General features: G+C 40.2%; 2 protein-coding genes across 6 annotated transcripts in view; one reads left to right on the top strand and one right to left on the bottom strand.

Annotated features, from left to right (window-relative positions):
* The first annotated feature begins 4,392 nt into the window (after positions 1-4,392).
* On the top strand, positions 4,393-57,251 carry LOC101945737 (multidrug resistance-associated protein 1-like). 5 transcript variants are annotated; one of them, XM_065575765.1, is made up of 28 exons: positions 4,393-4,660; positions 8,830-8,891; positions 13,816-13,957; positions 15,712-15,869; positions 20,291-20,468; positions 21,473-21,727; positions 24,124-24,189; positions 25,516-25,653; positions 28,947-29,093; positions 30,527-30,611; positions 30,736-30,802; positions 31,940-32,066; positions 33,980-34,156; positions 36,101-36,268; positions 37,889-38,075; positions 40,164-40,236; positions 40,806-40,866; positions 42,055-42,274; positions 43,032-43,186; positions 44,411-44,566; positions 45,734-45,933; positions 47,035-47,161; positions 49,479-49,580; positions 52,360-52,503; positions 53,518-53,676; positions 54,521-54,687; positions 55,799-55,993; positions 56,508-57,251. In XM_065575765.1, exons 1-28 carry the CDS (start codon positions 4,595-4,597, stop codon positions 56,632-56,634), a joined length of 3,909 nt encoding a protein of 1,302 aa, XP_065431837.1. In that variant the 5' UTR covers positions 4,393-4,594; the 3' UTR covers positions 56,635-57,251. The 5 variants fall into 5 exon arrangements, with proteins under 5 accessions (XP_065431837.1, XP_065431849.1, XP_065431843.1 ...); XM_065575771.1 differs by having other exon boundaries at positions 4,439-4,660; positions 36,101-36,133; XM_065575777.1 differs by lacking the exon at positions 8,830-8,891 and having other exon boundaries at positions 4,414-4,660.
* A 3,194-nt stretch (positions 57,252-60,445) lies between these two features.
* The window catches only part of HSPA13 (heat shock protein family A (Hsp70) member 13), a 15,274-nt gene continuing 3,630 nt past the window's right edge, over positions 60,446-72,089 (bottom strand). The window contains exons 2-5 of the mRNA XM_005294633.4: positions 70,750-71,090; positions 68,331-68,544; positions 66,611-66,778; positions 60,446-64,925 (exon numbers count right to left, since the gene is read on the bottom strand). Of these exons, the coding sequence (XP_005294690.2) occupies positions 64,246-64,925; positions 66,611-66,778; positions 68,331-68,544; positions 70,750-71,090 (1,403 nt within the window). The 3' untranslated portion in view covers positions 60,446-64,245. The remainder of the gene's footprint in view (positions 64,926-66,610; positions 66,779-68,330; positions 68,545-70,749; positions 71,091-72,089) is intronic.

Raw genomic sequence — 72,089 nt, forward strand, 5'->3', positions numbered from 1 at the left:
GGAGCTGGAGTAGAGAAAGACATGGAGCAGGGCTGGTAAGTTTGCCAGCCAGAGAAAGCATCTCTTTAGCATAACTACACATTTTGCTTTCTAGGAAATTCCATGGTATAAGTCTTCCTCTCTATCCTGACCCTGTCTACTATTGAGGACATGGAAGTGGACAGAGAGAGCGGCCGACTTTCACCATAACTTTCCTAGGAAGCAGAAACTGTAGTTCTAGTAGACTGCCACTTCCTCTGGATGGTGTACCTGCTATGGTCTGCTAGAGAGCATCCCCACTCTGACCAACCTTATGTCTCCTGGTGAACCTTAAAAGATTAGTAGGGCCTAGGAAAGCATTCTTGGCAACTGAAGCCAACATAGGCAGTGAAGTACTCATGCTTCAGCACTTCATTATCTGTCCTCGAAGCAGGCTGTTTTTACAAAAAAAGCTCGCTCTCTCTTAGGTTCCCTTGGTATAAATAAAAACAGTTATGAATAATGCTAATACTTATTTTTGTGGAATTTATATATACTGTATATATAATTTAGTCTAGATTGAACATATGCCTAGATTTATATGTTACAACACAGCCACATGAGCTAGCAGTGTATGAATAAAAGTTTTGACTGCAAATCTAATTTCAAAAAGTCTTTTTAGCTCTTTAATTGTTAAACAGACTTTTTTCAGGCTTTCTGGAAAATGCAATCTTTACCCTACAATTAGATAGTAATAAATTTGGTGCTGATACACATTTTTCTCCCATATATAACAAAGGGATTAGTTATAAATATCAGTGCAACCTTCACTATGGCATTTCTACTGTCTCAATTGAGGTGAAAGAACATAGTGTGCATATGTAAGGCAAAATAAATTAATGGATTGAAACCTAAACCACTAAACTAGATCACCACAAAACCGTGTAAAACGAAGAAACAAATGGGAAGAAACCAATGGAAATGTTCTTTCTCAGCTTGCAACTTTGTGACAAAACAATATAGAAATTAAGACATAAAAGAGATTTATTCAAGCGGCTTGGACTTAAAGAGAGGCATTAGTCATTATTAAAACTCTTCTGTATGTTTTAGCCCAATGAAGACCTCATTAATAACTAGTGGGGAAAAAAGTGGGTTCTAAAAGACTGTCTTGATGAACAAATATTTGTTCATTTACCTGAAGCTATACTGGTCAGTTTTCATTCTCTGAAAATTAAACATTAGGGCCTCCTGTATTGTTTTTACCACTACGTTATTATTTTGCTCTAGTCTTCTTTTCTCTCCATGCTATTTCCTGGCCAGGCTATCTCAAGCACAAGCCACATCTGCTCTCTCAGAAGTCTTGCAATAAACAATTCAGATATGGTAGTTCTGAAGACAAGTTGTCGGCCATTAGACTTATTTTCCTTAATTAGGCTGCATTGGGTCCTACACCTTACACATTTGACTTCTATCATTAGCTATCAGGCCTTGAGCAAAAATGTATCCCTGCAGTTCAAATTCTAACATGAGGGGACATGGGGCCTCAAAAGAAGTAGTGAATGAAACAGGAGATGGGAAAATACAATATTGATACTCCACAGAGTAATGCTAAGATATGATGCTTCATGAACGTATGCAAAAATTCCATTACTGTACAGGAAAAGTTACGATCATGGGAACTATAACAGTAAGTGAAATCCTGGTTTTGTTACTACATCTAACTTCCTTTGCATTCAAATGATAACAAACGAATGATAACGAATACAGGTACACACATCCAAAACAAGTCACATCCCTCCCTGACTGCCAGCATGAAAGATGATAGGTAGGGGGGGATAGGCCATGAAGGCCTTGAAAGTGAAGACAAGCAGCTTATGTTTGATGTGATAAAAAAGAGGGAGCCAGTGGTAGGGTGACCAGATAGCAAGTGTGAAAAATCGGGACAGGGGGTGGGGGGTAATAGGAGCCTATATAGGAAAAAACCCCAAATATCGGGACTGTCTCTATAAAAGCGGGACGTCTGGACACCCTAGCCAGTGGAGAGATTCAAAGAGAGGGGTGACATGATCAAAGTGACAGGCTAGGAAAATGATCTTTGTGTAAGCGGGGGAATGGCCCCACTATTGTGGGGAACTTTCCTGGCTTCTGCACTACCCCGGTGAAATGGGCTAGTGGAAGGATCTGAGTCCCTGTTCCCACTTCCTTTACTCAGAGGCCTCCCTGCCTTGAGGCCTCTGTGATGCCACGAATAGCAACCCTCCCGTTTTGCAACTGGGTGCAGTTTCTGCCACGCAACTTGACATCTGGGTTACTTGCTACCACCTGGTCCATGGGGTTGCAAATCAGGAGGGATGGGGTATGTGGTCAAAAACACTCCCGATCTGCTTCCTGACCAGAGTGGCCCCTTTTATTGAATATGTGAAAAGGGAGGTAAGGTTTGGGGGTACAGAGCATGCCCCTAAGCCCAATGTGGGGTTGCGGATCAGGAGGGATGGGGTACGTGGTCGAAAACACTCCCGATCTGCTTCCTGACCAGAGTGGCCCCTTTCATTGAATGTGTGAAAAGGGAGGTAAGGTTTGGGGGTACGGAGCATGCCCCCAAGCCCAAGGTGATAGCAGAGTGGCCCCTTTCATCGATCTGCTTCCTCCTGGCTAGCATGCCCCTGAGCCCAAGGTGAGACCAGAGTGGCCCCTTTCATTTTTTCCATTGGCTTCTTCCTTGCTTATTTCCAATGACTTGGCTGCTCATACACCTGTCACTGGTCCAGGTAGGGTTGCAAAACGGGAGGGATGGGGTTTGTGGTCGAAAACACTCACGATCTGCTTCCTTCTGGCTAATGTGCCAAATTGATCTATTGGACAATTGAGGCACGCTGTTTCATTTTTTGTGTGTGTGAATCCGTGAAAAGGGAGGTAAGGTTTGAGGGTATGGAGCATGCCCCTGAGCCCAAGGTGAGACCAGAGTGGCCCCTTTCATTGAATTCGTGAAAAGGGAGGTAAGGTTTGGGGGTACGGAGCATGCCCCTAAGCCCAAGGTGATACCAGAGTGGCCCCTTTCATTGAATTCGTGAAAAGGGAGGTAAGGTTTGGGGGTACGGAGCATGTCCCTGAGCCCAAGGTGAGACCCGAGTGGCCCTTTTAATCGATCTGCTTCCTCCTGGCTAGCATGCCTTTAATTGTTTTAAATCCCTCCAAAGAGGAGGCAGCAAATCTTAAGCAGAAGTAAGGGCAGAGAGAGGGCAGTGGCTACAGCGAAGGTTACTGGGCATGCTCAGTTCGGGTGAGCATGCTCAGTACACCCAAAGTAGGGAAACGGGAGCAGGGTTTGTTTGCGACGCTGTCTGGCAGAGTCCTTGTAACCCCAACAAGGCTGGGTCCAGGATTCCTGGAGGGCTCGACCCCCAACCTTGCTGTGGTCACCTAGCTCAGGTGCTAGGGTGTCCCCACTGCGGGGTACTCTCTCTGCGCTGGATGCTTTCCAGACCCACTGATCATTACACACGATTTAAAGCAATACAGTTTATTTAATTAACAATTAGTTTAAAAAGGAATAAGGAAAAATGGGAAAGGTTAAAGGAAACACATCATCCCGCTCTGTGCCAGGGAACATAACAAACAGTGTCTCTGGAATGTCAGGCCAGTTCACAGTCTGTTTCTTGTAGGTCCCAGGCCTCCTTCTCAGGCTCTGGCTGTGCTACAGAGATGCTGCGGGTTGGACACTTGCTCTGCCGGTGGCCACATGCTCTCAGGCTCTAGGTGGCAGGACTCTTCTTCCCAGCGTCGCCCCCGCCCTGTCAGGGTTACAATCCCCCTCCAAGTCTGGCCTGCAGAGCCTCTTGGCTGAGGCGTCTCCCTGTGCTGGGCCCACTGTCCAGGGTCCCCCTCACTCTCCCCAGCTGCTCACCGCACCCAGCTCCGGACTGCTCCAGCCCCGGCTCCAGCTCCACTCTGCCTCCACTCTGCTGCTGCTCTGCCTCCAGTTCCCTGGGCTGCTTCTCTAGCCCCTCTGGCTCTGGTTGCTATAGCTCTGCTCCCAGCAGTTTAGCTCGGGCCCCTGTTCTCTCCTTTGCTTGGCCCTACTCTGTCTGATCCAGGCAATTCCAGCTCACCAGGAGGACGGGACCCCCGGCCTCCTGACTCCATGATTAACCTGCCCGCCCTGTCAATCAGGCTGACCTGGAGCATTGGCCTCTCTGCATTGTTCCTGGGGACTGTCAGTCTCAGGGTCCTGATTTCCCATGGACCTTTCCCCTGTGCTCTCCTCCCTGCAGTCAGCCAGCACGCGGCTCTAGGCAGGGGCACCCGCTGCTAATGCCCAGCGCTCCCATTCCCTCCAAGGGGCTCTGGGCTCGGGCTCTAAGCTCCGGGGACACAGGATCAGGCGGGAGTTGCTTTCCGCCCCCGTGACCCGACCTTTCCGTCGCTTGCGGGCAGATTGCGGCGACAGCTTTGCGCCTGGGCTGGGGCCAAGGCACGGAGGTGGGTGGTGCCTGCGAGCCAGCTCCTCCCAGGCTCCCCGAGCTACACCGGCACCGGGCGCCCCTTGGCTGTGACTCAGCCACGCCCTGGTGGCTGCTGCTGCCGCGCTGCCCGGCATCCAGGGACACCCCGAGCGGCTGCGGGTCGCGCTGGGATCATGCTGGCCGCTCTGCGCGGGGGAGGGGGCGGCTCCTACGAGCTCCTCCCTCCGCTCGGCCAGAAGGTAACCCGGCCCCGCTGGGCTAGGGAGGGGTCCCGGGCGGACCCGGGGCGGGGGCGCTACTGGGTGGGAGGTTTCATGGAGAGCCCGGCTGGAGACTGAGCCCCGCTCTCCCCGTGCAGCCCGGCAGGGCAGGGATGGGGGCTGGCGGCAGGCAGCGGACAGGGAGGGGAGCTTGTGCTAGGGCCGCCTGGCCTGTGCTGTCCCCTGTCCCCCCCCGTTCGCTCACCAGGCAGCTGTACAGTGCACAGACCCGCCCCTCCCACTACCTGCATCAGGCTAAAATCACCTAATGGCTGGCTTGGTGGGGCTTGTTCGAGCGGTTTCCTCGGAGCAGTTACATGCAATCACTGCTGGAGGCAGGATCTCGGGCTTCATGGTCCCATTTTGCAAATGGAAACCTGGTCGTTATAGGAGACAAAACTGGGGAGGGGGAGTGCGCGGGAAAAAAAAGGTCCTAATCAAGAGTTAAAAGGATGGGGGAGGAGGAAGGTGATTGCGGTATTGAGGGCTCTTTAAAATGTGGCATTAGGTAAGTATACCGGCTTGGAAATAGGAGTTAGGACTGTGTCAGGTCCAAGTGAGTCAATCTCACATCCCCTTTCTTCTGGCAGTTGTTTATCCGAGGTACCTTGCACTTCTTGCTCCCTTCACTCTGATAACTCCAAGCGACTCTCACATCACCTTTCTTTGGGAAGCCTTGTAACATTCCTCCCCAGTGTACACCTCTGCCCCCTAAAAAAAAAAACATGCTAGGAACCTTGCTCTTCTTGCTTCCTCCACTTTGGCAAATCTTTCCTTCTATCACTCTTTTTATATTTTTAGGATTCTCTCTGTCCTGTGCATTTTCTTTCCTCCCCTTTACAGTCTCTTTTGTGTCTCCCTCAGGCTAGTATTAGAATAAGTAAAATTCCATGAACAGAATGTAAACTGATTTCCGAGTGAGAGAAATCAACAAGAGGATGCGTCATTTCTGTGCTTATCTTTCCCTTCTCATCCCTTTTCTGTGTTGTCTGTATAATTGTAAGCCTTTTGGGGCAGAGATGGTCTCTCACTACATGTTCGAACAGTGCTTAACCCAATGGGACTTGAGGTGATACTTTAATATGAAAAAAAAAACAGTTTACACTCTTAAATTAGAATTACAGTATCAGGGCCTGAGTGGTACATATGTAAAAGGATTTGCAGGCTGTAGTTTGGATCAAAGTGAGAGACTGGTGTGAAATTAATACATATGTTATGTCCTAAAACATATTATAATATATCAAAATAATTTAAATTAAATAATAAAAAAAGCAGTACCAGTGGGCTGCCAAATTGTAAAGAAAATCAAACCACTGGCATGGTGTAAGTCACTGGAGAAACACCTGCAACCAGAGTTTGTAAAGCTAACCAGCTTTTGACAGCAGTAGCTTTTTTCAGGGGCAAAGTATATTTTCCTTATTTCACTTTATTCAACCTGTTAAGTTCAATGACTAGTTCATTTAAAAAGTTAAGAAACCAGCTGGGAGTTGAAAATGCAAGGCTTGTTTTCCTCTTCCAGTCTTTGAATAAAAACTAGGTGCATGAGGATGAGATCTACTGGTTCTAAAATCCTGACTACAGATACTACTATATTTGATTGTTTAAGAAATCATTTAGTTTTAAATGACAAGCATGTTTTGATAAACTTAGATAAACTTTTTTCTTATTTATCCAGCCCATTTAAGGTACCGGTAATTTTATTTAACAATTCAAACATATCAAATGGTGGGTTTTTTTGCATTTATGATTAAATTGTAATTTCCAGCTTGACACAAATCACATATGAAAAAAAATTAAACATCATCTAGTTAAAAAAAAAAAAAAAAAGCATCACTCACCAGTTTATCAAATAATACATGTAATATTTAAGAATCTAAATAAAAATAAATTAAATTATATAATTGCTCAAATAAATGTGTATAGATATAATGTGTCCTGGTTAACAAAAAGAAGCTCCAAATTTAGTGTGAAGGCTATATTTAGTTGCAAATCAACATGTTTTAATGGTTACCAATCAGTGAGACTCAACTTTCTTTAGGAAAATAACTAAAAAATACAAATGCAAAACAAGATTAAAATCAGTTATTTAAATGAAGATTTTCTTGATGATTTAAATTATGATTAAAATCTGTGATTTAAATCAATCTACCTTGATGATAACACTGAATCATTAGGGTTATGGTAATATCTGCACTCAAAATATGTCCTCTATCCTTAGTAAAAAGTGCTGTTGCCTCTGGATAAAATATTTTTAGAAAATTTTAATTGAGCAATGATTTTCTTGATTGGACTGCAACTTTGGAGACTCAGTCAACCCCATTAAGGGTCTCTGTGTACTACAAATTAAAAAAAAGTTAGCAAAGAAACATTTCCTTAATCATCAACATCATCATCAGAAAGTGCCTTCACTTCAGATAATTCTCTCCATTTCCCCTTCCTCACTCCCCAAATTAGAAAAATTCCCTAATTTGAAAAATTAAAAACAACTCATAGGGCTTAAAGGGTATCTTGTTGCTCAGTCACCATCTCACTTGGCTCATTGAAGAGCACCTCCATGAGCTAGGAACGGGAAACCAGTCTATGTAACAAGATGGTAATGCTGTATAATAAAACTGAACAACAAAAATCAGATACTTTTACTACTAGTTAATAAAAACAACACCTAATATTATTATAACTGAAAAAAATAGTGATTCCCATTGTTTTGAGGCTTTAATACAGTGAAGGGTGAAAAATACAAAAATAGGAAAATGTGTTTATAAAAGCACAAAGATTGGCAGGGGAACTCTGGAACAGGTGTAATATCTAAAAGTACTTTTAACTCGATTAGATTTCAGGTTAATGCTTTTAAATAGGATCAGTGTCAGAAAGTGAAAATGTTAGTGACTGGTGTGAGACAGTGCTGCAAACTTGTCCTGACATACATCCTTTGAATTAATGGGAAGGCAAGGGATGAATATGAGTTCAGAGTTTGGCTCGGTGGGTCTTCCTTTGAAGTGTTTTCTTGTGGAGTTCTATGCATCTCCTGTTAGGGTCCATTACAATTTTGCTACATATAGAAATGGGAGCATGACTGGACCAATAGTAAAAGAGAGGCTGATTACTTCAGATTTGTATCATGCATTTGAATGATAAATGTACAATATGTATAATCCAGCAATACTAATTAACCTTTACAGGTATTAACAATTTATGGAGGGTGAGTTTCTTTATTTGAGAATTACATTTGGGAAGATATTTTTTAAAATGGAGATCTTTAATTAGTCTGTTTCTTGGATTATCATTGGTTATTTGGTGTTGCTTGAAAGAACAACAGAAATTTTTGTGAATACATAGTGGGTTCTTCAGAGTACTGGTCATGTGGTGTCCTTGCAAAATGGGTTTTTAAAAGCCACCTCAGAGATCTGGAAGTGCAATTCCAATTAGAAATTAATGAACAAGGCATCCATTTTTTTTGGCAGATTTGAAAATCTGAGCAATAGAATGCATTGTATTGTATTCCTCATGACTAAAGGCAGGCCTGTGTTAAGACCCATCTTTAAGTGTGAACAATTTATTTTCCCCTGATAGTTCAGTTGGCCAAATAGTAATTTTTAGTTTGACAATTTTTAAGGTAGCTTTGCTTATGTTAGGCCTGATTCACTGTTGCTGTAGTTGTTTACATCAGTGCAAAGTGGGTAAAAAACCATTACCAGATCAATGTAAAATTGTGGTGGAATTTTACATCCACTTTCCACTGGAGATGAGTTGTGCCCATTGAATCAAGTAGCCTTAAACCTCTCTCTCATTCCATGTGTCTTCTGTGTTAAAGAGAGAAGGAGAAATAGGTGTGGCACTTGATCATGATGAACAGATAATCATAGCAATAAATTCTAGTATTCAGGACTAGTTTTTTTGTTTTACATAGAAAATATAGGTTATGTCACTGGAATATTAAATATGAAGCAAATTTATTTTTAGTTACAGCTTTGTGTACTGAACTTGGAGTTTATTATCTGAGATCTATAAATTTAACGCACATTAACACTGATCCAGGGGAGAATGGATCTCTTAATGCCTAAGTTTCTAAGAAAAAATGTTAAGTACAGATTCATTTCCCTTTGCCCTTCAAATAACATGAATTGTGTTTGGTTTATTTTTATTAATAGAAATGCAGTCCTGAAGCAAATGCTTCCTTCTTCAGTAAGATAACATATTCCTGGTACAGCAGGTGAGAATTTAAGTTATTTATTAGTGCTTATGCTCAGTTGGTTTAGGCACAAGTCATACATGCATTCCATCCATTTATGCACCTGGCATTTTAATCCAGAATGAGAGTGCTATTAAAACAGTGTTCTAAAGCCAGAGTTTACAATTACTATAAGTCACTTCTTAACAATTACTTTCTAATGTACTAGTCCTGTAGTTCTTTTTAGGTTGCCTGATTCTTACTAGTAACAAACAGATAATGTTTAGCACTTTAATTAACAATTATGAAGTGCTCTAAGTCAGTGGGAGCTATTCACAAGATCCCCTTCATTAGAAAATAGACATGTATGTTTCCCAGTGTTGTGTGTGGCAATACAATTACAAGAGTAAATATTTTAGTGTGACCTACAGAAAATTAGCCAAGTAACCCTGTTAATCAGTTATATGACTAATTTCCTGTGTATTCTTCTTTAATGTTTGTTCTCTTCTTCTCTCCAATTATGTGTCATTCTAAACAAGTAATTAAAAGAACCATCTCCTTGTGAGGAAGGTATGCTATACTTAGGTATAGCATACCTTCATATGAACTGAAAGCTCAGCTACTTCAGGTTGGGCTGACTACTGTCATTTAACATTCAGTAGGATATTTCAAGCAACTTCACATGTTTTGTCTCCTGACTATTACTCATTATTAGCACTTCTTCTACATCATGTGCTTCATTTGGAAATACTGTCAGTCAAAATAAACAGTAAGGCATGTAAGTGTATAGTGTAAGCCTATAGTCATGAGAGAGAGGAATATTAATAATATGATTAAAGTCAGTTTACAAGTAACAGCTGCTTTTTGCCATGTTCTACATTACTATTGTAATATTCTTAAACTTTAGTATCTGATTCTTTTTGCTTAGCCTAATTTCAAGCTTTCACATTATATGGTGAAAACCTAACTCCATTAAAGTTAATGGGAGTTTTGTCATTGATTTCAGTGGACCCAGGATTTAATCCATGGTCTTGAATACAGTAATGTTGCAAGTTAAAGTTTTTAGTTCTCGCACAATTTGCATAAAATTTATAACTCCTCACTTTCATCACAGACATAGACTTATGAATATTACAACTTTCTTCAAAAATAGAAAGATCCAAATTTTGCTTAAGGTTTTGATTTTCTTGTCTGTCTCTGCAAAACTTGGTGATGGAAAAGCTTACCCGTGTGCTCTATGTACACGCATATATGCTCTAATCTCCTTGAGGGCGCTCCTTAGGATTTCTGTAAAATAATTCCTCACAACTTGTTGCAATTTAAACTCTAAGTGTCCTTATTGGAGAGCCCTAAAAGATTTATTTAAAATGTTGTTTTATTAGATTATGTTTTAAAGAAGTCTTGTATTACTCTCCAGTAAAGTGTAGTTGCAGCCTTCTCAGTCCCAGGATATTAGAGAGACAAGGTGGGCATAGATGACTCATGCCTCCCCATACTGGTAGAGCACAATCTAAAGAGGAGGACACGTGACCGCCCCACGTGTCTCCTCTCTTCAGTGACACCCCCCCCCGCCCTGCGCCCAGTCCGGGGCTGCCATGGTCCCGCTCCCCCCATGTTACCTGTGCGGGGAGGCTCTGTCCTTCTCTCCTCACACATCTCCCCCAGCACGTTTGTCTGCTCTCCCTGGCAGCCAGGTGAGGAGTGGGACGGAGCCACTTCTGTTTGAGAGAGCCTGGCTGGAAGGCAGTGGCAGCCTGCACCCTGCCCTGGCTCAGCTGCCAGGGACAGGGGCCGAACATGCTGGGAGGTACAGGGGGGCTCTGGCTCACTCGGCCCCTGTCCCTGGCAGCAGGGCCTGGGTGGGGGGCAGCCCACTGCCACCCCGGCTGCCAGGGACAGGCTGGGCAAGCTGGAGCCCCCTCTCCACCCCTGCTCCTGCTGAAGCCCCGAGCCCCGGCAGGTGTGCCCTGTGAGGCTGAAGCCCCAAGTCCCCTCTCCTCACTGGGCAAAAGCCCCTACCCCACCACTCCGCTGCAAGGCAGAGGTCCAGAGCTTCCTCCACCCTCCTTTCCCGGGCCTGATAGGTGGAAAATGGGATGGGGGCGTGGAGGGCTCTGCAAGCCACACTTTAACTGTAAAAGAGCCGCATGCAGCTCGTGAGCCACAGTTTGGCCATCCCGTAATAAGCCATAAATCCAGCGTTTCTGATCAGTCCATGATTTTTCGTCTCTAGCAGAGTAATGAATTTAAGCTCCCAGGCTTGTCTTTTGAAAATGTAGTGGAGCTTTCCTTTATGGATGAGAACTGAGAGGTCAGATAACGCTTTGTGAAAAGTGTTCACCCAGAGGTGATGGGATGTTTTTGTCTTTTATCATTTTCCTCTGTGAGTTCATTTGAGGGCATAGTGATTGTCTGGTTTCACCCACATAGTTTTTCTTGGGGGATTTAGTGCACTGGATGAGGTATGCTACATGTTGTGATAGGCATGAATAGGATCCCTGGATCTTGAAAGGTGTGTTGTTGGGGATGTTGATCACTGTCGCAGTGGAGATATGTCTGCAGGTTTTGCATCTGCTGTTCAGGCAAGGTCTGGTGCTGCTTTGAGTTGGTGTGTCCTGGTCTGTAGGGAGCTTGCTTTTGATGATGAGCTTGGAGAGGTTGGGGGGTTATCTGAAATCCAGAAGCAGGGGCGTTCAGGAAAGATTTCTTTCAGGATGGGATCCCCATCGAGTATGGGTTGTAGTTGTTTGATGATACACCATCTGGGTTCCAATGTGGGGTGGTATGTAATGACTAGGGGTGTGTAATCAGAGGGAGTTTTATTTCTGTATTGAAGCAGGTTCTCTCAGGGTATTTGGGATGCCTGTTTCATGATGTGATCTACTTCTCTGATGGCATGTCCTTGTTTTGGCAGAGGTGGTTTTAAGTGTGTTAAGGTCTATAGACTGTGACTTTCTCCTCTGAGCATATTCTGTGGTATCTGAGTGCCTGGCTGTAGATAACAGATTTATTGGTATGTTTGGGGTGGCTACTGGATCTATGAAGGTAGGTGTGGAGGGTCCGTTGGTTTCTTTTATATGGTTATCTGAATGGTTCCATTGTTTAAGATGATGATGGTGGCCAGGAAGTTGATTCTAGTGTGTGTGTGTTCCAGAGAGAGTTTAATGGATGGGTGGTGGTTGTTGAAATTGTGGTGGAAATCTATGAGGAGTTTAAGCTGTTTGTATCTGTTCCACCTTGCATTTTTGCTGTGATGCCAGGAGTTCCTTTCCCAGACCTGAAGAAGAGCTCTGTGTGGCTCGAAAGCTTGTCTCTGACTAACAGAAGTTGGTCCAATAAAAGATCTTGCCTCACCCACCTGGTCTCTCCAGTAAAGGACACTTAGGGTTTAAATAATATTAGGCTTCTGCAGTCTGACCTGGGAAATCTCAAACTGATTATTATATAACTAACTCATAACATTGCATCATGCTTCCATGGGACCCAGAATGAGATTAAGGCAATCTGGGGCTTTAGGCACAACCCAAATTGGGCCCTTCAATGGACTCATCTGTCTTTTGGGGAAGCACCAGGATTCAGAATTGAGACCAATGGGGCAGTTCACTGCTCGTAGAGGTATTGTTTCAGGTTCTCTCCTGACTCAGACAGGTACCGTTATACTCAGGTAACATTTTCAAAATTTTCTTTGAATACCTGACATCTAGAAACGTTTTTTTTTTAATGAATGCTGAAATTCTGATCTCACCATTTGACTCCAGGAGTTGGGACTCTAAGCAATGACTTAGAGTATGTATGCTTTAATCTTGCCATGTTGGGACCACGGTAGACCTATGCAGTGACATTTGGTTGATTCATATCTGTTGCTTTCCAAGCTTTTGGAACTTTCTTAAAAAATTAATTGACTTTGACATCAGCATTCATTTTTGTAGATTTTCCCATTTGGTTGCTCTGCCCCATGTCCAGCCAGTCATGCTTCCAAAACCTACAGGTTCCTTTCATTGTTCTTGTGGGGGGATTCCTGTGGGTTCAGGGTGATTACGACCATTATTTACACCCATTTCAGCTCTTCTGTTTCTAACAGCAAAGGGGATAATATGGCCCAAAATTTAAACAAATCAAGATCTATTGTAAGCTTATTGTAGACTTATACTAAAACCCAATTTCTGTTTGTCCCTGAGTAAAAATAAATTAAAAAAAAATTATAAAAAAAAGTAACCTGGTTAAGGATGAGTCACAGCAGAGTGGAATCCTATTATAAAGAAAAACATTTTCTCTGTAGATCAGGGATAGGAAACCTTTCAGAAGTGGTGTGCTGAGTCTTTATTTATTCACTTTAATTTAAGGTTTCGCGTGCCAGTAATACATTTTAACATTTTTAGAAGGTCCCTTTCTATAAGTCTATAATATATAACTAAACTATTGTTGTATGTAAAGTAAATAAGGTTTTTAAAATGTTTAAGAAGCTTCATTTAAAATTAAATTAAAATGCAGAGCCCCCCCAGACTGGTGGCCAGGATCCAGGCAGTGTGAGTGCCGCCGAAAATCAGCTCAAGTGCCGCCTTTGGTGCGCGTGCCATAGGTTGCCTACCCCTGCTGTAGATCATCATAAGTGGATGGTCACTAATCAGATTTGCTATTGAAATAACTAGAAATTTTTATTCTCCTTAACTTCATAACTACAGATGGATGCTGAAATGCAGGTTTTCCTCATTTGAGGGTGTTCAGGTCTGGGGATTTTTGATTTGGGCCCTTGTCTACTATAACTATAGTTTCAGTATAGTCAAATTGACTTTAGGTGGGTTCCACAATTTTGCCTTTTATATTATACATACTGTATTTTTTATTGTGAATGTAGAGTTTATTTGTATTATGTGTATAAAGTTTCTCAGTTAGGATTCCTGTTTGATTTGACTGCTTTGTGTGTCTTGTAATAGTTCACTTGTTAAAGTGTTTATTTTCCTTTCAGAATAATAACTTTAGGCTACAAGAAACCATTGGAAAGAGAGGACCTGTTTGAATTGAATGAAAGTGACTCTCCGTATACTGTATGTCCTAACTTTGAAAAGCATTGGAGGAAGGAACTCTTAAAGGCAACAAAAGGATTAAAGGTAGTGATGATAGCAATAAGTAACATCATTAACCATTATCCTTTTCTAAATTTATATTAGGCATCTCCAAAAATCCTTGTCAAAACTTGATTAAATTCTTGTAATGATTTAAATCAAATATCTTAAGAGCACCATATAGATTTCCATACATTCTGCCCTCCCTTGATGGGTGTACTAGTTCAGAATACCAGACAAAAGTGCTTCAGTGTATATGTTTAGCTCCCATTAGCAATGGTAATGAGTCTTGCTCTAAGGCAGTGGTTTTCAACCTTTGTCTGCAGGTCCCTGGGGGACCGCAGACTATGTCAAAGGGTTCCGTGAAAGATGACTATGAAAATACAATATTTCAGCTCCCAAAAAAGGGAATTGGTGTCATTACTATATATGCCCACAGTTTAGCACCCTTTCTCACGCTGCATCAAATGCCGTGCTGAGCACATGCAACATTTATCGTTGAATTCTGTTCAGTCAATTTTCAGTCTAAGACTTCTATGGTAGTGGTCCGCGGACTACAGGTTCAATTTCCAAAGGAGTCCACACCTCCATTTGAAATTTAGGGGCCCACAAATGAAATAAGGTTGAAAATCACTGCTCTAAGCAAAAACCAATTGTATAAGGTTCTGGCAACACTTGTGCACCATTGCAAGGAGTGGTGTGTGTAGCTGCAAGGTGTATTAAAACCATTAGTAAGATTTTTGTAGTGTAGAGCAGGCTTCAATGTAATGTTTAAAAGAAATTTCCTGGGTTGTTGCTTTGTAGTAGGTGTTTGTGGGTTTTTTGTTTATTTTTGAAGTTTCAAATTATGGATTTCTTTTTTTTACATGTTTGGCTAGATACTGCAGGAATGCCATAACCTTAGGAAGTCTATATGAAGAGCCTCTGTCCTGAGAGTCTTAGGAGCATACAATGCTCACCATTCCCAATAAGGCAGACAAACCTTTCTTGATGTCCAGTCATGATCAGATCATAGGGCACTTTGGCTTCTGCATGATATGGTCGGCAGGGTGTTGAGCTCTGGCAGCTCTGATCTTGGGGCTGTGCCCCAGAGTTAGGTTCCAAAAGGCTTCAGACCTTACATGGCCATTTCTTTTCTGGATGCCACCTTTCTAACCCCATCTGATTTGTGGAAAGTATCTCTCCCCCCCGCCTCCCCTCGCTCTTGTAATACCCAAGAAGGGCAGATTTGTTTTTGCTCAGACTTTATCAGAATATTCATTTTTTATTAGAACCTTAACTTGGAAAATTTCAGTGTGCCAGGTTAAGATTTAGAAAGCTATTTAGCAACTGACATCACACCATTAGAATAGAAATTCTTAGGCAACCTTAAATAAAGCAGTTGCTGCAACTCCCACTGTAAAGCAAAAAGATACTTATTAGTGTTTTTTCAGTGTAACTTCTTACTTATCTGGATCTACATACAGTACAAAAGGCTTCCTCCAACACATCTAACAGATTTTTGGACATTCCAACTCTCATTTTTTGAGGAAGACCTTTTCTGTTGAAGGCCTACCCATGGTAATAAATTGCCTTTTTGTGATACTCAAAGATGATTGCAGAATCCTTATTCCTCCTTTCATAAAGGATTACTAGATAGTCTAAATTATTTTTACACAGAAATATTTCTACCTCTCACTGAGTTGGAAGAAGTATATTCCACAGCACCATAGGTGTGCCCATTGCTCTAGGTTGACACTCTGCATTTTTGTGTTAAAATCTTTGTCTTAATTTTGTGTGTCTCTTTTGTAAATTGGCAGGCTCCTTATGACAAAGAGGTGATATCAGAGAAAGCAAGTTTCCAGAAACCATCTCTGCTTTACCCTCTATGGCAAACATTTAGATTTTTATTGATTAAAGTTGCCATTCTGAAAGTTGCAGCTGATATTCTGGCCTTCATGAGTCCACAGATAATGAAGTAAGTTTTTTTTTAATGTGCTCCATTTTGTGTTCAGGACAGCAATAATAATAAAGCTAAAGGATTCCCAATATCAAGAAATTTAGTTCTGCTAACACAACTTTTTAGTGGCAAGGTTTATTAGAGCAAATGTTTCGGTAATTTAAAATTATTTGCGTTAAATATTTTTATAAGATTTTTTGAGGGATTAACAAACTTCCTCTAAGAATGTTTTAATGCCAGTTTGTGACCAACAAACAAAAGATACTTCTGATATTTATAGGCTGAGATGTTAGGTCATTAAGAAAAGGTCATTAAGAAATGAGTCCCTGACTGAATTCCACCCAGCCCATGCCTAGCAGATTACATGCAGCCGTTTCCATGAAGTTACTGAAATGCAAATATTGATAGTCACCGTTTGACAGTTCTAGCTTGAATTTGTAATTTCCTTCATGCATATTTTCTTAAATATATGGCTGATTGCTTATTACATCTATAGAACTAAATAGCATTCTTTCAATAAATACCAATTAGGGAGCTCCTTCCTGCCTTGCATTGATATAATACCATAGTACAGGAGCTAATAAGGTGAAAAAAATGTGGATTAGTTATGAATTATGAACGCTATTGACAGCAGAGATGCATTTCTCTCTTTGCGGTGTTATATGGCTGAATATGATGACACTCAAATCCATGTTGCTATTGATATTGAAATATCAGATGTTATTACTATATTAAAGAAAACAATGAAATATTTAAAAGTGTGTGTGTGTTTGGGGGAAGCTTGAGTTACAGAAGCTAAAAAAAAAAAAAAAAAAAAAACACGGTGCAAATTATCCTTTTCCATACAACGGGACAAGGAAGAAAGTAAGGAAATACAGATACACTCGAAGTGGCTCATCTCCTGAGAGGTGGGGCGAAGGTTTCTTTTCCAAGGAACACAAGGTAGAAACCACCAGAAAAGAGAGTGGCTCATGGAGTTAGCCAAATTTCCCCCCTGAACTCAAGGCTGTCAACCTGTATCTCTGAAGGATTTTTGTATTATAGAAAACGAGTACACGTCTTATTAAAAATAAAAAAAATGCAGAGGATTGTGGGGAGGAAGAGGAAATGAAGGAGACATTTTAGTCACCAAAGTATGTTTTAAAAATGTACATACTGTACGTAGAAGCTTAGTGTGTCATGTGTCGAAAGGAGGCTGATGAGCCTTTCCTCAAACAAGGATGTCTCATAAGATCTTGTCTCTGAGGTAGATTTCAGGTAAATAGCCCCTATACGACTTAATCAGAGCAGATACACTATATAGCAATTACTCCATGAACAATACTTTACTCCAGGGGTTGGCAACGTTCGGCACGCGGCTCGCCAGGGTAAGCACCCTGGCGGGCCAGGCCAGTTTATTTACCTGCTGACGCGGCAGGTTCGGCCGATCGTGGCCCCAACTCGCCGCGGTTCGCCGTCCCGGGCCAATGGGGGTGGCGGGAAGCGGCGTGGGCGAGCGATGTGCTGGCCGCGGCTTCTCGCCGCCCCCATTGGCCCGGGACGGCGAACCGCGGCCAGTGGGGGCCGCGATTGGCCGAACCTGCCGCGTCAGCAGGTAAATAAACTGGCCCGGCCCGCCAGGGTGCTTACCCTGGCAAGCCGCGTGCCGAACGTTGCCGACCCCTGCTTTACTCCTTAGCATGATTTACTGTAAGTGCTCCCTAATAATGTATTCAAACTAATAAATTATATTTTTAAAATTTCATAATTCAGGTAATATACCCAGTTGTGTTATGAAGTCATTGGTAACTTTTAAAAAAAAATGCTTGAAGTGAAAATGCTATGACAGTCATGGAACTGCTATGTAATGATCTAAGAATACTGAGATGTAGCAATTATATGAATGCTGTATGTGACCTGGGCAGTGAAGTAAAGTTACTGTGTAACTAGCATGGATTTATTAGAATTTCCTGAATGTCAGAATTGATTTAACTTACATTGGAGGTAGTGGAATGTTTATTGTATGCCTAAAATGTTAAAATTCAACGGGGTCTATGCATGAAGGCAACACAATGGCTGTCCAGACAAGAACATCCAGACACTTGAAAGACAATGGGGAAAAGTGTTACCCTCAAAGATCCTGTGCCCTATTTCCAACAAACTGCAAACCGGTTACAAAGTCCTTCTCTGGAGAGGAAGTGAGGGGTTAATTGTCAGGCGCTGCCCAAGGGGAGACAGGCTGACAGTGAGAGAGGCTTTGAGGAGAAATCTGAAAGAGTTTGATCTTTCCCCATAGCCATGGAATGCTAAGCCTTAGGAACAGACAGGCAAGAGTGTAGACTTTTTTTTTTTTTTTGACAATTACGTTTCAGAGAAAAATCTATTGTTCTAATAATTAATATTCTGCTTTAAAAAAACTGTCTGGTCACAACTGTCATTATTCTTGGAAAGAACAGAATTGTAGGGTCTAGACGTACATCAGACCTGCTGAGGCAATCTAGGGTGGCCATGTGTCCGGCTTTCAACTGGAAAGTCTGGTGTGTTACTGACCGGACACCCAAAGTCCAGTTATTGCAGGTGCGGGAGGTGGGGTTGCACTGGGTCATCTCCCACGCCAGCCCCTACTCTGCTGGGGCCACCCCCTACCTGCATCAGGCGGCTGCAGCTCCCAGCCCTGGCTTCACAGGCGAGTCCCTCCTGACCCGGGTGGCAGGGGGTAGGAGGGGAAAAGCAGCGAGTGACTGGGGGGGGGGGAAGAGGAGTGGACAGGGGTGGGGCATCAGGGGAAGAGGTGGGGCAGGATCTTAGGGGAGTAGGTGGGGCAGGGGCGAGGCTTTGGGGAAGAGGCAGGGCAGGGGTGGGGTCTCGGGGAAGAGGCGGAGCTGGGGAGGTTCTGACACTCCTGCTGGAGTGTTCAGTTTTTAAATATTACCAAGGTGGCAACCCTAAGGTAATCATGGTTGATACACAGGGAACTGCAGTGCAATGCCTGGTCTGAGAGTGGGAGAACGGTGTGATTCATCCTAAGAGGCAGGCAACTGCTAGGGGCTTGAGAACTGAGAGGGAATGTACTTAGAGGGGGATCAGAAGGGCGGTTAGCCCAGGAACTGTGACAAATGCAAAGGGAAGCCTAACTGTGCAATCTGTGTTTAAGAATTTCAAAATTTAGAATCTGAGTTTTGAAATTCTTAAATTATAAATGTACCTTTTGAGTTAGTCTGAGCATCAGCCTTCAATTAGCTTTGCATTTCATTTGTTTTTAGTTCTTGATTCAGATTCTAAATTTTGAAATTCTTAAATTATAAATTAAATTAAGTCAAAACTCTGAACTTCCATGCTTTTGTTGCTTAGATGTAGATTTTTCTTATTTGCTGGAGCAGCTGAACAAAAAAGAAAAACCTACATCTCAGTCACAAAAACATGGAAGTTTTGTGATATTATAATAACTACTATTCAGGTTTAATTGAAGACTGAAAATGACTCTGCCATGGGAGAGAAGGAAGTGATTTTTATCAACAAAGGGAAGGTATTTAACACGGTTGTTCACCTGGTTGGTTATCAGAGAATTTATGAACATAAGTGATTAGTGTTAACCTTTAGACTGTTGCAGCTGCCACCCTCAGCTATGGAACAGTTTGTGCTAAAAATTAACCTTGCTGTGAGCTACATCTGCGATTGTCTGAAAGGAAATGTTAGAATGACACCATCAACTACTCTATATCAGTGTTTCCCAAACTTGTTCCGCCGCTTGTGTGGGGTAAGCCCCCTGGAGGGCCGGGCCGGTTTGTTTACCTGCCGCGTCCACAGGTCCGGCCAATCGCGGCTCCCACTGGCCGCAGTTCGCTGCTCCGGGCCAGTGGGAGCCGCTGGAAGTGGCGCGGGCCAAGGGAGCTGCGATCGGCCGGACCTGCGGACGCGGCAGGTAAACAAACTGGCCCAGCCCGCCAGGGGCTTTCCCTACACAAGTGGTGGAACAAGTTTGGGAAACACTGCTCTATATTGTTTATTACACTCACTTGTTAGTAGTAGTCTATTTTCAGGCTAGTAATAAAACTTAATTTTGACTTCTGATTTTTTTTACCCTTTTCCATTTGGCAAATACTGATTTTTTTTATTATTCTACAGTTCTAACAAAAAAAGGTAGATTTTTTTTAACCGCCCTCTATTTGTGCTCCATTACCAGTGAAATCAGCAGCAACGTCCCTCTCTGTGAAACAGCATTTGAGAATTGTTTCAAAGGTAGCACAGTAGCACACAGATGAATGCTCTTCAATCCACCGCCCATTTTGAGTATCCTAATTCTCCACTGTCTTGCACCTTTTAGACTCATTTCGACCTGTGCAAAGTGGATGTAATAACTACACAGATTGTAAATATATCAATTTTACTGAACCCATTTGCCAGATTCATATTGTTGATTAATGCACAGATTTTAAAACCGTGTATTCCTTCATTTGCAGGGCAATGATAACTTTGTGTGAAAATCACTCTGATTTACACTGGAAGGGATACGGCTATGCCATTGCTCTTCTTGTTGTGGTTGTCTTGCAGACACTTGTCCATCAGTTATACCAGCGTTTCAATATGCTCACCTCTGTCAAAATTAAGACTGCTGCTGTTGGCCTGATATACCAAAAGGTAACTGCTTCTTCTAACATTACTCCCTAACCTCTAAAAAGGGCAAATGTCTCAGTTTTGAAAGATAGAAGTGCTACAAAAACAAAGATGTTGTAGATTGAAGAAAATATTAATAAAGATGCCTGAACTATAACTGGAGCACTAGCAACAGCTGAAGTTAAAATTTCATGTTTCCATTCTAAGAGTCCCATCCTACAACTAAATGGGGGAAGCTGTGCATCAGTGCAGAATCCGTGAAGATATAGGGGTCTGCCAGGGCAGGGCAGGTTGCGGGATTGGGAATTACCCCCTTTTTCACTTGCTTACTGTTCTTTGAAACTCACTTTTTTTTTTTTTTTTTTTTAAACTTGAAATTTTCCAGCCTTGGTCTGTGTGTAAAGGCGGAGGGCTGTGCATGTGTCTGCATGTATATGTTGTTAAGTTTGAACAAAAATTATTCATCCATTTTTGAGCAAAAAGAAGGCTGAATTCCCCTCCATCCCTAGCCGTTTTTTAAAAATAAGAACTACTTATGCAACCTTTCCTTGAATTGCTCTAGCATTGAAGTAGTGGGAGCAGAAAGCTGAAATTTTGGCCAGGAAATCTCCTCTCTAGGGGAGAAAGTTGAGATCTTCACCATTTTAGTGAAAATTGGGTTTGATTTGGCACAGCAGTGCTACTCTGAAAGTTGCAATATGCACAATAGTTTAGGAACTGTTGTGGGTTTTTTTTAAATAACTTTAACCTGATGTTTTAGGTGAACTCTGCAAATGTGTGCGTAGCCAATACCAGATTGTAGTAAAACGTGTAGTGGGCCCTGTCTCATTCAGGACAAGGGATCTTAGGTGCTAACAAAGCTCAAAGCTGAAGAGAGAAGTTATCTCTATGTGGAGCTTGTGAGCTACAAAGTCTTTACTATACTGTAGTGCATAGCAAATGAGGCAAAGATGCTTTCTTTTTTACTCCATCTTTTTAATTTACTTCATTTTGTAACCGTACACTTTGGTTTCTTGCTATTGTTGCAGGCTTTAAGCTTAGCTAATTCTTCACGGAGAAAATATACAACTGGTGAAATTGTTAATTTGATGTCAGCAGATGCCCAACAACTTATGGAACTGACTGTAAACCTCAACCTTCTTTGGTCAGCACCTTTTCAGATCCTGATGGCTATAGTCTTTCTCTGGCAAGAACTGGGCCCATCAGTGCTAGCAGGTGTTGCAGTGCTTGTTTTGGTTATACCTATAAATGCTTTTGTTGCTGCAAAAGTAAAACAGCTGAGGGTAAGAAATGTAAATGCCGGAAAAAGTTGTTATGGAAAAAGTTACAATGAAGAGCTGATTTTTTAAATACGAATGTAAAACTAATGTGGGCACAAAATAACTGAAGTCACAGCTCTCTTTGTTGGAGGGGGAACTTTTGGTATCTAATCAATCAATATTTAGATCACTAAACTTTATCTATAAACAAAAAACAATAAAGAGAAGAGATTTTATCTGTAGATGTGTTATAGGCCCTGAGCCTACAAACACTTATGCATGTGCTTAACTTTACACACAAGTCATCCTATTCAATTCATTGTTGGCAAATTTGGGGCAATAGTTAGGATTTCTGGTTTTAGGTCAAAACTGACTAAAATACCAAGTAAGGTGTGTTTTCAGGAGCTTATTATTAAATAAAATGGAAGTCAAAAATCCAAAGAACCGAATCCTACAACTGTGGCACCCATTTGGAGTGCTAAATAGGGTGATCAGATGTCCCGAATTTATAGGGATCGTCCTGATATTCAGGGCTTTGTCTTATATAGGCACCCTTTCCTGATTTTTCATATTTGGTATCTAGTCATCCAAAGCGCTATTGAGTCAGCAACTGATTTGGGCCTAAGTCTTTTTCGTGTTCGCAGTTTTCTTTAGGGGTGAAGAAGGAAAAGGAAATAGGACAGGTAGCCCATATGTTTTTGGGAGTTAATCCCCAGGAACATAGGATGTTGACCTACGTGTTACATGGCTTCACTTCTGTCAGTAAAGAGCAGGTCTTAAAAAAAATCATATGCCTAAAGATAAACACCACAAACCAGACACTCTGCTTACAGTGTGAAATACTGACAAGAAGAGTTAGTCACAGAAGTGAGTGTGCCAGTAAGTCAATACGTTTTAATTAATAATACACAGTTGATTTAGGCCCTAAATCTAGGTTTAATTAACAAAAAAGCTTTTACAAACCTTTCCATGATTACTATAATTAATTAAAGTGGGGATTGGGAAGTGGAATAAGTGACCTTCCTCAGCAGAGATGAAATGATCTGGCCATGGTCTGTAGTAAAAAGTGCAGGAGGGAAAGAGATCTTTCTGAGGATCTCACTTTCATGCTCTGACTCAGACCATCCCATTGAGGTGTGTGTGTGTGTGTGGGGGGGGGGGGGGCAGATTAGTCCCTCAATACTCAGAATAGGCTGCACGACCCACTCTGAAACCTGCCTTCACAACATCCTAACCTCCAGAACCCCTCTCTCTGGCTCCCTGATACCACAGCTCCATTGGCACTGTTTTATTATGGACTTCCCTTGGCCACAGCTGCCCAGGCTCCACAGAAAGAATAAAAACAGCCCAAATTATTATATTTTCCAAGGAAACTTTACAGGGCTATAAGGGAAGCTATTTGTATGCCCCAGCATACCCTGTTTCCAGCTGCTCATGCAGTGAGGGCCATGGACCTCTGGAGAGGTCTGGCCTATGTGTCTGTGAAAACAGTGCCACAGAAGCAGCTGACCTCCACCAGGAGGAAGGGGGAGGGCAGATTCTTACACAGAAGTTCCCCTCACCATACAGATCTTGTCAGTGATGTGAAGGGAGAAGGAGAAAGGTGAGGGAGAGTGCAGTGATCTTGGCCACTGTTTGCAACCCAAAGTGTTCTGCCTAAGTATCCTAATAACCAGAGAGTGAAAGATGTTAAGTGAAACTGACTAGCGTGTTTCCATTGTGCAAGTTGAGTGAAATGCACAATTAAATATAGCATAAATAGTAAGAAGAGAGGATTTTTTAAAAATTCAGTTTCTAATAATCAAAGCTGTTATCAGTAACAGAGGAAAGGAATTTATTCTTCAAAATATGCTTTTTAACCTAAGTATTCCTTCACATTTCACAAATCAGACTGGGCCAAATTCTGTTTGCTTTTGTCACAGAAATAGTTTCATCAGTTTTTTGGGACTACTTACATTTGGTCGGTGAGCAGGATTTTTTTTTTATAAATTATAGTTTAGATGTTTAAGCATTTTTAAGATTAATCTATTTTGTAATTCTAGAACACTGAGAACTGAAACTCTAATTATGAAGCTTTTAATTAGAATCTAAGAAATGCAGTTATTACTGTAATCATGCTGCAGGAAGTATTACAAAAAATCAAGATGATTTTTTTTTTTTTAAAGAAAAAGTGCTATTAGAGAGGACATACCCATCTTTTTATCATATAATGAATTATTTGATTGGGTATAATACATGTCAGATACCGAATGTGAAGTACATTTGACAATGTAAGGTGTACAGTATAACAAGTATTTTTTTCCAAGGGAGTCAATAATAGAGTAGTAGCAGTGTTCACTGTCTGACATATACAAAGTATGTTTGAATCGCTGATGTTTTTTAAAAAAATTGTAAGCATTGCTCTCTCTTTTTTAAACTAGAAAAGCCAAATGAAGAATACAGATCAACGAGTTAAGCTACTAAATGAAATCTTGCATGGAATAAAGGTAATACAAGCAGCTAATCAGTTTCATTGTTCTGCTTAATAAGATGAGCGACTAGGTTATTCAGAAAACTAGGGTTCTGTCACTGAACCTTTCAGCTGATAATGTAGGAAAGAAGAATTTAGGGGAAAATATGTTCTGTTATATAACTACTTAAAGTGGATTTTTAAAGCATTATTAATATAAGAGAGGTGATTATAAAATATAGATTACCCATGATATTTTGATCATGTTCTCTTGTTTTATTTTTTAATCAGCACAGATAGTTTGTCATTAGATGGTTGGAAATCTTCACTAAAACTTGAAGAACAAAATTGAGTTTTTCAAATTTGTTCTTGTTTCTGAAAATCTATTTGTCATTTATGCTTAAATTTTTAAATTTGGCCAGTGCTTCAAATTATTCACAGTTAATTTTACATTTTTCTGAAGTTTGTGGATTTCTAACCATAGACATTGGTGCTACTATAAAATGTATATAATACTTTATTTAAGATGTTACTTCTTGGTTGCAAGTAAGGTAGAGAATATTTTTATCATGAAAATGCTAGTATGATGGACTGGCAGCTATTTGCCAATACAAAGCCTGAGGCCTTTCCTTCCTTGAGCATTTTGTGTTCTTTTATCACCTTATATAGTATCTTTCATATAGATGGATCCCAAGAGTTTCTTTCCGGATTCTATGGGCACACTTGCGTCAAACTACTCACATAGCTAAAGGGTTAGGCCCTACTTGTATATGTAATTCCTCTGTCTGGTGTTCTGGACAATAGTAAAGGATGTTTTCAGGTGTCCTTAGGAGTCCTTTGGCCACACTTTAAATTTACTTCCTTATTAAATAAAAATATTGTCTGGGCACGAGATGATCAGTTTTACATGCTGTGCACCAGGAAAATGAAATAAGTGTGTGGCTTACCATACTGATACTTTCCCATATCAGTAAGTGATAGAAGAGGTTTACAATGAAGTCAGATGGTGGCACCTCTGTGGATAAATTTAATAAATTAAAATGTATAGGGGATGAATGCTGATAGTAGTAACCTGGAATAATAAGTAATCCACCAAAACAGGGGCACAGTGAAATGTATAGAGTTCAAGGTGGCTACACTATAGCATTCTTCATAACGAATCTCATTTTGGGTTATATTGGGTCTTGCTTGGACAATATTTTATTTGTAGAAGCTATCCACTGGAAAAAGCAAGTGTTGGATATTTACACTTTTGTATTGTTCAACATTTGCAGATAAATTTTTGGAATTTAAACTCATTTTAACAATCATGATCACTGCTGTTGATTTACTAAGATGTAATTTCCTGTTTATTTGTATTTAGATTCTTAAACTTTATGCATGGGAACCTTCATATCAGAAGAAGGTTGTGGAAATTCGAGAACATGAAATAGATGTTCTGAAGTCATCTGGGTACCTGACAACTTTCTCCATGCTAACTTTAACCTGTATTCCTTTTATGGTGCGTTACTTAACAATATCCATTTTTGTAGCTAGCTATCACTCTTACCGGAGTATCTGAGAGCCTCACAACCATTAATGAATTTATCACTACAATATCTCTGTGAGGTCAGGAAGTATTATTATAATACCCATTTAATATAGGGGAATTGAGGCATAGAGAGACTGAGACTTGCCAGAAGTCATATAGGAAACCTGTGGCAGTGCCAGGAATGAAATCCAGATCTCTTGAGTCAAGTCCAGTGTCTTATTCAGAAGACCTCCCTTCTGTAATGTAAACAGTCACACATTCGTTTTTAATAGAGGCAATTCTTGTTGATATCCCTATTAAGCATCTAAGACAAGTTTGCTTTTTTTCCATGCTCATATTTTAAAAGGGAAACAAAATTGGGGTGGAGGGGAAGAAAGAGGTACACATTCTAGTTCTTCTGAGAAGAATAACTTTCTGTGGGTGAAAAAAGATACCTTTCGTAGGAGTCAGTTAGAGACAACTTAAGCCTGGCTGTGCTGGATAATACACTTGAGAAGGACAGAAGATAAATTTCCCCCTCGCACTCCTTGAAGTTGATAGCATCTGTTAGAGGTTCCCCCATCAAACTCCCTACATATCAAATAAAGCTGCTCTCAATTATTCACAAAACTCACAATCTGTTTAGTTAGTTTCCACACCTAATATATAATATAGTGTAGCTATATTCAGAAGTCAGATAGGAATTTTTCTTCTTCCTCCTCCCAAGCCACATAGCTAGGGCCCTACCAAATTCACGGTCCATTTTGGTCAATTTCATGGTCATAGGATTTTAAAAATTGTAAATTTTAATAAGTTCAGCTATTTAAATCTGAAATTTTAGTGTTGTAATTGTAGGGGTCCTGACCCAAAAAAGGAATTTGGGAGGGCAGGGGGGTGTCGAAGGTTATTGCAGGGGTAGCGCTGCCTTCAGATCTGGGCAGCTGGAGAGCAGTGGTTGCTGGCCGGGAGCCCAGCTCTGAAAGCAGCTGCACAGAAGTAAGGATGACATGGTATGACACTTTTACTTCTGTGCTGCTGCCTGCAGAACTGGGCCCTCAGTCAGCAGCTGCCACTCTCCGGCCGCCCAGCTCTGAAGGCAGCAGCACAGAAGTAAGGGTGGCATGGTATGGTATTGTCACCATTACTTCTGCGCTGCTGCTGACAGGGAACTGCCTTCAGAGCTGGGCACCCAGCCAACAGCCACTGCTCTCCAGCCACCCAGATTTCACAGGGGAAGACTAGATTTCGTGGTCCACGACACATTTTTCATGGCCATGAATTTGGTAGGGCCCTACACATAACAAGTAATTGCTATAGTAAAGTACCAAAAATAGCATAAGTGAACACTTTTATTTCTGCAACACACCTGCTCCTCTGAGCTAAAGCCTGCATCTGCTGGAAAATTGGGGGACCATGTGTTAGTAGATTGAATTCATAACTGGGAGTCAGAAACTCATGGGTTAATTCCAATTTACTGTATGGATTTAGGCCAATCTTTTAACTCTTCTTTGCTAGTTTTCTCATTTGTAAAAGTGGGATACTGACGTTTATTTGTGTACTATAACTCACAACCATGTTATGATGCATGATTTGTAAAGTACTAAATAATAATTGCAGAAGTGCAACTGTTACTGCATAATACATTTGTGCATTTACCTCAGTAACATATTTCATCCCTTCCTAAATTCCTGCAGAAGAAAGAAAATGATACAATTTGATTACATAAGTAAACACTGTTGAAAAATTATGTGGTCATATGGTGACCAGCTCTGTTATCAATATGCCTTTCTGCTTTTTAAAGTTTGGAAGATATCTGCTTTTAATCCTTGTTTTTAACCACCTCCTCTCTCTTCCCTTCCCTTCCCTTCCCCTCTGCCACTGAACTGTAAGGTTCTGAATTTTAAGAAAATAAAACTGTTTAAAAAAAAAATAACAAAACTTCTAGCCAACTTCATCCCAACTCTGTTTCAGTGGAGTTACACTAGGGATGCATTTGGCCCTTCATACTTAATCACTTCAATACATAGGAGAAATTATGGGTCAGATCCTTATCTGGGATACGTCCTCTTTCGACGAACTAAAGTAGAGAAGTATTTTTTTCTCCTTTTTGTTATCTTTAACAAAACATAAGCCTTTAAAATATACCCATTTTGTGTGAAATGCACAGGTTAGTTAAAGTGACTCAGAGCACCCATGCAAAGCATACATGTCCAAATTTTTTGGTGATATATATTTGGCTGCAGCTTCATTGACTTCAGTGGCTTTGTCCATTTAAAGCTGCAGAGAATTTGGCCTTTATTAGAATGTCAGATGTGTTTAGGAATAGTAAAACCTAGGTGCTCCCTCATGACCATTTAATAAGGTAGACAGGGGGCTGAAACTAGAGCTGGTTGGGAATTTGTCGACTTAAGTATTTTTCTTCAGAAAGTGGTGATTCATGGAAACAAAAACTGTTCATGGGAGAGGATCAGTTTTGACACTTCTTGGGGAAAAAAATTGGAAAAATTTCAAAGTTGCCAGTTTCCAATTTTGACATTTTTGAAACAAAAAAGTCCTTTTCTTTAGTTCAAAATGACTTTTCATTTTGAAATGCAAGCTAATTTATAGTAAATACAATTTAAAAATGAAAATAGTCAAAATTGACACAAAATCAATTTTGATTATTTTCATTTTTAAATTGTATTTACTATAAATTAGCTTGTTTCATGTGCGCTGAATGGAATGTTTCCTCACACTGTCAGTCCATAAATATTTGAGATTGACTTTTTGTCCCAATTCAGGTCCAAAAATCAGTTTCCTGCCCAGTTCTAACTGAAACACCTTCATTTGTTGATATCAGTAGGCATGCAATTGCTTGTTAAAACGATAGTGCCAATATACTGTGGAAAACAAGCAGACAGTGAACTCTGTGTGGAACATGGGAATACAAGTACCAATCAACAAATGGAGACTATTGAGACCTTCACATAGACTAAAATCTAATGAAAATCCAATGGGAATATTATCTGTGTACAAACTTAATTATGAAATGGAATTTTATACCACAAAATATAAGAGCTTGTATTTAGTCTATAGACAGAAGTATGTTAGTTTTAATTCATGAATAGTAACACAGTTTATGTTTCAGTTTGCTTTAAGCTGTAGTCAACATCCAGCTCTTAACTGCTACCATCATATTTTTGTAGCAGGAATCATTGAAAAGTAAAACTAAGCAGGATGGGACAAGTAATGGAAAAATAATCACCTCATCTCCCCCCCCTCCCCTGCCTTTTTTTTTTTTAAAGGTCTCGTTGGCTACATTTGGAGTCTATTTTCTGCTGGATGAAGAGAATGTCCTAACTGCAACTAAAGTCTTTACATCTATCTCTTTGTTTAATATTTTGCGACTGCCTTTGTTTGATTTGCCAACAGTGATCTCTGCCGTAGCCCAGGTAAAACCTAAACCAAATATGAATATGTGTCAAAAAAGGATGACATTTATGGCCCTTTATTAATCTCCAGTGTCATGTGGTTTAATCTATTTGTAGATGAAGGTTAAACCACCTGATTATTTCTAGTTTTATTTTGTTGAAATTTTCATGTCTTTGTGGGGCGGGAGAGGCACTGGTGTTGGAGGGGGTTTCAGAGTATATTCTCTTTTGAAGTATGTTAACTTATTATAAGGAATGACCAGCAGATGGCATGAGTACCGTTCCTATTTCTACTTGTGCTCTATCTACTGTTTCTGTATGTAGCTCAGTTTCTTGTAAAGTGGCAAGGCCATTGTAAATAGATGCCCTCTCCATCCTGCTGTCAGACATGGGCAACAAATTATACTGAATCAGAGCTCAACCCTTCCTGGGGTTTGGTTTTATTAACCTAGAAATTAGCAGTATTATAACAAAATTGAGCTCAGTCTCCCCCAGCTTGACTGCTGCCTTAGGACTGCTCAGTTTATACGCTAAATGTTCTCTCTCTTCCAGAGAGCTAATCCACAAACAACCTGTCTCAGACTTTGTCTCCACTGACACAGAGGTGTTTTTTAAACCGAAAGATAACTAACGAGCATGGAAACAAGTCACTCGTAGTGTTTGCCACAAGGTAGCTAGTAGGTCAGCACTATACCCCAACCCCCAACCTGTGATTGACTTTGCTTAATTTACCTTAAATAAAACTAAAGTGCATTGTCTCCACTATGTTTTTCCAGTAGAATAATAGCTAAAGCACCCTTTTTTTTTTTTGGTCAGTGAAGACATAACCTTCATGAGTCAGCAGAGCCTACTTCTCACTGGGACATGAGCATCAATGTTGTCTAACAGTGTGTGGTGTTTCAAGTGAATACTGCTGTCAGCCTAAACCAGTGGTCTCCAAACTTTTCAGGGTTGCGCCCCTCCTTGCCCCTGTCCGTGTTCCTGCTGGAGCTGGGAGTGGGGCTGCAGCTTGGGCGGGGGAACATGGATGGGGTAAGGGGGCCGCAGCTGAGGTAGGGCTGGGAATGGAGCCCTGGCTGGGGTCAGGGCTGGGGCTGAGGTTAGGCATGGGGCCAAGGCTGGGAGTGGGGCTGGAGCAGATACGGGGGCAGAGCAGGGCTGGGTGGCCCTCCCTCCCTGTTCCCTGTGGGGGCTGGCCCAGGCCTCGCCATGCCCCCTGGAATGTTCCTCCTTGCCTCCCTACAGGGGTGCGCCCCACAGTTTGGGGACCACTGGCCTAAATCTTCAGCTACCTTTATGAACGTACATAAGGAAAACATTTTCTATTTAGTGCCAAGAACTTTATTGCCCATCTCAAAATAAATTAATAGACATGCTTCTTTATTGGTGTAATCTAGAATATATGAAGTATTGCTTAAAAACTCAAATAGCATAAATGTTTGTGCATTCTACAGACAAAGGTTTCTCTGGGTCGTTTAGAGGATTTTCTATATTCTGAAGACCTTGATCCTCAAGACATCGACACAAACTACAGTGGAAGTAAGCAGGGTTTTGTTGTTGTTGTTATTCAATGTCTGCAGGAACAAATTGATTAGCCAAATTGATAATATCAACTGAGAGGCTGCCTCTGTAACTTATTGTTGATTTCTCTTTATTGCAACAGATCATGCTGTGGGATTTATTGGTGCTTCTTTCCGATGGGAGAAGACTGGACCTTCAATCTTAAATAAGTAAGAATCAAGTCTTAGTAACTATGAACAAGAATCTGTACAGGCATCACATTCTGCCGGGCTGAGTTTACATAGCTTTTGGATAGATGATGACATTACAGTCTGCCTAGTGCAAGGTGCAGCATGTTGTGATGTCCCAGAACAGCAAGGTAGAAGACTGACTCCCCAGACCACAGTATTCCCCATTACTTAGGAAACAGAATAAACCCAGAACAGCGCATGCTTCCTAAGGTGCTGGCACTGCTATGTGACCAGGTGTGTAGGGGGAAGAGGGAGGCCAAGATTTTGCTCTGTCTCCATTCACTCACCTGCACAGGGACTGAACATAGAGCCCATACAGGGCCTGCTTCTCCTACCGCATTGCTACTTGTGATGCAGGTAGCCAGAACAGGGAAGTGAAGGCACAAGATGGCCCAGTACCTCTGTGTAGCTGCATGAGCTGGACCACTGAGTCTCCTGAAAGCATTTGTGAAAATAGCTACAAATCAAACAGGGTGTTTTTGTTTTTCTTTCTGAACTTACATGGTCTCTTACTGTTAATCTTGTACTGTGTGATGGCTTCCTACTGCACTGTTGCCCTGATTCTGCAATTGATAGTGTATGGTGACTTTTTAACACTCAGAGAGACACTACAGTCTCCTTAAGGCCAGGTTTTCAGGGCTCTAGAGCAGGGGTCGGCAACGTTTGGCACGCGGCTCGCCAGGGTAAGGACCCTGGCGGGCCGGGCCAGTTTATTTACCTGCTGATGCAGCAGGTTCGGCTGATCCAATGGGGGCGGCGAGAAGCGGTGCGGGCGAGGGATGTGCTGGCCGTGGCTTCCCGCCGCCCCCATTGGCCCGGGACGGCGAACCGTGGCGAGTGGGGACCGCGATCGGCCGAACCTGCCGCGTCAGCAAGTAAATAAACTGGCCCGGCCCGCCAGGGTGCTTACCCTGGCGAGCTGCGTGCCAAACGTTGCCGACCCCTGCTCTAGAGTATGCTCTAGTCACAGGTATCCAAACTGAAATATTCACCTCCTCAATCACAGTGGAGTAGGCTGTATTTTTGCCATTTAGTGTTCACTAAAGAGGATTCTACTCTATACAAGTACAGTGTTTATAGAGGATAACTGTTGTTTGTCTTCCTAAATGTTTCCAGTTTGAACATGACGATCTCGGAAGGCTCTTTAGTTGCTGTTGTGGGGCAGGTTGGATCTGGAAAGTCATCTCTCCTTTCTGCTATTCTTGGAGAAATGAACAAGTTTGAAGGAATAGTCCAAAGAAAAGTAAAGTTGATTTTATTTCTTGTGTTTGCAGTTACTGTTACAATATTACTGTTTTACAGAAGACGGTTTATTTGTGAATATAATAAAATATATTGACAATGGAAGCATTTCTTTTAGTAGGCTGACCATTGGATCCTTTGAAAAAACAACTGGGTGGCATTCATGTTGCTTGCCAAGTTAACTGATTCGCAGCCACCTACACTAAAACTAATATGATTTAGTCTTCATTTTTAGTAAATCTATAATTATTCATTGCAAAAATCCTTAGGATTAAGGTCATGCATCAAGCCTACACATCCTACAGAGGCTGGTTTAGAAGAGTGATACACAACCATAACTCATTTGGAGCAATGATATAGTTTTGCAGGAGACAGTCAGCCCTTTCACAATGGCTTACACATAGAAAGGAGAGAAACCATTTAAATGGGGGAAAGTGAGTTGTGGGCAGAGATGGAAGGAAGTTCATTCTGCCCCTCTCAATAATAACAGCTCCCTTGGCATAAACTTTTTCTGTGGTTGAACAGAGTGAGGGAAGTGTCCAAATGCCCATCACAATAAAATAGAATTTAAAGAGGCTTATATTAGGCTAAAATATCTATGCAGAAAGATAACCTCTCAATATAACCCACACTAATAATAATACTTATCATTCCAAACACTGTAAATAGATTAACCAATCACCATAATACTGATAAATGCAGAGTTGTCAAGTAACTCTTGAGTTTGTCACTTTGGAGTAAGATTAGAATTTGGTAGTCCTTTTCTTCCATTCCTATGTAAATCCGCTAGACCATATTGCCTTTCACTAATGTTTAAACAAGAGGGGTCTGAAGTCTCTTGCTAATTTACAGTAAGCGAATAAATTTAGTATATTTTAGTGGAAATCAAAAAAACAAAAAAGGGGGGGGCGGGCGCCTTCTTTGGGACAAGGAACTATATAGAGTATGCTACTGAAGAGTTAGTATGGATTCATTGGGTGGAGGATGATGTCAATGAATCTCATCATATTTCTTAATAAAAGTAATAGATTTTCATAGATTTATGCATTTAAGTCAGAAGGATCAACTATGATCATATAGTCAGGAGCTCTTAAAATCATCACTCCTGTCCCATAAAACCATATTAGTTTCTAGTGGTTGACATTTTTATCCAGCTGGATCATCAATGATACATAAAGACACTGTGTAACAAACCACAGGAGTGTCCACAATTAAGCAGTACTTCACCTTGTTATTCCAATTGAGCAATGCTTCAAAACTGGGTTTACTTAAAAAGTGCAAATTAAACCAAAACATAATCTTCCTGTATTTGCCACATTCTAAGTACAGGTCCAGTTTTGCTATCTTTATGTGCACTGAGTAATACCTTAGTATGCAAGACTCATAGACTCATAGACTTTAAGGTCAGAAGGGACCATTATGATCATCTAGTCTGACCTCCCGCATGATGCAGGCCACAAAGCCGTCCCAACCCCTTTCCCTTGACTCTGCTGTTGAAGTCCCCAAATCCTGTGGTTTAGAGACTTCAAGTAGCAGAGAATCCTCCAGCTAGCAACCCCTGCCCCATTCTGCGGAGGAAGGCGAAAAACCTCCAGGGCCTCTGCCAATCTACCCTGGAGGAAAATTCCTTCCCGACCCCGAGTCCAATGGCTCTCAGTGAGGTTACTCAATGAGTAAGATTTTACTCAATGCGTGTAAGGGTGATAGTATAGTGTGCACATGCCCTCATAACATGCACAGTATTTCAGCCAGTATCTTCAACAGCTTGGTCTGGATTCTAACAGTTTGACTATGCTAATATTTAGAAGTAATAACCAATTACTTTACTTTGAAATATAATTTGAACAGCAGATGCTATCCTACCACATGTAGAACTGTCCAAATGAGAGTATTTTGCCTTTTCTCTTTATTTAGGGTTCAGTGGCTTACGTTTCCCAGCAGGCCTGGATTCAGAATTCCATTTTGCAAGAAAATATTCTCTTTGGCTCAGGTCTGAACAGGCCATATTATGAGAGAGTTTTGGAAGCCTGCGCTCTACTACCAGATTTGGAGCAGTTACCAAATGGGGATCAAACAGAGATTGGAGAAAGGGTGAGAACTTGAAACATCACATGCAGTCACTCAGCTGAGCTCTAGTTCACAATATCTTCCAAATGCATTTAGTTTGCTAAGGCTATGTCTACACTACTTTTACGTCAGCAAAGCTTATGTCGCTTAGTGGTGTGAATATTCCACCCCCCTGAGTGACATAAGTTACGCCAGCATAAGCACTAGTGTGCACAGCACTATGTTGGCAGGAGAACTTCTGTCAACATAGCTACCGCCACACGTTGGGGGTGGATTAATTATGTTGACGGGCGAGATCTCTCCCATCAGCATAGAGCGGCTACATGAGAGATCTTACAGCTGCGCCACTGTAACTTCTCTAGTGTAGACGTAGCTTAATTGACATCAAACATGAAAACTACTGGAAAGGCCTAACTCTGCCCCAAATGAAGTCAGTGGGAACAGACTTAGGCCAATGCTGGTTGCTTCTGAAAACCCCCCTTCTCCATCTCTATTTTGTTTTGGATTTTGGTATTCATTCCATGATCTACCTTGTTTGCCTGGATATGTTGCTGGAAAAATTGTCAGATACCACTTAATCTTTTAATTTTAATTGTTTTAGCTCCCTAAAAAAAGTAAAACAAAAAACTCCAAACAAACTTTATGACACTGACTTTAAAAAATGATAGAGTAATTATTGTTATTGTAACTGTTACTCTGCTAATTATTTCCAGTGATTCCGTCTTATAAAGGATACAAATATTTCTATAAAAAGCTTTGTACAATTAGGTAATTATTAAAAAAAAATCACTAAGCTGATCCCCCTTTGTATGTCAGCTCTGTCCTCTTTCGGAGCTCTGGGTTGTAATATAACTTGCATAGAAAATGCTGGGAGATCAGAGAGCAGGAGTCAGAAACTTATCAGGGATAAAGTTTGTTTCTAATGTCAGCCACCTTAATCTGGTTAACTGGGACATTTAGCATGTTAAACAAAAACTGGTTAAGTGTATGCATTTTATATCTGCAGGTTTCCTTGAAGGCTTAGTGGTCGAAACTGAGGCATGCTAATACATTTCTGCACCCTCTTATGAAACTATTTCTATTTCTCCTGTATTTATCTCAATCCTGACTATTTTTACAAAAATGTTTTTGATCTTTTGGAAGATAGAGAAGGAAGAAATTATCATAACGGTGCCATCTTATTGTATTAGATAAACACACTCTTCATAGAAGCAGTACAATAATTACAGTATTTTTGCCTGTAACATATGGTAGTAAGAACTACAGGGTTGGGAAGTACACTTAGTCCAGGACCTCTTATCTTTTTTCTAGGTAAAATACATGAAGCTATTACAGGACTAGTATCAAGCTGGAGAGAGTTTCCCTTATCCATAATGTTGCTTTCCTCTCTCTACCCGTTTTCCCAAATTGTGCACAAACACGCAGATACTTCACCTATCACAGATCACTCTTGTTTTTTCAAAGGTTACATATGTTTGTCAGAAAGGAGATGTACTGTATAAAATACATCCATATCCTTTTCTAGTTCTAAGCTTAGGAGTTTGCTAGAGCTGCTGTATGGAAGTTAGCGAAGGAACCAGAATGGAAAAGCGTAAATGTAAACTCTTTCAAATAAAGCTAAGTGGACATTTGTAAAACTGTAAGGTGATTTATAGCCACTTCTAAAAAGTTCCTCTTTTGAAGTAAAGCTGTGTCCGTACTTTCATGCTCTACGTTTGACATACAACAGCAGTTTTAAGCTGTAAACAATTACTTTTAACCCTATAACCTTGAAGAAGAATGGAAAATAAATTATATACATATATTAAAACTACCATAAATATGTTTCATATGTGGTATCTCCTCTTGAAGTGATTTACACAGTCTATTTTCACTTAGTGGTGTAGTGTAACTGATAGGAGCTAGACATGCTGGTTCAGAATGACAGTAAATCACGTGTCTCTCTTTTGACTGCTTTTCTTTTCCTAGGGAGTGAATATAAGTGTGGGGCAGAAGCAGAGGGTAAGTCTGGCTAGAGCTGTTTACAGCAATGCTGACCTTTATCTTCTGGATGACCCCTTGTCTGCTGTAGATGTACATGTTGGAAAGCATCTTTTCGAGAAGCTGATTGGGCCCTCAGGGCTCTTAAAAAACAAGGTAAAGAAATCAGTCTTCACATAGTACAACGGGCCAATTGAAAATCTTCAATCGTGTCTGAGTGGGCTTGTTATATATGGTAAAGAGAGGGAGCACCTTGTTAAATAAGAAGCCCTGCTGATTGTGCTATTTGAATCATATCAAGCAGTCTTATGAACACAGACACAGTCAACACTTAACCTGGGCTGATCTGGAAGTCTCAAAGGGTACAACTACACTGCAATAAAAAACCTGTGGCACCGAGTTTCAGCGTCCGGGCAACTGACTCAGGCTCGCGGGTCTCAGGGCTAAAAAGCACAGTGTAGATGTTTGCGCTTGGGCTGGAGCCCAGGCTCTGAGACCCATCTTCCTTGTGGGGTTTCGGGGCCTGGCCTCCAGCCTGAGCCCGAATGTCTTCACTTCAGTTTTTAGCCCCATGAGCCGAGTCAGCTGACTGGCCAATGAGGGCCTTTTATTGCAGTACAGATGTACCCATACAGTCACAGAGAGTCATATAATATTTGGGCTTCCAGCTTGGCCCTTGCTTGTTAGCTGGCCAAGATTTTAGGAATGCTGTGGGTTCTATCTGTGAGGAGGGAGGAAGGGCCTTGTGGTCACTATTGATCCTTCACCTGGCTGAAAGGAGGACCTAAGGTTCACAGATTCTGAGACCAGAAGGAGCCACTGCGATCATCGAGTTGTCCTGCATCACACACAGGCCATAGAACTTCCCCAAATAATTCCTTTTTGAATTACAGCATATCTTTTTAAAAAACTGCTTGTGATGGAGAATCCACCACAACCCTTGGAAAGTTGTTCCAATGGTTAGTTACATCCCCACCTGCCCCCCTTAAAAACTTGCACCTTATTTCTAGTTTGAATTTGTCTAGATTCAACTTCCAAATTTACTTGATAGGAAGTTGCATCTACTGTGAGTGGCAAAAAGGTTTTCTGATGACCAAAGGAATCCCTGAGGAAGAGTGGACAGGTGACAGAGTTTTCTCATTTAAAATTTGTTAAAGATTCAAGTATCTTGGTGAAAAGTAAATTTCCACAATATTACTGATTTATGCAGATTATTTACTGCTAGCTGCTACCTATGGAATTCATGGATTGGTGGAAGTGGAGAGGTTTCTTTTTACTTCCCTCTTACCCTCCTCTTCTTCACCTGCTTTATTGGTAATAAACACCTGAAAAAGGAGGTTCCAGTACTGAAAACACTAGTAGTGACAGATGCCTAAACAGGGCTGCTATCAACATAGATATGGTACTAGGTTGTTAGAGGGACTCTTACTGAGAAACTCGAGCTTTCATGATCTTCTGTTATCATTAAGAATGAGCACATTCCTAATTCTATTTTTATTTGTAAGGCTAATATAACATGCCTTAAGAACCACATGTTTAACAGCAGCATAATAATGTGTAATTTGATAATAAGTGTATTGTAGTATGTAACAATGGTAACAATTTCTTCAAATCTAGTTGGTTGCTTTAAAGAGGTAGCTAGATAAATTCCTAAGACAATTCCATATGCAACTCTCCTTTTTAAAAAAAAACAAAAAAACAAAAAAAAAAACCTTGTACTGATAGTACACACTTCATTTTCATATGGTAAAAAAGAAAATGTTTTGTGTTTTTCAGACGCGTATTTTAGTGACCCATAACCTGACATTCCTGCCTCAGACAGATGTTATAATTGTAATGGAAAATGGCAGGATAACGCATATGGGAACCTACCAAGAGCTGCTCTCAGAAAGAGCTAACTTTGCTGAACTCCTTCAAGTCTTCAGTGCAGAAAATAAAAGTGAAGAGACACCTCAAATGAAAAGTGAGCACATATATTTTTGAATATACCATATTTTCCTAAAACCTAGTTTTACCTTTCTACATCAGTCGCTAAGACATTTTTTTTTCCTTAGGGGATTGAATAGCACAAGGATTTGGTAAAGGGATACAAAGCCTTTCCCCCTACTATCACTTGTTTGAATTCAGCCAGGTCTAGATGCTGAGATTCCAAGTTATAAACTGGAATAAAATTCAGGCACTATTGGAATAGTAAATCATTGACTTCAGGCACCTAAAGGCCCTCATGTGACCAGGGTCTATCTGAATATAAGTAATTCCTGGAACAAGAAACTGCCACATAGTTCCATGTTTTTTCTGCTTATGCTTTTTTGTCCTGTCAACTCCTAATTGACTTTAGTCAAAGATTCATTTTGATGCATCTGACACTTCAATAATTCTGACTTTTATAGCCATTTTTAGTTTTTATAGTAATACCTGTTGGTACTAATCTACATGGTGTTACATTAGAAACCCCCCTCCATTTCCATAAGTTTATGGAACATGTTATGGTGAAGTATGGCATAGGAATTGTCAACCTGAGAGCATTTCTTTTCCTCTTGCACATATACAAAGAAAGTGTTCTGCACTTTTCAGAGGGATGTTTAGGCTTAACATTTTACCTAACTGACAGCTCTTACAATATTGTTGGGAAAGACTTTACATGGAAAGTTTCTAACGTATTGCTCTAGTGCTGAGAAACAAACAATTCCTTGTTTCGTATCTCCTATTTCTGTATAGTAGTTAAACAATAATTGTATTCTCAGATTGCAAAAGATGCTGCTACTGTGTAAATTGACATTTTTTTTGGTTAGCAAGACTTCTGTGGTAATGATATATTTATGAAAAATAGTGGGATGGAAACAAATCAGTTTTTGCATAATGAAATAGCCCAGGCTCAACAGAGTGATTATTGTCAGACGTCTAAGGGGACACTCCTGACAACTGTAAGTAAAGATAATTAACACATAAACTTTAAAAAACAGCTGCTATATATTACAGATATACAAATATCCTAGAATAGGCAAATACCTTTCTTAATGTTCATTTGTAGCATGCAGTAGAAGCATGGCTGTGAATGGATATAAACGGTAAATGGACAAAATTATAGGTGAATTCAGCACAACAGATGTATGCAGAAAACAGTTTTATTTTAACAGGCTTATTGACTTAAATGACAGCAAGACCAAAAAGAAACAATTTCATACTATCACTGCAATTTTTTTTACGCCTTTTCTTGATATTAGCATAACATATGCAGGAAAATGGAAAATAACTTCATACAGTGGTACTTAAAGGACAATGCAAGTGTTATTTGCTTTCAAGTTTTACCTCTGACCATGCTGAGCTGAACAGTCTGACTAGCAGCTACAGGACAGGGGATCCACCCAACTTTGGGGTGGATAAAAGGACAGTCCCTGAAGAACTGAGGGGAGAGGCAGACTGCTGGGGACCAGACTGAATCCCAGTCCTCAGAGGTTATGGTGTCTGGGTTAAGATAGTCATACATATGCCTTTAGGTAAGATAGATATATCTGTAGACCATCTGTTGTGTTAAAACCCTATTTCTCTGTTTATGCTTTGTTCCTACTATTGGGATTAAACAATATTTCTGTTTTGAAAAGGCTGTTCGGAGTCACTGTGTTCACCTACTCATCACAGGGATCTTGAAGTGGACAAGGCTTGTAGGTAGCTGAACCCAGCTGTGTCTGCTGAGTAACTAGGGTTAGTACACAGGGAACCTATTCTGAAAGTGGAAGAATCCCAGGATTGCACTCTGGGAGATGTGAAGGTACGGGCCTGTCACCTGAAAAGACTCACTCAAGCTAAAGAGGGGGTCAAAGGTGCAGCTGGCTCTGAACTGTGACTCTGCTATTAATCTAAACCAACATATTCATACAGTAAACATCCCAATAACCAGGTCAATATACAGTATTCATATATAGTTATAGAGCAGCCCCACTTCCACCTCACCTGCATTCTCTCCTTTTTTATTTCTCAGTTCTTAATTATTGTAGCTGTCTGAACAAACTATAAAGACTCGAAAAAAGTATTTTCCATTTTTTCACTCTAGTGGCTTCTTTAAAGAGAGAGAGTCAAAAAGGCAATACTCTGCCTCAAAAAGAGCTCCTGGGGCATAAAGACTGGTAAGTACTGAAAGTAAGCAGTACACGGCCACGCTCTGATTTGGGGAGGGTAATTGAAGTGATACTAGAACTACTCCAGCCTCCTGCACTTAGGGAGTGCACAGTGCAAGATTTGGGTGCAAATCTGGGCTAGGGGAGGGGCTGTTTGCATCGTCTCCACTCCATCAGTTCATAAGCAACATAAGAATATGGCTTTGTTTGTTCTAATGTCCTTTGCACTTCTGCTGCTCCCTAGCATTGGTTTGGTTTGCTTTTTTGTGTACATCAGACTGCTTCTACGTTCTGTTCGATAGTTGAGTAAATTCCTAGGGGCAGACATCTATTTGCAAGTTTGTAAAGCACTGTGTGCACTTAGGACACTGCATCAATCATGGTTATTGTGTCTGGCTGCACTAACATTTTAATGATAAAAAGGAAGGGCTTGGAAATACACTGGCATTTTCAAGGAAGAGGAATTCACAGACCTTTAAGTTCACTGTTTTTGTTCAAGATTGATTCGGTGTATGTGCTTTTCTTGATGTTTCACTTCATGTTTATGATTAAATTACATTTAACATTGTTATTTGCAGTTCTTCCTTTGAACAAACCAAAGCATTCTCAATGAAGAAAGAAAATGTTGCTACTGGCAGCGTAAGCATTGGATAAATTACCTTTGTAGTTTTCTATATTCATGTAATCTGTTAAAGTAATTATAGGCAGGGCTGGTAGCACCACCTATTAAGATTTCCTGACATTGCCCATTATAAGACGCAGTTTTCAGTTATTGGTAGCTGTGCCAAACGTTAACCAGTTGGGCTGAAATTTTCCATACTAGGCATCTGCCTCAAGGTGAATGTTTTGGGAAAAATTCAGCGAAATAGTTCAGCTGTTTCTGAGATCAGGGCTAGAGAAAAGCATGTTTTGCCCATGTTAAAAATAATTCTGGTGACCCCTTCTTTGAAAAGTTCTAATGCCTCCATGTTTTGTAGCAGAGGCTTGAAATTTGGCAAGAGGGTGGCCTTTGTGTCAGGGATTTGCTTTTTGCGATCACTGTGAAAATCTGCCCATATTTGGTCAAGTTATAAGCCTCTGAAAATCTTGTTAAGTAGTCTGGAAAATCAGGTCTGAGATATCTCAAATTGGGCACAGAAAATTATTGGATTCTTTTGAGCTGAATCTTACTGTGCCTCAGCTTGCAGTCTGTAAAATGTGGATGATGCCCTCGGTGTCATCAAAATTAATCAATAAATATTTGTGTAGTGACGAGCATCATAGGAAAGACCATGAGAAAAATTCATAATTCTGTATTCAAAGTAGGGTTTGAATAGCATGAAGTAAATAAGGTCAACAGCACACATTATTTAGTGAGGCAAAAACAAATGAATAATTGCTTATTAAGTGAGCACCATTGATCCTGTGCACCTAAATGAGACTGGGGTCCTATTGAAAAGAGTAGTATATGATCATGTAATTAATTATAGTACTATAGTGCATTCGCAGAAAGGGGGCAAGTTGTGGGTACTTAGACAACCTTAATTTTGGCATTTCCTAACATTTTTAGGCTTGATTTTGCAACCTTAATGTTGTTTTTAATGTTCTGTGTAGCATATATTAATGGTATCCCTCCCTGTACAGCTGACAAATTTTATTATAAGGGGAAAAATTATTTCTGGGGGAAATAGATTTTTGGAAGACCCAAAATATGACTGCATGTGATTAAATTATTGGATTTCATATTTATATGAATGTCTGAAGAAATTAGTATATTCAGTTCATTTACTGTAATTTGCCTTTCACAGTGACATTTTTTAGTAACTCCTGTGCTTTTCTTGTATTTAGATGACAATGTCAGTTATTTTGAAATACCTGCAAGCATTTGGCTGGCTATGGGTATGGCTAACCCTAGCAGCTTATTTAGGACAAAATGCAGTAGCTATAGGACAAAATCTGTGGCTTAGCACCTGGTCAGCAGAAGAAGAAAAAAATAAGGATTACACAGAGTGGAAACACTTAAGAAACAATAAACTTGGTGTCTATGGGCTTTTGGGATTCATACAAGGTAAGGTTAAGCATACAAGACTTTATTTTCTCTGTATTTGCAAAGCTTAGTTGCCTGGGGTTCTTTTACATCCTGTTAAATCTGTAATGGAGACTGCAGATGTGTAATACAAAGACAAACTATATTGGTCATTCTGTAATCAGATGCAGGGCCGGCTCCAGGCACCAGCTTAACAAGCAGGTGCTTGGGGCGGCCAAGGGAGAGGGACGGCATGTGCGGCAATTCGGGGGCGACAGGTCCCTCACTCCCTCTAGGATTGCGATCGCGGCTTTTTTTTTTTTTTTTTTTTTTGCTTGGGGTGGCAGAAATGCTGGAGCCGGCCCTGATCATATGTGTGTATAGTAGCAAACTAGAATCACTTCACATTTGGTGTGGGGGAGTGGTAGGGAGAAAGGATCAAGCTAGGGAGCTGTAAAGTGAGGGAATGATTGAAAAGGCAGATTAGACTAATTTGTAATATGGCTGTCCTTGGAACCAAGTCAATGTTGTTGTTTGAACAAGTGCACATTCTAGCTAATGAGGTGTTACTATTTTTGTGGAGTTAGATGTCAGTGTCCATGTCACGGCTAGTGTTAACAGGAATCACATGCACCTGCTAAAGGTAGAATAGACTTCCTTATGAAGGGGTAAGATGTGAACAGATGAGTATGTAAAACAAATCTTTATAGTGGGCCTACCAGACTGAAGTGTGATGTCTTGGACAAAAAAAACTCACCTGACATTGTTTTATTTATTTATGTATTCATTCATTCTTAAGGTCTTCTGGTCTGCTATGGTGCATATGTGCTTACTCGGGGATCCCTCTGTGCTTCTCGGACATTGCATAATCACATGTTAGCCAACGTGCTGCACCTTCCCCTCCAGTACTTTGAAACTAATCCAGTAGGTCAGATCATCAATAGATTCACAAAGGTAAAGGAAAAACATGTCCACATTTTTTAGAAAATGTACAGTAAAGAACTACAACTTTAATGCCATGTAATGCTTCTAAAAATCAAAGAGTAATACCAGATAATAGACATCTGTTTCAGTATAAAAAGAAGCCTATGCAAATGCCACAGAATACTTTCCTGGAAAAGTCATCAGTACCTTTTATCAACTGAAGGCCTTTTAATATTGTTCTTGTCCATAGTCACTGGGCATGCTTTCCTCAGAGCACAGTCCTGCAACCTAGAGGTGTTAAGCTGAGTTGAGCTCAGTCTGGTTGTGACAGGTTGCCCCCCTTAGGATGGCATTTGATGTGCTAAGATACTACTGAGTCCACCTGTTATGCCAGCTTGGGCACCCCTTTTACCTTTCTTGCTGAGCCAGGCTATTAAGTCTCCTCCAGCGCACACACAGGCAGGGCCACACCCAACTGCAGAATGAAACACTGAGATCAGTTCTTGGAAGGCTCAGCTTAAGGGACTTGCCCCAGCACTCAGGTGTCCACCTCCCTTGGAGTACAGACCCAAAAGTATCTTTTGAAATCCGCCACCTCCCTCAATGTGGAGAAAGGTATGCATGGCCTCTTATCCCCCCCCCCAATTATAAATTGCATAAACTGGGTTATATTATAAATGAGAAATAAGTTTATTAACTACAGAAGGTAGATTTTAAGTGAATATAAGAGATAACAGGCAGAACAAAGCAGATTCCTAAGCAAATAAAACAAATAAAGCAAAAAAGGAACAGAAATAACAGGAGTGAGTAGAAAAGTTGAGAGTTGAATTCATGGTCTCTGGTTCCCAGTCTCATATGCCTTCTCTTGCCTAATAGTATTTTGAGAGGGGAGTATTTAGCTGCCACTATGAATTTGTCTGTGGCAGTTCAGTTTGGCACATTAAGCTACAGAGCATACTCACCAACTATGGAACAGTCTGATATTTTAGCAACAAGCCTCTAACAACGTCTACTGAGCAAAGTTCAGATGGGAAATATGAGTAATTATATCTATTTGTAGTATTCGACAGACTACAATATGTTAAATTAATCCGTTGTATATCAGTATGTCACCAACACTTTTCCCCCAACAATTTTTGCTGCAGTAAAAGGATTTTGGTTGTTTGAGTTCAGAGTCTAAGGACAGTTTCTTGAGAAATGTCTACAGTTTTAGTAAGGAGACATTAAAACTAATTTTTGTGTGTAATATCACAGGACATGTTTATCATTGATCTACGCTTCCATTACTACTTACGGACCTGGTTAAACTGTACACTAGATGTTATTGGAACCATTCTAGTAATCATGTCTGCTTCACCTCTCTTCATACTGGTAGTTATTCCCCTTGGATACCTGTATTTTATTATCCAAGTAAGTTTTTTAAACTTTTACAACAAGAGATATGTATTTTCCGTGTGTGTGTGTGTGTGTGCGTGTGTGAGAGAGAAAGAGACTGAAACAAAATCATTATTAAGCATTGTCTAAAACAATTGGGTGTAAATTGTAAATCTTGCCTGAAAAGCCAAAGTAGAAACCTAAGAAACTTATATTTTAGTATTCTGCCACACCAATTCTCCGCCCCCCAGCCCACACACACACTTTTTAAAGCTGACTCCTAAAGCTGACTACTCAGGCTTCTCACAAGTAGCCAGAGTAGTAAAATACATTTTGAATGTTTCCTACAGTAATGCCTGTCTTTGTCAGTGACTTCTATTTTTTCCTGCTCATCTATTTTTCTCTTACAAGATATTATATTGTAGTCCTCCTAAGAAAACCAATAAAATTGTATGACAAAAAAATGGGCATGTGATATGGGAAAACAGAGAGTCAAAGCAAAAACTGAAGTAGAGTGTGTGCTACCCTGGAACAACACGTGCAGATATTTGTAGGGCCTAGCTTGCTTCAAGATAATATATAGCACAGATATGACTTATAGCACTGAGGAACAGGAACTTAGAGAAATCCCTTAACTAAATTTCAACTGTCATTTTAATGTGTCAGAAAAACTGTCCTTTGAAACATCGGCTTCCCTATCTCTGTTCCAGGCTCTGTTGATGTCAGACATGTTCATAATGTACGCTATGCTAATAGATATAAATGAGGAAGCAGAGAGGCTATCAACCTTTGATCAAGATTTGAGAATATACATAATTATACTGATGAAAATTAAGGTGGATCCTCATTTGAACATAAGTCAGGAAATTCCAATATAAAGTTTAGTTCATCTCCTTAATGGGTGTATGTTACAACAGGAGTGATGGCAATTTTGGAAATGACACTCCTCTTACTGCTAGCCCTCCTAGTAGTTTACATGCCTGGTTATTACATTAAGACACAGACATTATCCACCCCCCTGAATTAAGAGAAATTTTTGAAAAGTTCTCTGCTAAAATTGTTTGGCCTTTTTTGATTATGATATGCAAATAAGCCACAAGTTGTACTTGAAGTTTCAAAGCTGTGTGAAACTTGTTTTCTAATCTTTTTCCAGCCTTTATAGTAACTTAGAATCTGCCTCTTTTGTATCTGTTGTTTCCTTAGCGATACTACATAGCTAGTTCACGACAAATCCGACGATTAGCTGGAGCATCACACTCTCCTGTGATCTCCCACTTCAGTGAAACTCTCTTAGGACTGTCTACAATCCGAGCATTTGGACACCAAGAAAGATTCATTAGACAAAACAAAGATGTGGTGAATGAGAACTTGGTTTGCTTCTACAACAATGTTATCTCAAACAGGTACTGTATTAACAATCTAGAATTTACAGAAGTTATGCAGAGTGGGTCAAATCCTGCTCCTGTTGAAATCAGTGGCTAAAATAATAAGCTTTGATGGGAGCAGGCTCCTTAAGAGATTAAAACAATCCTAAAATGTGTGTAAGTACTATTCAGCACTCTTAGTACTGGCTTTGTGGTTTGTATCTAGGCAATGGGGTATGTCGTCCTCTGTGTGCAGGAATCCAATTAATTTATAGGAGATAGATATGCTTGCTCTGCGATGAGAATATTCTACAACAATGAAGTCTACTAACAGCTGCTGGAAGGGGAGAATTATAAACTGTCTAATTTTTCCCTACATGATTTTATAAAGAGATGCAATTGGAAAGTGCATATTTCATGAGCACTTCCGTGTTTCTCACTTTAAAAAGATAATTTGTTAAAAGCTGAATTTTTAAAAAAGAGAATCTCTTGTTGCTTCAAGTATATCGGCTGTATTTGTTAGAATGATAATATGTTCTTCAGAATGTTGAAAGTGTAAGTCAGATGGGTTGATGAAGTGATGAGGGTTTATACTTTAGCAGGGAAATGGGGTTAGATCCTCCATCTGTTCATTTCCAGATGTTAACGTGGGGTGTGTTTTTTAAGGTATAGAATTTTAGTAAAGAAAGTGTCATAGTTTTTCGCATATCATCATTGAAACAATAAGAATAAAATCCTGGCCCCATTGAAGTCAATGGGAGTTTTGACTTCAGGGGCGTTAGAATTTTATTCTGCCCCAACATAAAAGTTCTTATAGAACTCAAAGCTAGATTCAGTCTTATTTGTGGAGTTGGTGTCTATATATATGGATTGGGGAGAAGTCTGGCCTAGCTGACAGAGCACTGGACTGTTCCAGCTCTGCCACTGGCCTGTTGGGTAATCTTGGGCAAGTCACTTATCCTCTCTGTGCCTCAGTTTTCCCATCTGTAAAATTGAGATAATGATACTTACTTTCTTTGTAAAGTACATTGATGAAAAGTGCTATAAGAACTAATTGTTGAATTTTTACTATATTATCAATGTTCCATAATAAAAGTTCTGTAGATAAGTCAATTTTTTTTCTGGCTACATTGACTACAGGTGGTTGGCTGTCAGGCTTGAATTTCTAGGAAACCTGATGGTTTTCTTTGCTGCCTTGTTTGCAGTGCTGGCTGGAAATACAGTGAATTCCTCTACAGTGGGTTTATCCATATCATATGCACTGAATGTAAGTGATGGTATAGTTTTGATGCTTCTACAATATTTCATATGGAAGGCAAGAATGACTGGGGTAAAATTTCGTAGGCCAAATTCTGCACAGTTACACCTGTGCAACTTTTAATCTCATGGATGTAACTGAGCAGAATGTACTCTCATTACTATGTGTTTTTCTTTGAATTTACACTAATTATGAAAGTTTATGTATTATTAACAATTCATATATTGATAGGTTTAAATGCAACAACAAAATATTGGAATATTGAAACAGAATTTTAAATATCAAACTTACTACACTGGGTGGCTTACTTTTGGTATTTTGCTAGTTTGGAGAAGGGAGGTAGTCTAATCAATTGCAGTCATGTTTTCAGATGCGTGCTTTCTAGTGGCACTAGCTGCAATATTTAGGTTGCCATCATTGCAAGGAGGAGGTTGGTTTAAAAATTAGTTTTGTATTGGTATTGAAGTATTTAATGGAAACATTTCCAATGGCCCTATGTTATTAAAAAAAAAAAAAGCATAGTTGGGACCACATTTGGCAAGCATGTCCCTTGTAATAAGGAGGGCTAGAACTGTGTTGATTAGTGGCTAGAGAGACAATAAAACCTAACGATTTAAAGAGTTTTAAAAACCCACGCATCCACAATATCTTGATAGTTTGGTCCTATCTCCTGAGTACTTTCTCTCTCTCTCTCTCTCTCTCTCTCCCTCTCTCTCATCCTGTTATCTAAAATTAGAATGTATGCTCTTTGGGGTAAAGTGACATGGACAGCTATATCAATATACCCATGAAGATGATACTGGCTACTGCAAGACTTTATACCTGCTAAGACCTGAATTCAGTGTTTTGTGATTTTCCTGCAACAGATTGCATCAACACAAGAAAGGGTATTTCATTTCCTGCATGCCTTAACACCAAAACACAGGCATCTTAATTGGAGGATCACAGCTCTGAACTCAGGTCTTTTCAGATAGGTATATTACAAACTAGCTGTTTTATTTGCCTTTTAATCTTATACACGTTTGGTTAAATATGTGATCTCAGTACAACTGATTATTTTTTGTTCAGAAGCCTTTAGGGTCATCTTTAAATATTCCTCCCTCAGGACAAAATTGTAACCTCGGATGGCTAGTTTATTAACCCATTTTGTCACCAACCAGTTTTGTTAAAGTATATTTTTTAGTTCTGATATATAATGTACAATGTCTTAGAACAGTTTAAAATAGACCAATTTTGTACTGCTGTACCTGAGCATGTCATTTCACAGCCATCACATGGCAACTGTGAGAATTCACATATAAAATTAGTGTCCACTGCATTAACTTGCAGATATTGGTCTAGGTAGCACGAGTACTTGCAGAAATAGCTTCTCAGTGCTTGAGGATAGAAATGATTTGGCAGACACTATGGACCTGATCCCCAGGTGCACTGCAGCTGCTTTTGCCACGCTGTTAATTTACTTGTGTAAATGGCTCAGGGAGGATTGTCCCAGTGTAAAGGGAATACTGCAACAGTACACATACAACACAGGCTCATAAACCTACACTTCCTCTTTCTGCCAGTGTAACACAGAAGGGGAGCTTGGTTACTGGGGAAAAGGTGATAGCCAGGGTGCCCTGTACCCTACACTGATCCTGAGCTAGTTTTTCTAACACAGCAAATGGTGGAAGAAGTGCTCAGAGTAGCACTGGGATCAATGCAGTGAAAGTGGAAGCTTAAAGCCAGCTTTGCATACCAACTCCTGACTTGTGCTCTGCGTCTTCTGGAACTATCTAAGCAGCTGACATTGTGTTTTGATGCTATTTCTTGCTATCTATTATACATATCTGAAATATATTATGCTGTTTATGAAGGCCAAGCAATTTTAACACATTCTGTGGAGTGAATCATAGAAATATAGGGTTAAGGGGGCCTCAAGATGTCATTAAATCCAGCCCACTATGCTGTGGCAGGACCAGATAAACCTAGACCAGTAGTCCCCAACCTTTTTAGTCTGGCAGGCACAGACGACAAGCCACGGAGGACCGTGGCGGCGGACGAGCATCCGCCGAAATGCCACCGACAAGCGGCAATGTCAATAGGCGTCACCGCCGAAATGCCTCAGAGAAGCAGTGTCATCCAGAGGCATCGCCGCCGAAATGCCACCGAAAATTGGCGGCATTTCGGTGGCGATGCTTCTGGATGACGCTGCTTCTCAGCGGCATTCCGCCGGCCAGTACGCGGGCGCACTTAGACGCCCCAGCAGGTACCATGGTGCCCGCGGGCACCATGTTGGGACCCCTGACCTAGACCATCTCATGAATATATCTTTATTTTTTTTTTTCAGATAACTCAAACTTTGAATTTTTGGGTGCGTAAAGCATGTGAAATTGAAACTAATGGAGTTTCCATTGAAAGAGTTTGTGAATATGAAAAAATGGACAAAGAGGTGAGCATTTTAGAAGACTAAATATAAACTGAGTATTTGGATATTATTTCATATTTGTGTATAAGCTAGTGACTAACTGATAAAAAGAAAAGAAATTGAATGACTAATACAAATGGCATCTTATAATTAATAATATACATACATTCTCAAAGTGTGATGCATTCACAAACTAATGTATTTGACTTTTTCTTTACACTAATGGTCAGAAAAGTTTTGTATTTTTAATGTTGACCAGTAAGTTTCTTGACATCAGACTTTGTGGTAGCTATGATAGTTAGAAACAAATAAATACATAAAATAAATCTTAAATCTCTAAGTCTCGTCATGAACTACTATCTGAATTTGTCTGTGGATATATCTATACTACAATCACGGAGTGTGATGACAGCTCATGTAGATGAACCTGAGACAGTTTAGCTAGCTCGCTAGCTTGGCTACTGGACCAGTGAAGTCACAGCAGCATGGACTTCAGTGCAGGCTAGCTGCCAGAGTAATTACCCAGGAGGGTATGTACAGCCCATGAAGAAGCCATGCTGTCACTGCTTCACTGCTAATCCAGCTTGTTGAGTATGTCTACATGAGTTGCAATCACACCCCTTGATTGCAATTCAGAAATATACAGTGGTGCAACGATACAGGCAGGGCTGGCTCTAGGCACCAGCGTTCCAAACATGTGCTTGGGGTGGCATTTTCCAAGGGCGCGCAGGCGGCACTCCACCCCCCCCCCCCTTTTTTTTTTTTTTTTTGCTTGGGGCAGCAAAAAGCCGGGAGCCGGCCCTGACCAGAGCCCTGCCGCTGGAGAGCCAGAGCATCGTCCCCTGGAGCCAAGCCCGGGCTGCAGTGGCGAGAGGGACTCCCGGAATGTGTGAGGAGCCAGGGAGGGAGAGAAGCGGACCCCGGGATGCAGGGAGGGAGGAGGGGTCCTGCTGCCACCACTGCTGCTGCTCTGAGTCTCCCCAGGGTGGCGTGGCGTTTCCCCGCCCGAGTGGGCTGTGCAGGGCGCCACCGGGCTGGGCAGGGGGCACAGATCTCGGCTCGCGCACTGACAGGGCAAGTGGCTGGGCAGCCCGAGCTACCCTCTCTTGCCCCCGGACCCAGTCCGCCACGCACCTCCCCCGCCTCAGCTCCGCGCTGCTTGTCCCGGGCCCCCACAGCGCCAGGGGCGGGGAGAGGCGGAGCCCGGCTCTGAGCGGGGCAGTGGGGGATACTGCCCCACCGGGGGACCCCCGCGGCTCAGGCACCTGGGGGTCAGTGTCCGTCCTCTCGGCTCTGCCTGCACGGGGCTGGGGAAGCAGCTGTCAGCACCTGTCCCTCTCAGCCCTTGCACCCCCAATCCCACTCGCAGCCTCTTTACGTGTACCTCCCCCCATTGCTCCTTCACCGCACTCCTTCCCCTTGTACTCTCCCTTCACCCGCATCTCTCCCCTTGTACCCTCCCCCAGCCCTCTCCTCCCACACTTCCCCCTTCCCCTGCACCTCTTCTCCCGCAACCCTCCTGATACCCCCTCTCCTCCTCCACCCTCCTCTGCGAGTACATCATACCCCACTTCTCTGCCAGTGTAGAACCCCCAAGCACCCGCACACCCGCTCCTCTGCCTGAACCCTCTTTACTAGATCCCCATCCCTTTCCGGGTACAAGGTTTGAGGGTTAGTCCCTATGCCTTCCATGTGCATTTGGAGTACTAAAGATGGAGTTGCGGAGGCGAGATTTATACTCAAGTGAAATAAAAATAGGAGAAACAGTTTGATCCCCACTGCAAGTGTAAACGGGGATTGCTGTGGTGAATGAGGAGGTCACGTTTGGTGGGGGGGAGCCCAGGGCTGGGGCGGCAGGGGGTGCGGGTGGGGAGGAAGAGAGAGCCCAGGGCTGGGGTGGGGGGCAGCCAAAAAATTTTTTGCTTGTGGCAGCAAAAAACCTAGAGCCGGCCCTGGATGTTCCATTCACTACAGAGCTTGAGATATTTGCCATCATCAAAACCTTTGCTACTAGGCTGATACAAAAGTTGCAAGGTAGGAGTGGATATTCTATAAATTACTGTAACTAGAATAACAGTTGCCCATCACAACTCTAGGTTGGAGTGTTCCGCTCTGCTTCCATGAGAGGAGAACAAACCTGCTGGGGTATAAGAAGGGCTGGCTTCACAGAATGTCCCTCTCCTCTCTGCTGTCGAAGCTCCTCTATGGTGGCTTCACTGGTTTGGGCTCCAGACTCCAAGAGCCAGGGCTGCCATTCTCAAATACTGCTACTTCCCATAGTGGGCCAAATAAGCCAAAGTGATTCCTGACCTTAACTAGCATGGGTTCGCTCCTCATATAGTCCAAACAGTGTGTCCTAGGCATCTTTTTCAAAGTAAGTGGCATTGCAGACATGAATAAAGTTGTTAGAAAGGTGCAGGCTGTACTTTGCTGAGAATAGTGAATGTATTACAAACTACTAACAGCCAGGGCCTTGGAAGCCTGAGTCTCTTTCAAAACTCAGGTGTGTGAGTTGGTAAAATAATCAAGGTACCTAAGGTAGCTCTCTAAATGAATATGTGCAATCTTTGTCTGAGTCTGGTTACTGAGAAGGATTATGTGATGCCTCTGCATGTGGTGAAGTATTTTTTAATTAAAAATCCTGATGTCCAAGAAGCTGTCTGACTTCTCAGTGCATTGGATTGAGTGTGAGTCATCATCATGTGTTTACTTGTATTTTTAAAATTATAAATGGCTTGCATCAAGCCAAGTGGCTTGTAAAAATGTAAAGCAGTGCACTAAAACAATGTTAATTTAATTTCAGGCCCCCTGGATAATGTCTAAAAGGCCCCCGATGGGATGGCCCAATAAAGGGATAATAGAGTTCATTAATTACCAAGCTCGGTATAGAACAGATCTTGGTTTGGCCCTACAGGATGTCTCCTTCCAAACGCACAGTAAAGAGAAGGTATTGTACATAATACGAAATAATCAAAAATAGTTTAATTGGCCCCTTAATTTTCTACATTCAATAGATTTCATGTATGAAAGCATAACTGAAGGAGTCCAAATTAGGATAATTCTTACTGGGTATGTAAATAATAAGCTATTAGAATTCATGAAACTATTTTCTAAATGGTTGCACAGGCAAAGGAAAAAGTATATTTTAATCTAAGTTTTATTAATGGCAACATTAGATACAAGGGGACAGATGCTCATATGGTGTAAATTGATGTAGCTCAACTGACTTGAATGGGACTCCACTGATTTACAGAAGCTGAAGATCTGTACCAAGGTTTTTAAACAACAGACTTTAGTTTCAAGTTATGCTATAGCTTGATTAGTAATGCCAATTAGAAACCAATCCTATCAAGTGCTGAGTGCCTCACAGTAAACTTATGCAACCAATTTTTTTGTAATAATCTTTTGCTCTCCGTTTCCCAGACATTAATTTTTCTTTTTTGTCTTTTACGTATGGTAAATGAGTATGTTTCTAATGAGGGCAGCATTAACACAGATCCTTTTATTTCTTGTTTGGGCACCAACCATAGTTAGGTTAGTTTATCTCCAGAAACAGTATGAACAAAGTCATGAGCCAAAGGAACTACTCGTCTGAGTTCACTAGTGTGAGCAAGGGGATCACAATCTGGCCCTAGATTTCTGTGCAGCTGCAGTGCCAGCGGATGGGAATGTTAGCTTTTGGGTGGATACCACAAAACACTTCTTTGGGAATTCCCTCCTACCCCCACAGAAAACTGGACAGTCAGGATCCTGATGATGATTCCCAACCAAAGTATGAGAGAGTTAAGGAAGATCAGAGGTGGGGCCTAAACCACTGGGCTATGGACAAAGGGGCAGTGTTCTTTTCTAACTCATATCTATCTACAGTGTTTAAAGTCACTAAAAAGAAATTGAAGTGTTAGTTTACTACACTCTCCATTATTAAATTAGTTTTTCTTTTAAATTTAATATCTTGTTCCAGGTTGGAATTGTAGGAAGAACAGGAGCTGGTAAATCAACACTCACGAATTGCTTGTTTAGAATTATAGAGAGAGCCGGAGGCAAAATAATTATAGATGGAATTGATATATCAACTATTGGACTACATGATCTACGTGGCAATCTTAACATTATTCCACAGGTAAAATCTGTTTCAGTATAGACACTTCTAGTTCATTCAAACATTAGTTATTGCATATCTATGAAGAAATTCTAAATCCCAAATGCTGAAACTGTAACTATAAGAAAGGCTCCATTTTGTACCAATTCACCAGATGAAAGATAAATCAGGATATTATTACTGGAATTATGGCTAATATTGAAAACTCCGAAGTTACTCATTAATGGGTATGCCCCAAGAAACGGGAGCTTTGAATGTAATCAAATAATACTTGTCATATTGCAAAATTAAAAGTAGCCTTATTGTAGGTGATTTCAATTTAATATTAAATCCCTGTCATCTAAAAGCACAAAACCAGATTCTTAAAGGTTTAAGTGCCTAAAGATGCAGATAGACACCTCCTGGGATTTTCAATAGCACTTACCGGCTTTTGCCTATCTGCCTCTTTAGGTGCTTTAAAAACACTGGCCCATGGATACATTTATAGAAAGCTAGTGGATTTTTTTTTAAACAAACAATGTTCTTTGCTAAATGTACACATTCTTCTTTTTTTAATACATATATTTGAATATATATTTTCATTTACCAAAGACATAGGATAGACCTCTCTCTCTCTCTCTCTCTCTCTCTGTCTTCTCCTTCCCCCCCCACCCCCCTTTTTAGGCTTTGTGGTGTTAAATAATTTGAGCATAGCTAGTTTTGCCTTTTCACTCAGATTTCAAATATTACAGTTTGCCTTTAAAATGCATTATTTCTAGAATACCTTGATTAAAATCTTAACATTCCTGTGAGTTTGTTGAAAAACATTGTTTTGCTTTTTACGCTTTGTGATGCTACTGCTTAGGCATTTTATATTATTTCTTAGGACCCTGTCTTGTTCTCTGGGACCCTCCAATCTAACTTGGATCCCTTTGGAAAATATTCTGATCATGAGCTGTGGGAGGCAGTGGAGTTGTGTGACTTAAAGAATTTTGTCCAGTCACTCCCGAAGAAACTCCTTCATGAGATTTCAGAAGGTGGTGAAAACCTCAGGTATAAAATTTTTAGTATCTACTGGCGAGGGAGCTCTTCTGGTGTGCTAACTTGATTTTCCTTCAATACATTCTACATGACAGTATTCTAATGTTTATCCATATCACAAAAGTGACTCCATCATTCTAAATAGAATGACTCTTGTAAAGCAATTTGTGGTCAGTAGCTAAATAGTAACTGGGTGAAATTTTACACAGGAGGTCAGACCAGATGATCTAATGGTCTCTTCTGGCCTTAAAATCTATTATAGGTGTTTGAGAAATGAGCAAATAGTCCAAGGCAGGGGAAGGACCGCCACAGACAGAATAACTGATATCAGAGAAAAAAGTAACAATATATAAAGTAAGAAGGAAAAGAAAGGGAACAAAATATAACCAAGAGAACACCATCATATGCGCTATATTATATCTTCTATTATTTGTTCAGTGTAGTGGAGTAGCTGTTCAGTTTCTCTTTACAGTGCATTGTTATTTCAAAGATATGCCAGGGACAGTGACACTTTATGGGATAGAAAATTTCTGAGTGTAAGAGTCAGGCCGTTGCAGTCTGCTAAAATCTGAGAAATTTATATAAATGCTTGATAAGCTTTTAGCAGCAGAGTGGCAATCCAGAATTTAAAAAAGCAAAGCAGAAATGGAAAGGTAGTTAATAAATTGGAATGCATCTGCATCCAATGCATCTGAAAAAAATGGAATTTCAAAAAGGGACATTACATTTCCAAAGATAGCATAAGAGAGTCTTTAAAATTCTCATCCTGAACCAACTCCTACCACTGTAAAATACATAATTTAATAATCATCTGCTGTGTATCAGTCTCTTTCAAACGTATCCCATGTCCAAACTAGGACGTGAATATAATAGTGGGTATTAAGTTAACGTGGAAACTGGATGCAAATATGCATCCATCTGGAAAATGGAACCAGGGATGTGCCTCTAAAATAGATTATAAACATGTGGTTTTGCTAACTATTTAAACAAATTATCCTACTCATTGCTTTCTCTCTACAAAATAACCCGATCATGGAATTATTTAGCATTTATTGTGGGTGGAAACACAGCAATGCTTTTGCAAAGTTATTGAAATGACACTGTTTTCAAATATGTTTAACAGTGTTGGGCAGAGGCAGCTTGTGTGTCTTGCCCGGGCTTTGCTACGGAAGACAAAAATTCTGATCTTAGATGAGGCAACAGCCTCTGTTGACATGGAAACCGATAACCTAGTGCAGTCCACCATCCGGAGGGAGTTTCACAACTGCACAGTATTAACTATAGCCCACAGGTTGCATACTATCATGGATTCTGAAAGGTAAGTTTCAATATTGTTTTAAAAAACACATGGTTTCATTTAGACATTGTCAAAGTTGGTAGGCATGAAAGCTGATCTGGCTTGACACTTTCACCACTCCTCCCCATATAATCTATGGTACCATGAAATACATATATACTTATATTAGCAGTAGTTATTGACAGTAAACAGACTGATATTTGTGCTACAGTGATTCTCCTGTTATTACTGAATTTAATTTTTAACTCCATTTTATCCCAGTTGCAAACACAAGTTACTAGCAAGTCCATTTAATTTACCAGAGTAAATTGATTGCACTGTAGAACTTAAGGTGACAAGGCAAAATTTCATTTTCTAAAACCTCTTTTGTGCAGGAGTTCGTAGCTTCATGAATGTCTGCGTTATCTATTGCGAAGAGATTTCCCATAGTAAAGGAATGAGTTCTACCTAAGCCACACCTTCAGTACGGCTAGAAAGTAGGGTTGAAAAAAAATAGCTCAATTTTCCTCATCACCTTTTTGTTTCTGCATTTCAGAGTGCTTGTTCTGGGCTCTGGAAGAATTATAGAATTTGATACCCCACATAATTTATTACTTCAGCAAGGAGTTTTTTCAAAAATGGTTTCTGAGGCTGGGATAACACAAGATACAAATAACTCATGAACTTATTTTTGTGAAGACAAGAATGCTGTTTTTTTCCGAACTCAAATGCAGGAAATGCTCCAGGGATGTGTGGTTAATTGTATCCTTGACATTATAAAATGATCACACAATTTAGGGGAATTGGGTAGTTTTAATACTACAAACTTCTTACATGTGGTAGGATAAATGCTGATGGTTGCTGCTGTTATGATCTGTATTGTGCACACTTCAATCTTCTTTAAAATATTTTTATATACATTTTTCAGTAGAACAAAAAAATGTAAAGCCTTACTTTTCATAGCATACAGTGACTTTTGCTTTAATAAATGATCTGGAGACTACATAAATGCTTGTGAGCCAGACTACTTAACACTCCAGAACCTTCAGCACTTGTTTTGGTTAAATCAGTTTGTATGTTTTAAAGTATTTAGAGAATAATGCAGATTTAACCAGTATCCTCTGTTATAAATAATGAGCTGGTGAAAATTCATTTGAGAATTGTCATTTTATGAACATGGGGGGCTCAATGCTGACTCGAGTCTGTACATGAATATTTTTTAAATTCTTGAGGGGTATATTTGGTTGCTTTTTTTAAATGGTCCTTTGAAAACCCTAAAATAAATGACAAGTTAAACGATTAGTATTTATTTTTGTCTACCTAACTGAGTATTCTCAAGTCACATTGTAACAGAATTCTTAAAAAAGGAAAATCCCTCTGGGAAATATTCACTTTATATTTAAAGCACGTTTGTACAAGCTATTCTTGCACTAGTCATGGCAATAGAACCCTCTTTTCATATTTAATGGGAATGCTAACAAAGCATATTCTTCTATATATAAAGTACTGTAAGTTATGGTTCTAATTTGTTGGCTTGTTTGTGGTTAAACTGGGTGAAAAGATACAGGGACAAGAAGAAAGTTTCCATGAGAATATACAATGCATACTAAAGGATACACAAGAAAAAATGAAATGGTGTTTTGCACTAATTCAAACATTCATGGAGCAGATACAGTTCTATTTTGAGAAGTCATTAACTTCCCCCATAAGAACCTATGCACACATTTGAGATATCTAAGCTGTGGATGCAGGGTACCTGTATCTTATGATGTACCATCTCCTGGATGCCTTATTCTCTTGAGAGATACACTGGTGGAGCTAGAGCACATTGGAATTCACCTAGTCCAACACCAAACTAGCCTCTATCCAAAGCTGTACTCCTTAAGGTCTATAATACCGCCCAAGGAACTACTTTTATAGAGTTCATTGATTTTCCTCTCAGGCCTGATTAGGCTTTGGGCCCCAACCCAGCTTCATTATTGTAGCATAAATGTTGTAGGAGGTCAAGTAGGCACTGAACACTCTGCCTCCTGGTACTCAAATTGAGGTGGGCACCCTGACATAGGAGCCATACTAGGAATAGCAGAGAAGAGTGATCAGTACTTCCCATTGGAGATCCACCAGTAGAACAGCAATTCTAGTCATGTTGGCACAGTCATCAGCTTGATGGGTTTGGTGGTAGTTTGGGCCTCCCCCAGAAAAAAGGGTAAGTGAAGGATCCAGGCATTCCCTGCTACTTTTAATTCGCTCAAAGGTACAATATTGTCCCTGACAACAATAGCCAGCTGTAAATAATACAGTTCCCTAAAATATACTAATAACCTAGAGCTTGCACCAAACCATTGATTAGGATAGAGTAGCTATGGTGAAGCAAAATTAATTTTGGCAGAGAGATTAGACTTCATGCTGAAGCCTTTGCCTTCTGTATGAGGTGAGCTGATTCTGCTTTTAAAATTTTTGTGATATTGTTAACTGGCTATAATCTCAGAATTAAGCTTCTTCAAAAGATCTATGTTATGCCCCATCCTTCTGTTTTACATATGAACAGTCAGGCTATTTGTATATAAAATATCATTGATTGTGTTGACATAATTCAACCCAGCTGCTTCTACAAGTTGTAGGCCCAATTCACTGCTGGCACAAGAGGGTGCACAATCCTTCATCTGAATTTAGTCCTGAGTGCTATTAAGACAATTACAAGAATCTGGCCTATCTGGTATTTACAAACTTGAGTATGACAGAATGAAACTAGGGAGAGAAGAGGCCTTTAGTTCCTGTGTTGGTAGTGCCTTTTAAAAAAATAAAAATAAACACATACACACTTCTGTTTAAATACAGGTGTTCATAATTGCCTGCTTCTGCAGCACACACTTGCACTTAACTTCTCAGGGAAGTTAATATAAACACAAGGCAATTGTTTCTATAGAATTTATCTTCCTTCTAAAGAAGCTACATACTTAAATGAACCAGGTGGAAAGAATTATTTTTAAACTCAAGTGCTGCCAGTTTGCAAGAGCATGTTCAAAGATGTTTGAGCAAACAATAAGATGGATAATATTGCAGTGAGAAATACATAATGGAGTCTGGAAGTGATGTACAAGTACCATACTTTTCTAAAACTAAGGACTTATAAATGTTCCACTTTGTCCCCTAACTGTAAGAAAATAGGTAGAGGTGTACAGCCACTCCCTTGGTTTATTTCCCTTGAAAATAGCAGGTCAGTGTTAACATTCCTTAAAGTAAAGACAGACTGAACAATTTTGAAAAAAAAGTTTGTCTTTTGTAGCAATAAATCACAAGTAAGGGATGTTGCTTAACAAGACCCCAGGGAGCAGAGGACAGAAAAAGGTAGTCCATTGCTGGGGGAAGGCAATGTACTAGAAAAACTATCATGTGTGAGTCTCATAACAATAAGATACCCCCCTGCCCTAATATTTATTTCAGAGAAGATCTTGACTGAGGAAAGTGAACAATAAAATACTGGAGCTGGCACTCTCCCCTCTAGCGAGGGAGCCAACCATCATTGGTACAAGGTAAGTTCAGTTGTGCTAATAGGGAATTGCCCTATGCCTAGCACACCCTGCAATGTGTCTTCTGTGAAGGACATTTAATATTTTTGCTTTCCTTCCTCTTCCTTATGCTGAACAAGAGCAGAGGATTTACCATGGGCAGGCATCTCTCTGGTGGTCACCAAATGCTGAGGGAGGGCTTTGACAAAGAGAAAAGCTTACTTTGAGGTTAAGGGACTGGAGTTAGAAGTTGTATGTTTTATTGCTTGCTCTACTACACTTTTCATGAGTAAGTTTGAGAAACTCAGTTTCTCTCTCTGTCTTCATTTCCTCATCTGTGAAATGAGAATACTCCCCTATCTTACAAGGTGAGTGACTACATTCGTGTATCTGAGAAATGCTCATATGCTGCTAATAAGCACCACAGAAGAGCCAAACCCATCAGATTCTCCTCGTTTAGGACATCAGTTGCAATTAGGAAAAGGGGTTAATGAGACTAACTTAAGAGTGATAACTGTCTCTTGTGTTACCTAACATTTATGGTTAAGCACATCTGCCTCCAGCCGGTCAGGCTTTTTGTGTTGTACTGCTCCCCCTCCCCCCCAAAACAACCTTGCTAGAGAGCATATGAATCATTTCAGTGTAGGGGCTGTAGTGTACAGTAGCAGTAGATGGTTAATGCTTAGAGAAAAGGAGCACTTGCATTTTCCATAGGAAGTGGAGCCACAAACAGCATTCAACTGAACCCTGTGCAGACAATTCCCACTTTGTTTTTATAAAAAAAAAAACTATTCATTTCTCAATGGCATGTGAAAATGTGGCAACAAGCATTATATGCAATTGATACCTTGTAAAAACCTGGGTCTTTAACGATACATGCCTTTATTCTAATACTAAAGTTTTATTCTTTGCATTATTAAATGTCCATTTATAGTTCAGCAGAAAGAAAAGTCATATTCACTTTAAGAAAAAACACAACTCCACCTGATGTTGGATATATATTTTAATTGTATGCCTTTAGTTGCCACTCTAATACAAGCCATTCAAAGGGAACTTTTAAATACTTATTAGAATAGCTATCCAATTTCATACACATTCAAATGTCATCAAAAAGTCTGCTTTTCTCACTTGTCACTCAGTGATGTATGTGGGCAGTTCACATTTACAGTGCTATGGTATCAGACTCCAGATCAGGCATTCTCAAGCTTTTTCCTTTCTTTCTCAACACTTCCCCCCACAACATGCTATAAAAACTCCATGGCCCAGCTGGGCCACAACACCTGTTTTTCTGCATATAAAAGCCAGGGCCAGTGTTAAGAGGTAGCAAGCCAGGCAATTGCTTGGGGCCCCACTGCACAGGGGCCACTGCGAAGCTAAGTTGCTCAGGCTTCAGTTTCAGCCCCACATGGTAGGGCTCAGGCCCCTGCAATATTCCTTGCAGTCCTGCCTGGCAGAACTTTGGCTTTCTGCCCAGGGCCCTAGCAAGTTTAATGCCCACCATGGGTAGCAGATCCCCTAGAACCTGCTCACAGCCACTGGACCCCTCCTTAGGAACCACTGCTCCAGATGACAAGTACTCCTGCAGTTAATATTGAGAAGGTCAAATATTCTTACTAAAAGGCCACATCCTGCTAAGTTCGATTTTATTTTCCAGAAACCCCATTGGACAATGTCTGTGGAATGCCCAAATCTGCACAATACAGAATTTCTACAGCGGTTTCTAGTGACCTTATTTGTCACTATTGATTTAATAAAAAGGGTTACAACAATTCTAGATAAATTGAGTTGTTTAGAGCTGCTCCTTCACTTTTCTAGCCCATATTACCACCTCTTGTAGGTCACTGGTGCACTTCTCTCTTCCTACCCTTAGCTCTGCCTTATTTCTAACAGTAATGCTTCATACCAAAAGGAAATCCCAGGGAAAGAGAAACAAAAGTTTGGTAGATCTTATGCAATTACTTTTATTTAAGAACATATTTTAAAAGGCTGTATATAAATATCTCTGAAGTATGATATTTTCCCCAAATGCAGATGATGTACATGTCAACCTGTAAACTGACAAGATTTTATAATATTGATGAGGCATCACCACTTCCAGGACTGCCCTCCCCTGAACCTCAGCTACGTGAACACTTAAATAAAGATAGGTTTTACAGGGCTAAAGCTACAGGCACCAAGATTTAAATAGGACTAGTCTTAAAAACAGGACTCCAATCTTCAAAACAGTGTCATTTAGTTAAATGAAGGACCTTCATAGTAAGTTGTGCACAGGGAAAAATACACAAGGTGCAATATTACTCTGTTTAAAATTCAGTCGTTTGTGCCAAAATAGAGTACCAAAACTAGTATTAGATACAAAATAAATAACTTAGTTGCACTTAAATTTAGCAACCACACAAGGTAGTTTTAAAAATATTAAATAGACCATGCATTAGGAGATGTCTTATGCATGTTAACTTCTCTATGAAAAGTTTCTGGCTAAAAAGCTGCATCCCTTTTGGAAACTTTTCAAGTAAACAACCCATCCATCCTTAAAACAAAATATATTTGTAGACTTACACTTATGGAAATGAAAAGTCCACTTACTGGACAATGTTGCCATCCTCCCAGACTTTCTAAAGTTTTTAAAGCCCTATTTTTGTTTCAAGTCTCACATTTTGAAATTCCTCTGAAGCCCCTTCAAAACTTCCCATGTCTTAAAGCTTTTCTGGTTCACTTTAATTAGCTATGATTTGATTCTGATTTTATGCAATCAGTTTATCCTGCTAGTTTCACACACAAAAATAGTGTTGAAAACAAAAATTAGCATTTTAAGATCAACTGTAATTCTAGACCCCTTTAAAAAAAAAGCAGCTATGAATAAGACTTACAGCAGAGTAAGCCCTAATTCTTGCCAAGATTTCTGCACATATGCAAAGTAAACATAGAAGTATTTGCAAGATAAGGGCCTAAAATAGCATCTGCATGGTACTTGAGAGAATTGTACTGCATACTGATATTTGTCCATTATTTCTTTGAAGGGACTTCAACTTTGAGTTTAGTCATTCTTAAAAAAAGTAGTTTCAAGAATTACATACCCACTCCTGTTAATTTTTGCAATAGTACAACCACTTAAAGTATTTTCCCATACAGAAAGCTTCTTGGTTTTCCTTGGTTATAGTTCAAAAGCTACTAGCAGCATTGTCTGAAATACTTTGTAAACTCAGAGACAAGGCCACTTTAAAATGGTAGGGCAGACACATTCCATCAAAACCATGTTTTTTAAATTAAGTGCAAGCTTTACTGAAAAGTCTCAAATGTAGTAGATAGCAAAAGATTTAAAATCAAGTTATTAGATCTCACATTAAAAAATACAACTGTCAGATTTATTAAGCAAATTTTGCTTAGTTATCTGCTGTTCGGTGATGACAATACTCTCTTCGTTGACCAAGGATAAAATAACATGTATAAAAAGGAGGTTATTTGGCTATTCAGCATTTTATCCCTTCAAAAAGAGCACAATTAGACAAGTTTCTTTAAAACCTTCCTCCAAAAGTTGAGACTTTAGGAGTCAACTTCTGTTCCTTGTATTTAACAAGATGCCAGTAGTCAAAACAGTCATCAAAAGCAAAAGGCTTCAATATTACCATGTTTACATTCCAGTTCCTGTGCTACTTGTATGGTTTTCTTTACCAGACTACAACTCACAATTATCACTCCATGTTCAATTCAGAGTGTGGGAAAGCATCAAGGACCTGAAAACATGTAGACACCTACATGCTAGGCACCAGATAAAAATAGTTGGATTCATTTTATTTTTAGGGAGAAAGTTGTTAAAAAGAAGCTGTAGCAATTCTCTTAGCTGAGCACCAATGCATTTCATGGTAAATAAAAGATAGGGATGTATTGGTTGAAAAACATGAATGGGACCCTAGCAGGACCTAATGCGTTTTTTTCATTAATATAAAATTGGCTTTATAAAACGTTTTGGCTGCATGGCAGGAATTACAGTAATGATGGCATTATCAGGTGTCTGCCCACTGGAGAAACATCAGGGGGCCCATAGCAGCCTCTCTAGCTGATGACAAATTGAATCATAGGAATCCATTAGGAAAATGTATTTTAAAGCAGACACCAGTGTAACAACATGAAAGAGCTTAAAAAAAAAATCTTAAATTTTTTGATTACAGTAAGAAGAGACAACAAATCCACAAACAGTTTCAGCAATAACACTGCTGTTTATAACAGCAGCACAAGAATCGTACGTGAAGTGGACAAATAGATAGTATTCAAACAGGAAAACTGCATTTAGAAAGGTGCTTTGAAGTGCTCATCTGACTCAGTTTAATAAATTAAGCTGAACATTACCTGAGCTGTCTGCATTAATACTGCTACACCTCCTCTCATAGTACATACTATCTCCACCACAGGTTCAAGATCATGGTTACAGTCCACTTTCAAGTCTTCAGGGTCTGCTAATAAAATTTAGCAAGAAAATGTGTGCATTTTATTGGCAATAGCATGTTTTCACAACTATCAACTCAGGTTTTCATCCCACAGCCAGTCGACAAACCAATGGGGCAGAGGTGGGTTATGCGTGTCCATTATTTTTGAATTGCTAATACCTTTAAAACATGCTAGAGCCAGCACACAATGGTCTAGCAACACTTAAATGGAACAGAATTAAAAAGGTAGATATTACATGGCCAAGACTAGGCTTCACTGTTTGTTGGGTAAGTCTATGCATGGTCATGCGTACAGTTTTTTGAAACAGTGAATAATGGAATGTGACAAGAACAATGAAGTTCAGTTGAAGTTAGTTTTTCGTAAATGCTTATTAGGAATTTCTACAGCACTGACTTGAAGGGGCCAGGACCCTCCAACAATCCCAGCTTGGATAGCTACACCCATTACCACTGCCAGATCAGGATCTACAGAGGTGTTAGGTTCCTTTCCAAAGAACTCTCGAATAACTCTGCGTATCCGGGGAATACGGGTGGAGCCCCCTACTAATACAATCTCATCCACTTCTGTCTTGGGTAGATGTCCTTCCTTCAGCACCTGCTCAATGGGCACAAGGATCTTCTGAAACAAATCCTCGTTCAACATCTCAAATAGTTTTCTTGAGATTTCTGTTTCAAAGACAACTTTCACAGTGTTGCTCTGTGTTTGTGAAAAGTCATCCCTTAAAAGGTTTATCATACCATCTTCCATTTGTGAAGGTTCGGCTGCAATTACGTTATTTATTTTTATCTGTTCTCTTTCTGAAAGTTCTTTTAGGTCCTTCCTTTCTGGCATGGTAAGAGAAACTCTGACAGGAGAAGAATTGTGTAGAGTCAAATTTAACTTGACTGCTTCCACAGCCTGCCTAAGTCGATGTATTTCTTCCTTTCTGGAGGGCACAGAGCCATACATTCGATGGATTTGGTCATACAAGTATTGCAGCAATCGCTGATTGAAGTCCTGTCCTCCAAGTTTGTTGTTACCTAAGACATAAAAATGTATCATGTCACTCACAGTATTTCAGAAGACAAAGATGCCCTTTATGTCACGTGCAGGACATTATCATGGGACTGGGAAAAAGAAGTGTTTACAACTATAGTGCCAACAGCTAATTGTCACAACCAAAAGTATAATCATTTGGGGATATTTTGTTTGTAATGTGCTTCACAAAACAAGACAAGAATGTTCTCAGGTTCTCTGTTTCAATTTGCATAAATGAAAAAGCAAGGGGTTGGGGATTTCAGAGGAAGTATTTAAAAAATAATCCACCAGAACGCTAGGAAGGGGTTTGGTTAGTAGAGGGTAAAATTTGAAATGGAAAATATTTGTGGCCCGCTGTGATACTATGCAAGTCAATCTTTTCCATATTCCCAACTCACACTCCAAGTCTTAGTTACTGTCTACATCTCTGCCCATCTTAGACATTTTCACTAATAGTAGCAAGATGAAACTCATGGATTACTGCCTCAACTCCTGGAGCTGAACTTCATTAAGGGCTTATTGTATTTTAGAGCCTTCATATTAAAAACATATACTAAGGGACATTAATGTACACTGATAAAGGCTACTTTTGAGTCATGAGGTATCTATTGTCAAGTTCTTCCTGTGGAAATGCTGATTCCCAGTAGGAGTTATTTCAACTCTCTGGGTCAATGAGCTTCAAACTCTAGTAACAGACCCATCCTACACTAGGCTTTATAGGTAGCTGGTGGCATAGTGCACTCATCCCAAATTCCCTCTTAAGGTGTTAGTTCCACCTTAACCATCCTTCCAACAGTTTTCAAATACCTATGCCCGCTCTTCATAAGATTGGCCTCTTGAGTTTTCCAATGGAATGGGCACTACCCATAAATATTCAGTCCATCTTTTTATTTCAACTGAAAAAAGGAGTTCATACTGTCCAACAGAACCATGTTGAAATGACTGACTGCATTCATTACTCTTTTCGTTTTACTAGACAGCGCAGCAGGTGTCAAAGCTCACTGAGTCGGGAATATCAATAAGGGTACTCACCTCAGATCTGTCTGAACTCAGGTCATCTGCAAAGCAATTGTGTGTTCGCTACATAGGTTTACAAAGCATCGCTGCCAGAATTCTTTGCCAAGTGATGAATCAGTTTGGCATATTTGTGTTAAAACCTGTTTCTGGGTTAACAGTGTGTGAGCTCTCCACCCGTTAATGTCTGAGCTGCAGCCAAGCACGAAAGGGGACTGTTCTAAAGCACCCTTCAATAATATGACGAATCCCCTTGACTCAGACAGATGGAGGTAGTAGAAAGCTTTGAAACGCCAGTAGCTCCAAGCACAATAATTGTAGAATGCACAAATGCTCAGGTTACCTGTGCACAAATGTTGACAATAACAGACAACTAGACCACAGCTTGTTATGTTAAAATCAGCCAAAGAATGGAAGAATTTCTCTTAATTAAAATCAGTTGCAAACCTAATTTTAGAATTATGGAGAGCAGAAATAACATTCAGGGGACCAGTAGGCCACCAAAAGTTTTAAGATATGTCAATCTCAGCACATCAACTTTAGCATCCCTTTACAGGTGATTTTTTTACGTGTACCCACTGAAATATAGAACTAGTTTTAATAATAATAGAAATTATATAGAACTTAAGAAAAATAACATGTTTTATTGAAGTATGGGGTGACTTATCCTTACCTGCCATCGCTCGTGTCAGAAACATTCCTCCTTGTTTATTCAATAATGAGACATCCAAAGTTCCTCCACCCAAATCCACTACCAGAACATTAAACACATCCGCTTTATGGAGACCATAAGCCATAGCTGCAGCAGTGGGTTCGTTAATTACCCGCAATATCTCCAACCCTGAAAAGGCAAAACAAGTTAACATTTTCTCCACACAACTGATAACTCTGTGTAGTACAATGGATTCCACTTACTAACCCAGCCCAGTTGCCAGCAAAAAGCTGGCATTGTCCAACAGTTGCCAATGAGTGGAAGGCAGGTTTGCAAGGCTGCAGCCAGGGAAGGAATGTCAATGGGACGTGATTTGGTTAGAAGCAACATTTTGCTGGGAACCAAAGATGTTAATATTTGGGTTGCTATTAAGTGGAATCTACTGTATGTTTACAGTATTCTATTAAATTCTTCCATTAAATTGTGTCAATAATTTTTGTTCAAACATCTTATATTTTACTTCAATCCGAAGGAAAAAGTTCACAGGGAATTCTACATCTCCCATGGCTTTCACTTTTTTTGTTTTTAAGATTAAAAATAAGAATGATATTCCAAGTTTCTTTTAGAACAGTCTGTCAGAATAAAAACTGACTGAACAGTTCCCTCAGTGTGTTTTCTCAGAGGAGGCTGTGGTGGGATGTTTTTTTATCTTGTTTTTATCTGAGTCTGATTTATTTCCATGAAGTTTCCTGTATAATGAAAAGTTTCAGAGTAGCAGCCGTGTTAGTCTGTATCCGCAAAAAGAAGAACAGGAGGACTTGTGGCACCTTAGAGACTAACAAATTTATTAGAGCATAAGCTTTCGTGGACTACAGCCCACTTCTTCGGATGCATATAGAATGGAACATATATTGAGGAGATATATATACACACATACAGAGAGCATAAACAGGTGGGAGTTGTCTTACCACCTCTGAGAGGCCAATTAATTAAGAGAAAACAAACTTTTGAAGTGATAATCAAGCTAGCCCAGTACAGACAGTTAGATAACAAGTGTGAGAATACTTACAAGGGGAGATAGATTCAATGTTTGTAATGGCTCAGCCATTCCCAGTCCTTATTCAAACCGGAGTTGATTGTGTCTAGTTTGCATATCAATTCTAGCTCAGCAGTTTCTCGTTGGAGTCTGTTTTTGAAGTTTTTCTATTGTAATATAGCCACCCGCAGGTCTGTCACTGAATGACCAGACAGGTTAAAGTGTTCTCCCACTGGTTTTTGAGTATTTTGATTCCTGATGTCAGATTTGTGTCCATTAATTCTTTTGCGTAGAGACTGTCCGGTTATATATGTTCCATTCTATATGCATCCGAAGAAGTGGGCTGTAGTCCACGAAAGCTTATGCTCTAATAAATTTGTTAGTCTCTAAGGTGCCACAAGTCCTCCTGTTCTTCTTTTTCCTGTATAATTTTCTCTACTTGAAAATTTCCAAAAAACCTTTTCCCTTTAGTGATACTTGAGAACATTGCTATCTGTACGTGCATTAGCCAACTGCACTTCATGTCATTTGAGAGTTCCTGGCTGTTCTTGGTGATTGCTAATGCTCTGTAAAGTGATTTCTAAAGTTTTCTGCCACAGACTCTCTGTTGCTATTCTACATTTCACAAACAACTTAGTGTAGATGAGTAAACCTCAGGTTAATTCAAAGGGTAGAGGGAAAATACTAGAAAGAAAGATGCATTACCTGCAAGGTTAGCTGCCTTAATAGTGTAGTTCCGTTGCCTTTCATCAAATTCTGCTGGCACTGAAATGACAGCCTTGGAAACTGGCATGCCAAGGTACTCCTCTGCCATCCTCTTTAATTTCAATAGCAGTTGAGAGCCAATATACTCAGGTGAGACGTTATATGTTTCATTGGTTGTCACTGAAAATTCAACTGCTCCATTGTTGCTGAAAATCTGGGGGGGGGAAGGCAGCACAACCCACAAGTGTGAAACACAGCCCACCTTTCATTTAACAAAATGCTTTTGTGAAACTGTACTTGGATATGTAGAATACTTGCTTACTCCAGAATCTATTATGAGTGGTGACTTTGCCAGTCTAAACATTCTATCTGAACCAATTTTCTTTACCTTCCATTATAAACAATATATGACCTGAAGGCATTCAAGTTGCCAGAAGTACTTTTTTTCTATTTTGGCCAAAGACACCAGTGAGTCAATATCCGGAAGTTGGGTCACACAGTATCAGAATTAATAATCCTACACAACAGCACATCCAAGGAATGAAAATAGTTCTTTTGAGGTGAACCCTATGTCTACTCTACTGCTAAAGCAGAAACATGCAGGACCCCTCAGGAGACACACACATATATAGGTATTTATTCTGTCCCCATCAAAGCAGTTGCTGAGTGCTACTGTACCACTGAAGATTTATTTTATGCAGACTCCCTGCACCCACTATTAGCAGAGACACAAGAGAATGATTTCCGGTGCCTGACCTAGTACCCATTGTTAAGTACAGTAACTCCTCACTTAATGTTGTAGCTATGTTCCTGAAAAATGCAATTTTAAGTGAAACAGTATTAAACTATTCCAATTTTCCCATAAGATTTAATGGGAATGCGGGGGGTTAGGTTCCAAGGAAATTTTGGGGGGGCAGACAAAAGGCATTATATATTGTACTGTGGTTGGGAAGTGCCCCAGCTTACCTCCTTACCTCACACAGGCACAGCCTGCTGCAGGCAAGGACGCTAGAAAGCACCTTTGCAGCAGCAGATTTCCCATTTGGCAGCACTTAGGACTTTCCGGGAGGAGCGGAAACGCAGCACTTCCCCACTCCTGCCCCTCCCTCCCAGAAAGTCCTAAGCGCGAAGTGCTGGGAGAGAGGGGAGGAGCGGAGAAGCCCCGCGTCTCCACTCCTCCCCCTCCCTCCCAGAAAGTCCTAAGCACTGCCAAACAGCTGTTTGGTGGTGGGGGAAGCACTGGGAGGGAGAGGAGGCTGAGAAGTGGGACTTGTGCAATGCTCCCTTGTAAAGTCGCTGCTCTTCTACAGAATCTTACAAGCAGGCCGCCAAACCACGTTATAAGGAAGCACTGCACAACTTTAAACGAGTATGTTCCCTAATTGAGCAGGGACGTAACATTGAAACAACGTTAAGCAGGACAACATTAAATGAGGAGTTACTGTATCTTATTGTGCTAGTTTCACCATTACTGAAAGACACAGCTTTGTAGAACTCTTAATTTCAGGTCCATTTATAATTATAACTGAACCTCATAAAAAAAAAGACAAACTGAATGTGTAGATGGGAAATTGTAAGTGTGAAAGACTAGCTATCCATAATCATGAGAAACAAATGCATTGAGAACAAACTATGAAAGCTGTGTATTACATAATATTTTCAATTCAATTGCTATATACTGAAAAACACTATTTTGGTTAACATCTTATACATTATCAGCAGGTAAAGTCCTACTTTGTGTGTTGTGACACAAAACAAGGCTAAAACTCAAGTAACTACAGGGGAAAAAATTATTAGTACCCTAGAAATACTCTCCCTGGAGTGCATTTCTTGTTGTATAAACTAGAAATAATAAAAATAAATGTAGTCAATAGAGAAGGAGGCTCCATTTCAGAGAGAAGATTCTTGCATGTTTCAGCACCCTCCTGCTCAGAACAGAAGAGGGTCATGTATATACTGTATCCACAAGCCATTACATCTAGTGAGTTCAAATTTGGCATTTGCCAACATAGTTACTCCCATTCCCAAATACTTTTCTCTCAGATTTTTCCTTCTGCTCTGAAACCAGTTGTTTTGCTCAAGTTCCAAATCCCACTTCTCTCTGCCTCAAGCTCATATGACAACACATTCAAGTATCATAGGTATAAAAATAACATAGGGTATAAATAGCCAAATGCAGTTAATCGAGAACAAATACCTGTACAAAATACTATTTTATCTTTATTTTAAATTTTTGCAATTTCTATGTTTGGATCCCACCAGCACAAAGACCATATTTTGTTCCTGAAATGCTACATTCACGGTTCTGCATCCTGATGATCCAATTGCCTTTGTCTGGCAGGTTGATCTGCTCCCTCTGAACACGATATATATAAAACTGTAGTTTGTATAGAATTGGTGAAGATTGGTATCTGTTTACCTTAAATGGATATCTGCTACTTTCATTTTTCAGCTCTTCTGGAGTGAAGATTTTCCCTATGAATCTTTTGGTATCATATACCGTGTTCTGTGGATTAGAATCTGCTAGTTCTAGGCCATCATATCCCACGTACACATCCGTGTCTGTGAATGACACTATGCTTGGTATGCTGTTATGCCCACTTTCATCTGATATAACTTTCACTTGCCCTGTGCCAGCAAGGAACACGCCAACAGAGCAGTAAGTGGTGCCAAGGTCAATCCCAATCACTTTTGGTGTAGGCATAGGTAGATACTGTTGTGCCAGGTAGCCAGCCAACAAAAGGGCCAAGACAGCTGAACCTGTGAGAGCGATAAAAAGACAGTATCAGAGCATCCATCCAAACAAATCTGGAAGTTCTTCAAAGCTATAATACTAGTTGTGACAGTGGTAAACTGAGCGCCAGCTCTGGCCAAGTCCATAAGAACAGACAAACTCATAGCTGGAAGCCAAACCAGCTCACCTGTATGTTAGTTTTGTCAAAATAGGTATTAGTCTTATAATAATGCATTTAGTGTTTAGACTATGAAATGCTTTTAAATTGATGCATGCTTTAATCTCACTTGTAATATCAGCATTCCATTCTATAGGGACATACATAAGTTTTTGTATTGAAAATGTTTGCTCTGAATTTGTGAACCCAGGCATGGGAATTGTGTGTCTCTTCCCCCTGCTGCACAATAAGATAACCTATCAAGATCATTAAGAAACAACACAATACAACGGATTGGTGAATGGCCCTCTCACCTTGGAAATGCTACATGCAAGGGAGCTCCTCAAATGGACTGCAGGGCCAAATGTAAAAGATAAAATAGGGTCACAAGAAAATTTTTCATTTCTTTGCTGTTTGAACTTTCACCAGGCCAGAGACACTTAACTAAGGCAGAGATCTCCAGGGCCATGAAACTGAATTGACAGCTTACTTTCGCTATCATCTTTAGCAACCATGTATGGTATACTTGCTTGCACCTGTAAATAACTTTATTTCTTTTTCCTAGTTAATAAGCCTTTAGATAGTTTATTACAGGACTGGCTACAGATATTGTCTTTGGTGTAAGATCTATGGGTAGATGAGGGGTAACTGACTGGTCTCTTGGGACTGGAAGCAACCTGAATATTTTGTGGGTTTTATGTAAGTGATCATTTATCACTAAGTCCATCTTGCCTGGGTGGCAAGATAGACTGTAGAGCCCAAAGGGATAGTCTGACACTCCATGGTAAGATTAGTAGAGTGGCAGTGGCTCAGGAATTCATATTTGTTACTGAGTAGGTGAAATCTAATTATAGAACATGCCACCAGT

Source organism: Chrysemys picta, chromosome 1 (assembly GCF_011386835.1).
Source record: "Chrysemys picta bellii isolate R12L10 chromosome 1, ASM1138683v2, whole genome shotgun sequence".
NCBI classification, from domain to species: Eukaryota; Metazoa; Chordata; order Testudines; family Emydidae; genus Chrysemys; species Chrysemys picta.

Coding starts and splice junctions, on each gene's coding strand:
- LOC101945737 (XM_065575765.1), top strand. CDS start 4,595: ATGCTGGCCGCTCTGCGCGGGGGAGGGGGCGGCTCCTACGAGCTCCTC. Junction 21,728..24,123: donor CAAAAGTAAAACAGCTGAGG/GTAAGAAATGTA, acceptor TTTTTAAACTAG/AAAAGCCAAATGAAGAATAC. Junction 54,688..55,798: donor GAAGGTGGTGAAAACCTCAG/GTATAAAATTTT, acceptor TATGTTTAACAG/TGTTGGGCAGAGGCAGCTTG.